At 54.8% G+C, this 68949-nt stretch overlaps 3 protein-coding genes across 7 annotated transcripts in view; 1 reads left to right on the top strand and 2 right to left on the bottom strand.

The window, feature by feature from the left end:
- IL12RB1 (interleukin 12 receptor subunit beta 1) overlaps positions 1–4069 on the top strand; it is an 18577-nt gene extending 14508 nt beyond the window's left edge. For both annotated transcript variants that reach the window (XM_022558559.2, XM_022558558.3), the window contains 4 exons: positions 754–888; positions 1796–1901; positions 2216–2297; positions 3031–4069. In XM_022558559.2, the coding sequence (XP_022414267.1) occupies positions 754–888; positions 1796–1901; positions 2216–2297; positions 3031–3396 (689 nt within the window). In that variant the 3' untranslated portion in view covers positions 3397–4069. The remainder of the gene's footprint in view (positions 1–753; positions 889–1795; positions 1902–2215; positions 2298–3030) is intronic.
- A 30302-nt stretch (positions 4070–34371) lies between these two features.
- On the bottom strand, positions 34372–41533 carry ARRDC2 (arrestin domain containing 2). Of its 4 annotated transcripts, XM_022558572.3 has the most exons (9): positions 41179–41533; positions 38082–38365; positions 37924–37990; positions 37545–37692; positions 36913–37015; positions 36568–36824; positions 36258–36420; positions 35832–35989; positions 34372–35550 (listed from the first exon to the last, which is right to left on the bottom strand). In XM_022558572.3, exons 1-9 carry the CDS (start codon positions 41442–41444, stop codon positions 35497–35499), a joined length of 1500 nt encoding a protein of 499 aa, XP_022414280.2. In that variant the 5' UTR covers positions 41445–41533; the 3' UTR covers positions 34372–35496. The 4 variants fall into 4 exon arrangements, with proteins under 4 accessions (XP_022414280.2, XP_022414282.2, XP_089761403.1 ...); XM_022558574.3 differs by lacking the exon at positions 38082–38365 and having other exon boundaries at positions 41186–41533; XM_089905277.1 differs by lacking the exon at positions 38082–38365 and having other exon boundaries at positions 36258–36824; positions 41186–41533.
- A 1353-nt stretch (positions 41534–42886) lies between these two features.
- KCNN1 (potassium calcium-activated channel subfamily N member 1) lies at positions 42887–67434 on the bottom strand. Its single transcript, XM_022558794.2, has 9 exons — positions 67262–67434; positions 62370–62852; positions 61585–61680; positions 58900–59318; positions 55815–55956; positions 51773–51883; positions 51076–51203; positions 46444–46513; positions 42887–43715 (listed from the first exon to the last, which is right to left on the bottom strand). The coding sequence occupies exons 1-9, from the start codon at positions 67427–67429 to the stop codon at positions 43461–43463; spliced, it is 1872 nt and encodes a 623-aa protein (XP_022414502.2). The 5' UTR covers positions 67430–67434; the 3' UTR covers positions 42887–43460.
- Positions 67435–68949: the final 1515 nt, after the last annotated feature.

The raw sequence follows: 68949 nt of genomic DNA, 5'->3' as shown, positions 1-68949 counted from the left end.
CATCTCCTGCAGCAACAGGCCAGGCCGCCAAGACCATGAGTTTATATCCTGCCTTCCTTCCTCGAGCCCAGCACAGGGGCGGGAGGGGGGTGGAGGAGGGAGGAGGGTGGAACGGGGGCTGCTCTGACATCAGACATAGACATTCTGCCATCAGCTTGGTCACCCTCCGTTGTTTAGAGGGGGTAAATGAGGCCAAATGGGAGTCGGTGACTTGTTCACAGTGGCACAGCTGGAAGCAGCCCATTTGCTGAAAAGCAGTTTGCCAAAAGTCAAATTGCTGAAGGTTTATGCACCAAATGCCCATTTGGCCAAATGTACCAACTTCCCCGAAATTTCTTTTGAAGAATATTCCTCTTGAATATTTACAACGAATATGGATTTAGGGTTCTAGGAATTTTTCCTCCATGTAGTTATCTGGCGAAAGGGTGAACCAGGCCAGGGAAACAGCCAGTGCAAAGGCCCTGAGGTTTGGGATTGAACCTGGTGCCTTTTAGGGAGCTCTGAGGAGAAGGCAGATGTGGCTGGAAAGGAGTGGACTAGGAGCGAGTGAAGGGCAAATTGGTCAGAATTTGAGAAGAAACAGCATCATTCACTGAATAGTTTGATGAAGAATATTTTCCAAATAAGTTTGATGTGAATGGGTGCATTTAGGGAAGATTATTCAGCAAAATGTCTGTGAGCCCCTACTCCCACCCCCAGGGTGGAGCCCAGAGTAAAGGGGGTTTAGGGACACACGCTGCCTCCCGCCCACAGAGCTGTCAGTGAATGCCACAGAGACCCAGATCACCCTCCAGGGCCTGCGGGCTGCCACAGCCTACAAGGTGCAGGTTCGAGCAGACACAGCCAAGTGGCGGGGTGCCTGGAGCCAGCCCCTGCGCTTCACCGTCGGTGAGTGAGGGGGCGGGCCCGGGTACTTACCCAGCGTGCACTGCCCCATCCCACATGTCAGCAAGCAGTCCCGCCCTGACCCTCCATCCTTCCATGGCTCCCCATGCATCCCTCTCAGGAGAAAGTCGCAGGCTGACCTGCTCCCAACTCCTTCACCTCTGCTGCAGCTTCCCCTCATGAACCTTCTCTTATGCTGGCTTTTCCTTGCAGGCTTCTCTGTCTGGAATGTTTGGTCTCCTTGTCAAACTCCTATTCATCCTTCAAAACTCAGCTCAAAAGCTCTCTCCTCCAGGAAGCCTTCCAGGCTTCCTTCTGGGCACCCCCCACTGCCCCTCCTACCTGGCCTGACGCCTTGGGAGTGTGTGTGGGTGTCTGTGTGGGCTCTACCTCCCCCAGCCTTGGAGCTCCTGGGGAAAGGAAGGGAGCAGGGGGGCTATTTATTGAGTGAATGAATGAATATGAATGAATGAGTATCTCATCACAAACATAAGGAGGTGGGCTCCATTGTCTTGGGGTGTGTGGCAATGACAGATTTGGAGACCAAATGATCCCTGTTCCTGCCACGGTCCCTGCCTGTTGTCCTTGTTGTGAAGTCTGGTCCCAAGAGAACCAGTGAGTCAGACTGGGTGTGCAGTGGGCTGGTCTGGGTCCGGGGGAGCAACCAAACAGGCCCTACTTGCAGGCTCTTGGAGCTACAGTGTCCTGAGCACTTATTGTGTGCCAGGGCTTTATCCTGCAGTCACAGGGCAGGCGGGGTCCCACTTCACAGAGGAGGAAACTGAGGCACAGAGGGATTCACAGTATGCCAGGGTCAGCAGTGAGTTGATGGAGGGCCCGCCCCTCCCACTCCCTCCTCAATGAGAAGCAGGAGGTGGCTCTCCCCCAGCCCAAGCTCTTCTGCTTCCAGAAGTCCAGGTTTCTGAGTTGTCCGATTTGTCCGTCTTCCTCGCATCTTTTGGGAGCTTCGTGAGCATCCTTCTCCTGGGAATCTTTGGGTACCTCGGCTTGAACAGGTAACTTGCACCCCTTCCCCAGAGATGATCTGTAATAGTGATAGTAAGAATAGTAATAACTGCTCCACCCCAAGTAGGTTTTTATGTCCACTTTCGAGATGAGGAAACTGAGGCCCAGATAGTCAGGCCCAGGCATCCAGCAGTGGCGACAGTGCTGGGATTTCAATCCGGGTCTATCAGTCTCCCGTACCCCTGACCCCTTGGCCACATCCTCACTCCCCTTATTATAACCTAATGGAGATGAAAAAAATAAGTCAGAACAATTAAAAAGTAAGAACGAACAGAAGCACTGACCAGTTCTCCTCCTTCCCCAGGGCTGTAAGGCACCTGTGCCCACCCCTGCCCACACCTTGTGCCAGCACTGCCGTCGAGTTCTCTGGCAGCCAGGGGAAGCAGGTAAGGGCCCCCTTTCTAATTCCAGGTCTTGTTTATTGGGTCCATATCTGGACCAGGGTTCTGAAGAGTAATGGCCATGCATTAACTCATTTTACTTTCCCCCAACCCACTGGTGCAAGAACTCCAAAAGCCTGTCCAATTTTATAGACAGGCAAATAGAAACCCAAAGGGGAACCTCGTGTGGGCCATTTACTAGTAGCAGAAACAGAACTGAAGTGAGTTCCACAAAGGAACCTGATGGAAAAAAAAATCCAGGGTGGTGGGCTTCAGGCATGGCTGGATCCAGGAACTAGGACTCCATCTCTTTGTGGTGCTATCCTCCCTTCAGGCTTCTATCTCAGGCAGGCTCAGCCTTCCCCCTGTGGAAGCAGGGTATCCATTTTTCCCATTAACTGGAGCAGAATTCTCAGACATCACTGATTGGCCCAGCTTGGGTCATATGCCCATCCCTTAGCCTATCACTAGAACCAGGGGGTAGGAGTGTTCTGATTGGCTGGGCCAGGATCACATGCCAATGGCAAGAGCTGGCGTGGGGCTACTGCCCTGTCCAACCACATCAACTAAGAGAGAACGGGCAATTTTTCAAAGAGAAATGGGGGGGTCCTTCCAACTGATCCTTGAATTAGTCTCGGGTTTTAGAGAATTAAGCCAGAAGGGACCTGGTCCACTCCATCCTTGTGTGGATGAGAAATAGGGCCCTGCCCACAGCCTTGACCCCACCGTCCGTCTCCAGGTTTGGCAGTGGAACAGCCCGGCAGACTTCCCGGAGGAGGTGTCCCAGCAAGAGGCCCTGGTGGTGAACATATCCTGGGACAAAGGAGAGCGAACTGACGTGGACACAGCTGGGCTTCTCAAGGAGAAGATGGAGCTGCCTCTGGGTGCCCCTGAGCCAGCCCTGGACACGGAGCTGCCCTTGAAAGACAGGAAATGGGTGCAGGGATGCCCTGAGGCTGGGACCCTGGGGCCTGGCTGGAAGGACAGTCTGGAGGATAACCCTGCCCAGGCAGCTGGACTCCCGCTCCTCCTGGGAGACCTAAGGCAGACCCCCAAATTCCGTTCCCAGGGAGAAACAGAAACATCTGCCTCCCCTTACAGATAGGAAGACCAATGATCGCAATCACGACAGTTGGTTATTAAGTGCTTATTGCATACCCAGCCTGTTCTTTCTAGGCACGTGATGCCCTGAATCCCCATAACCGCCTTGAGGTACATGGCTGTCTTATTAACCTATTTCAGTGAGCCTCAGTGAGGCTCAGAGAGGGCGAGTGGCTGGCCTGTGGCCACACAACACAGGCAGGAGTCTAACCCAGGCGGAGTGACTCAGACCCCATCCCCACTGCCCAGACTCTGGCGTCAGTGCCCCCCACCAACACCCACTCTGTCCAGCACTGGTTGCCACATGTCCTGTGGTGGGAACCCTACAAACCGCCATGAAACGGGAGCTGCTACCCAGGGCCAGGGCCTGGCATCCATGGAGCAAGGCGCTGTTGGCCTGTTGGGGGTGTGTGGGATAGACTGGAGTGGGGCCCAAACGGTCTCAGGCTGATCCCAGGGTCCTGGGCTGGGCATCCTGTCCCAGAAGCATTGGGTGGGGAACCTGGGCACAGAGTTACTGGCTGCATTGCAGGGTCTCCAGGCTTGGAGGATCTAGGTGTGAGGAAAAGAATGGGAGCTCTAAGCATTCTGAGGGGGGCATTGGCACCTCCCTGGCCTCAGACTCCTCCCCTATAAAATGGGAGTGAAAAAGTAAAATAAAATAAAATGGAAACGCGGCCGCTGCTTTCACTATGGTTCATTACAAAGCCGCCCATCAGTTATGGAGGTACTTGGAGAAGTCGGGGGTGCTGGACACGCTGACCAAGGTATTGGTAATCTTATATGAAGAACCAGAGAATCCTAATAGTGCTTTGGATTTTTTAAAACATTGCTTAGGAGCTGCTACCCCAGAAAAATCTAGAAATAGAGCTGCTTCACCTAGAATTGGCAGAAATGGAAGAGAAATATGAAGCAATTGTAGAAGAAAATAAAAAACTGAAAACAAAGGAGAAAGTTCAGTAAACTTATGGTGGAGAGGGAGAAAATACCCTACTATAAGCCACAACATCTTTGGGAAGATGTAGATTATTGCATATCAAGTATTTGTGCAGTGCAGTTATGAATGGGATTTAAATTTTAGTTTCCCAGTAATTTTAAAGATTTATATAAAAAGAGTTTTCATTAGGTTTGATTGTATTAAATATTAAAAATCACTGAGTGGTTTAAAAAGATAGGACGGGGACTTCCCTGGTGGCGCAGTGGATAAGAATCCTCCTGCCAATGCAGGAGACACAGGTTCGATCCCTAGTGCGGGAAGATCCCGCATGCCCCGGAGCAACTAAGCCCGTGTGCCACAACTACTGAGCGCACACGCCTAGAGCCCATGAGCCACAACTACTGAGCCCACGTGCCACAGCTACTGAAGCCCGCACGCATCAATGAAGACCCAATGCAGCCCAAAATAAATGAAATTAATTCTTAAAATAGAGGACTTTAGGGCTTCCCTGGTGGCGCAGTGGTTGAGAGTCCGCCTGCTGATGCAGGGGACACAGGTTCATGCCCCGGTCTGGGAAGATCCCACATGCCGCGGAGCGGCTGGGCCCGTGAGCCATGGCCGCTGAGCCTGCGCGTCCGGAGCCTGAGCTCTGCAACAGGAGAGGCCACAACAGTGAGAAGCCCGCGTACGGCAAAAAAAAAAAAAAAAAAAAAAAAAGGACTTTAATATAAACGTACTGATTCAGTAATTAAATTGAATGTAATAGTTAACTTGTTTTGTTGTTTAGTTTTTTACCCAATTTAGAATAAAATTCACCTAAACTCCAAAAATTAATTAATTAAATGGGGATGATAATAATGTTGACCTCACAGAGCTGCTGGGGAGGGGGGGGCGGGTGTCTGAGGCTTAATAGATGAGTATCTTTCCCCTGACTAAAGCCTGAATGTCCTGCTCAAAATCCCCCAATAGGAGCCTGAGAATTAATTTATTCATTCCACACATTTATTAATCTCTCCCTCTGGGTGCCCCCAGGAGAACCCAATCTGGGGGAGACAGAGCTAGATGATCACTTGGAGCTCTGCAAAGTTAGGACTGGGAGGCGGGGGTGGGGGTGGTGGACCAGCCCAAGGGTTAGTGGGGCTGAGACCGCTAGTAACAGGAGCCTTTGTTGTCCCCCAACCCCGCCCCTCTGCCCAGGGCTCAGGCCGGGACCCGTAAGCCCCAGACACACCTTGAATCTGCCCGCTTCCTGTACCCTTGCCACCCGACCTCCCCTCATTCTATTTTTAAAAAAATAAATGTATTTATTTATTTATTTTTGGCTGCGTTGGGTCTTCATTGCCGCGCACCGGCTTTCTCTAGTTGGGGCGAGCCGGGGCTACTCTTCGTTGTGATGCGCGGGCTTCTCATTACAGTAGCTTCTCTTTGTTGCGGAGCATGGGCTCTAGGCACGTGGGCTTCAGTCTTTGTGGCACGTGAGCTTCAGTCGTTGTGGCACGTGGGCTCAGTAGTTGTGGCTCGCGGGCTCTAGAGCGCAGGCTCAGTAGCTGTGGCACACGGGCTTAGTTTCTCAGCAGCATGTGGGATCCCGGACCCGGGCTCAAACCTTCGTGCCCTTCAGTGGCAGGCGGATTCTTAACCACTGCGCCACCAGGGAAGTCCTCCCCTCATTCTTAAACAAGTTGGCTCTGATTCCCCGCATGGCCACTAGGTGGCAGCAGCGGCGCGTGTCTCCCAGGCCCAGACCGCCCAGCCCCCCCTCCCACCTCCCAGGGAGTTTCCAAAACAGACTTTTCCGGTTTTAAACGAGGGCTGGGTGGAGATTAAAACCCAGTACCACTGAATTTTGTGGCAAAAGGAGATGGGACCTCTAGGTGAGGGAGGTCTGGCAGCCAGTAGGGCCGGGAATCGAGAGGTCCAGACCCCTCCTCTTTGGGGGTCTTCTGTTTCCCCATCTATGCATCTAGATGGGGAAACAGAAGACTTGGTCTGAGTGCTCCAGCTACAGCGCTGCTTACTGTTCTGCGAATGTTCCCTCCCTTGGATTTGCCACCTCGCAGCTTTTGCTCAAGTGCCCTCTGCTAGATATGCCCTCCCTTGAGGATCAGCCCTCCTCATTCCTTAGGACTGGACTCCAGCCTGAGGAAGAGGCCTGGACAGTGGCAGAACCAAGTGGACAGGAAGAAGGGGATGCTGGGTCAGCAGCTTCATGAGAAAGACCAGACTGACCTGACCCCCAGGGGCTCAGAGCTACCCACCTCAAGTCCAGCATCTCCCCCACCCCCCAACACACATACACAGCAGAACCTCCAGGGAGCTAAATGCCCCCATGCTGGCCATCCCATTCTTGGGCCCACAGGTAGCACACGACCCAGTTATGTGCTCTTGGTGTTGGCAAACTCACCCCCTGGGTCCAAGGGGTAGGAGTTTGGTGTTTATTGAGCACCACCAGAAATTCTTGCTGAAATGAATGGGAAAAATGAACACCCTGCTTCCACTGGGGGAAGGCTGAGCCTGCCTGGAAGAGAAGCTTGCAGGGAGGACAGGAACACAAAGAGGTGGAGTCCTAGTTCCCGGATCCAGCCATGCCTGAAGCCCACCACTCTGGTTCTCTTTTTGTTAAAGCCACGTTGAGTTCTTTTCCTGCTGCTAGAAAATTACCCACAGGAGGGTCATTTTCTTGGCCTCTACTTGTCCATCTCTATTTTTATAGAGGAAGGGGTTCAGGGCACTGGCTTGAGGGCCCTACCTCAGTGGGTTGGACAACCTTACTTAGCAGAACCCTAGTCCAGTGTTTATTGAGCGCTTGCTGTGTACTCATTATTCTGGTGCTCCTCTGAGTGTTGATCCCTCAGCTCCTCCCAGCAGTTCCAGGAATCAAGACTGGGGTAGACCCCCTTTCACAGCTACATTCCTTCATTGATTCAGGAAATCAGTGTTGAGCACCTACTGTATACCAATTCCTGTCACGAACAGGTCAGAATTGGTCCAGGCATGAGGGGTTCCTGATTGGGTAGGGAAGGCAGATGTTAATCTAATCATCACAGAGAGTTATAATAAACCTGGGAGAGTGACAAGTGAAAGTGTGAGGAACAGGAGTGAGGGAGGGCTTCCTGGAAGAGGTGGTGCTAGGGTCCAATGGTGAAGAGAGGCCAGAACAGCAAGAGCAAAGGCCCTGTGGCAGATGTGGTCGGTGGGGAGTAGGTGAGGGGGATGGATAGAGGTCACAGCCTCCAGGGGCTTGGGGACCTAAGAGTTTTATTCTTAAGTTGGTGGGGGGTGGGGGTGGACGTTCTGGAGCAGAAGAGTTAGAGACCTGATTTGTGAGTTGTTCAAAGATTCTTCCTGCTGCAGTTCAGCCCAGAACAGATGACTCAGCCTGTCTGGCCTCAGTGTTCCAGCCTGTAAAATGGGTAAGGTGGCTTCTCCAGAGCACTTGTCCCCACTCACAACTTCCTTTCCTCTGAGTCTTTCTCTCTTGCGAAAGAGACTCATCCCACCATGAGTCAGGATGCATGTTTCCATCAGGGGGACAGGCTGCCTCAGTTTACCTCCCCAGATACCTGCCTCTTCTGTCTCTCCAGCAGCCTGTGGGTGGTTTGGTCACAAAGACATGTTGTCTCCGCCTCTTCCCTTGAACCAGGATGGCACTGGGGTATCAGGGGCCTCTGGGGACAGTGGCTGCAGGAGATGACACAGAACAGGCCTGGCCTAGCTTCTTACGCGTCACAGCCTGCCCTTCCCCCAACTGTGCACCTTTGCCCATTCCTCCTTTTTTCTTTTTTTTTTTTAAGGCTATGTTTGCATACCACAATATTCACCCTTTTAAAGTGAACAATTCAGTGGCATTTAGTACATTTACAATGTTGTGCAACCATCATTACTATCTAGTTCCAGAACATTTCCATCATCCCAAAAGAGACCCCGGCACCATGAGCCGTCACTCCCATTCCCCCTCCCCCAGCCCCAGGCAACCACTGATCTGCTCTCTGTCTCTATGGATCTGCCTATTCTGGACATTTCATATAAATGGGATTATGTAACATATGGTTCTTTCGTAAAAGTTCAGCTTGATGTCCTTGATGTTTGAGGTTAATCCATGTTGTAGCGCATATCAAAACTTCATTCCTTTTTTTTTATTGCTGCACTGCACGGCTTGCGGGATCTTAGTTCCCAGACCAGGAATTGAACCCGGGCCCTAGCAGTGAAAACGCTGAGTCCTAACCACTGGACCGCCAGGGAATTCCCACTTCATTCCTTTTTATGGCTGAGTAATATTCCATTGTATGGATGGACTGCATTTTGTTTATCCATTCATCTATTGATGGACATTTGGGTTATTTCCGCCTTTTGGCGATTGTGACGAGTGCTGCTGTGAACATTGTGTACAGGCATGAGCGGGAACACCTGTTTTCAATTCTCTTGGTATATACTCAGAAGTAGAATTGTTTGATCACATTGTAATTCTAGGTTTAAATGATTGGTGAACTGCCACATTGTTTTCCAAAGTGCCTGTACATTTTCCACTCCCATCAGCAGTGTGTGAGGGTTCCAATTTTCCCACATTCTCATCAACACCTGTTATTTCCTACTTTTTGAGTCTGGCCATCCTAGTGGGCGTGAGGTGGTATCTTATGGCGTCTTGATTTGCATTTCCCTGAGGACCAACGATGCTGAGCATCTTTTCATGTGCATACTGGCCATTTGTACACTTTCTTTGGAGAAATGTCCATTCAAGGCGTTTGCCCATTTTTCATTGGGTTATTTATCTTTTTTTTTTTTTTTTTTTTGCGGTACGCGGGCCTCTCACTGTCGTGGCCTCTCCCGTTGCCAAGCACAGGCTCCGGACGCGCAGGCTCAACGGCCATAGGCTCACAGGCCAAGCCGCTCCGCGGCATGTGGGATCTTCCCGGACCGGGGCACGAACCCGTGTCCCCTGCATCGGCAGGCGGACTCTCAACCACTGCGCCACCAGGGAAGCCCCCGGGTTATTTATCTTTTATTGAGTTGTGAGAGTTCTTTACATATTCTGGATATTAATCTCTTGTCAGATATATGATTCGCAAATATTTTCTGCCATTCTGTGGGTTGTCTTTTCACTCTCTTAAATGTCCTTTGTCAAAAAAACTCTTAAATTTGGAGCTCAATTCATATATTTTCCTTTGGTTACTTGGGTGTTAGACCTCATAGCTAAGAATTCTCCTTGTGTTTGATGCCCCCTCTTGCAGGCCCCTCTCCCCATTCTCCCTGCCCCCCCCCCCAGCCTCTCCCTCTGGCGGGCCCTGACCTACACCCCCTCCCCCAACTCCCTGCCACCCTGCGCTAACTCGGGTTGGGGCATCTGTGTCCAACCCTGTCCCCGCACTGGGAGGCCTCTTGGGCAGGCACCAGGCAGCTTCCATCAAAGTTTAATAACGGAGCGCTCGGAACCTTGGCACGGACGTGGGAAACCCCGCCAGGAGGCATCTGCCCCTTGGCCACACGTGGGGGCCTGCGACCAGGCAGGGCCCCGCTTTCCAGGTGGAGAAACCAAGATACGGAGGGAGCAGGAGGGAACTGCCTGGTCCCCTTGTTGGGGCGATGGCCCAGGTCGTGCCCTGGGTTCGGCCCGGAGCTGCTCCTGGCTTCTGTCCCCTCCCTGGACTGACCCAGCCCAGCGGGAACCGCCTGCGGGCAAGGCGGTTCCTGCTGAAACCAAAACACCCAGGAGGAGAAGAAAAACACTCTGCGGGCTGGGATGGGGAGGGGGGGAGAGGGAGTAGAGGCGGGCCAGGGGGGAGGGGCAGGGCGGGTTTCTCCTCTGCCAGCTGGGGTGCGCCTTCGGGTTGGGGGCTGGAGGAACGGAATGTCACACAGTAGGTGGACAAACGTCTCTCACATCCTGACCGAGTCCTGCTCGGCCTCCAGCTAGCTGTGCAGCCTGGGGCTCTCCAGCCTAAGTGTCCCCATCGGTGGAATGGGGGTGGTTAACCCTCCTTGGGGGTTGTGAGAGGTGAAGAGGGTGCTGGGCCCTGGAGGCACGCACCTCAGGGAGCTGTCCCTAACATCATCCTCAATAGTATGCAAGTCACGGTTTGTTCAGGAGCACGCAGAGATCTGTTCCACATAGGGGCGCCTCTGGCTGTGTTTACGTCCCCAGCTTCCCGTGATTTGCCAGGTGTGGGGGCGACCGTGTCTCCCTCACTGCCCACCTCCCTCTCTGTCTGTCTCTTTTTGTCTCTGTCTCTCCAGCTCTCCTGTTTCTCTCCCTTTCTCTTCGGTCTCATCTCTCCCTTTTCTCTCCACCTCACCTGTCCCTGTCTCTCCCTCTCTCTCTCTATCTCTCACCACCTCTGTCTCTCCCTCAACCCTCCTCCAGATCTCCCAGACTAGGCCTGCAGTCAGCCGGGGCAGCCCAGGCCTGGCCAGTGTCTTAGGCCCACATTTCCCTGAGACAAGCCCAGATCCTAATCTCCCCGCAGCCACCCCCCACTGTGGCCTCAGGGTCGGGATCTAGGCATCTTGGGGCCCTCACTTGCAGCCTGGAAAACCCGCATGGCATAAGAATCCCTCTCTAAGCCTGAGAGCCTAGCAGCTCAAAACCCACAGTCTCAAGACACAAGAGTTGCCCCCCCCCCCCCCATTTACTTAGATGGGGAAACTGAGGCCTGCATCATGAAAAAATCCCATCCAGAGCCCCCAGCTCCAGTGCTGTCACTGGTCACCCTGGTCCCTAGCCTGTGGCCCCCCCTGGGCCTACCGCATAAAAGGTCGCGATTGTTCCACCCGGACAGGCTGGGTGGTGACATCCCCACCTCCCAGAGCTGGTTTCCCAGTGGCAGATTTGGAAGGTGGCCCAGGCCATGTCCCAGTGGCACTGGCAGCTGCCTGGTGCCAGCTGGAAATGGGGACCAGAGGGTGGGGTCTGAGGTGGGGCCTCAGGCCCAGGAGACTCCGGGGTCAGGAAGTCCCACAGTGTCCCCACCCCCCCTGACTTACATCTTTGTGTAGGGGGTGGGGCAGGGAGGGAGCCGCTTCTCAGTCCGAGGGTCCCTTCTTCAGGAAACATCCCTCACCACCTCCCAGACTCCTGGGGATCCCCAGCTCCGAGTACCTCCCTCTGGGCCAACCTTGACCCTGTGGAACTGGGGGTATCTATGTTGGGCCCTGACCCTCCCAAACTGGGGCCTTGGACATCTTCCCACACAAGGCAGGCGCATGAAGGTGGCCAGGAATGAATGAGCAAATGAGTGAACAAACACGTGATATACATGCGTCCTTGAACCACAGAAACGCAGGCCATGAACACTGAAACTGGAATTCTTAGCACACCTAGGGGGCTCCCACCCCAGCCTGCATCTGAAGCCAGGAACTGAATAATACATTCCAGGGTGGGAGGGACATTTGATGGTATGTGTCTGCACCCCCAGGCCACCCCAACTCAGGTAGAGTGTGGTCCCAGGACCAGGCTCTGGAGCCCTAAGTTCACATCTCGCCTCTGCCACTCATTGACCTGGACAACCACTTCACCTCTCGGAACCTCAGTTTGCCCATCTGTAAAATGGGGATGGTGCCCTTGTCTCAGGCTTGTTGGGGGAAGTGAATGAATCTGTGTGAAGCAGGGTCAGGCCTATCTTCAATTGTGAGTGATCAGCCTCCTCCCTCTGACAAGGATTGAAATTATAGCGATAAAATCAAAGATGGAAGGAGGGTAGTTGTGCAGAAGGAAGCTGACACCCTGGTGACTCCGTTGGGGGGTGGGGCATGAGGCTCCCTCCCAGGTCCTGGTTGCCTCTTGACTTCCTACTAACCCTTTCAGCCTCTCCTTTACTCAGATATCTCTGCGTCCAGAGCCTCAGTTCTCCCTCTGTGAAATAGGACCAAACAGGCATCACTGACGCTCTTCATTCCCCACCCCATCCACCAGTGAAATTGTTCCCAAATCCCACCTCTCCTCACCACCTTGTCCAGCCCTGTCATTGATCCCTGGACCAGAGCAGGCATTCCTGGCCTCCTCACTTCTGCCCTCATCCCCCATAGACTCTGTAGTGACCAGAGTCAGACTCATCCTTCCTTCCTCCAGAACCCTCTATGGCTCCCACCTCCCTCAAGGTAAAAGCCAAAGTCTTCCTCGAGGCCACAAGGCCCTGCTGGTCTTACTGCTCCCATTTATTTTCCCCTCTTACCTGGCTCAGGCCACATAGGCCTCCTCAAATTACCTCCAACAAGTCTGGCACTTTCTTGCCTCAGCGACTTTGCACAGGCTGTGCCTCCGCCTGGAACCGTCTTCCCTGAGACACCCAAATGTTTCCCCCACCTCCTTCAGGTCTTGGCTCAAATGCCATTCTCACCCACCTGCCCTTTCTTCCTCTCCTACCATCAGGAGTCTAGATTTTGTTCACAGCAGTGTCAAATCAATGTGCTCACAAATAATCACACTGATAATAAGAGTCATTGATCACATGCTACTGTGTGCCAGGCCCTGGGCTGGTGGCTGGGAACACAGCTGGGGACAATTGAGACATCCCTGCCCTTGAGGGATTCATGGTCTGGAGGCAGGGAGGGAGATGGACAGTACGGATAAAGTGGGACACACGACCAGATGTGGCAGAGGGAGGGTCTTTTCAGATTGGGAAGTCGTGGAGGGCCTCCTGGTAGAGGTGACGTTGGAGCCCAGGCCCGAATGAAGGGAGGGAGAGAGTGGGAGGTGTGATGAGAAGGTTCCAGGCAGAGGTAAAGGCTCTGACCTGGGAATGAGCTTGCTTGCAAGGAGGCCATGGAAGGAGATGATGCGGGGAGGGCAGCAGGGCTGGGCCTCATGGGGCCTTGGGGGCCACAGGGAGGGCGATAGTCTTTGCCTTAAAAACAATCGGTGGGGCTTCCCTGGTGGCGCAGCGGCTGAGAGTCTGCCTGCCGATGCAGGGGACACGGGTTCATGCCCCGGTCTGGGAAGATCCCACATGCCGCGGAGCGGCTGGGCCCGTGAGCCATGGCCGCTGGGCCTGCGCGTCCGGAGCCTGTGCTCCACAACGGGAGAGGCCACAACAGTAAGAGGCCCGCGTACCGCAAAAAACAAACAAACAAACAAACAAAAAACAACAACAATCGGCGGACTTCCCTGGCAGTACAGCGGTTAAAACTCCCCACTTCCACTGCAGGGGACACGGGTTCTATCCCTGGTCAGGGAACTAAAATCCCACTGCTGCACGGCCACAACAAAACAAAACCAAATAAAACAAAAACAACTGGGCACGCTGGGAGGGTCTGGCGGCGGGGGGTGACGGCGCATAGGACTTGATCTGTGTCCCCAAGGGAAAGACATGACTGCGTGTGGTTACTCTGGTGGTCGTGTATTTCTCACTAGTTCACAGATGAAGAAACGGAGGCTCAGAGACGCGAAGCGATTTACTCAGCATCCCCGGGTCCAATCTCCCCAGCCTGGAGCTTGCAATCCCCTCCCACCCCACGCACCCCCACCCCCGCCCCTGTGCGGCCCAGATGTAGATGGGGAAACCGAGGCACAGAGGTGCTATCACTCCCCAAGGCCCCCCTGGGAATGGAGTCAGCCCCCTCCACGCTCCCTGCCTTTCCCCTGCGTAGCCGCACTAGGGGACTTTCTCACAGGGAGGAAGCAGCAGTAACTGTTTTCACAAGCGGGTGGCCAAAGCTGCAGGCCTGGGTTTCAGTCTGCAAAGAGCACCCGGCTCCAACCGCCCACTGCAGCCTGGGAGGTTTGCTGGTCCGCTGCCTGCAGGACACTATCTGTGCTAAGAGGACGCACTACCTGCTGACTTGGGGAAGCAGGGCACCGCCGGGCCTGGGGGCGGCCAGGGGTCAGCAGTCTGGGGGGGGTGGTCACGGACGCCTCATTCTCATTTAACCTCGATCACTCATTCAATCAACAGCCAATGCTTACTTCATGCTTTGCTGTATTAGTACGTTTTATTCTCCCGGTGATCATAAATTAAGTGCATACCAGGCTGTGTACCAGGTATTGTTCATTTAAGCATCCTGACAGTCCTAAGAGGCGGTATAGGCCTTGTGGCCGCTGTAACAGATGACCGTAAACCTGGGCTTAATACAATAAAAATGTATTCTCTGACAGTTCAGGAGGCCGGAAGTCTGGAATCAAGGCGTGGGCAGGGTGGGTTCCTTCTGGAGGCTCTGAGGGAGAATCTTCCCCTTGCCGCTCTCCCAGCTGCTGGTGGCTACTTGCAGCCCTCGGCATTCCTTGGCTTGTGGCTTCATCACTCCAATCTCTGTCTCTGTCTTCTCCTCTGTCTCTCTTTGTCTTCTCCTTTTCTGTCTCTTATAAGGACACCTGTCATTGGATTTATGGTCACCCTACTCTAGGATGATCTTGTCTCAAGATCCTCAATTACATCTGCAAAGACCCCTGTTCCAAATAAGGTCACATTTGGAGGTTCTGGGTAGGCAGATTTTTGGGGGGCCACGATTCAACTCTCTCCGGGCAGGTATTATCAGCTCTACTTTACAGGTCAGAGAACCGAGGCACAGAGAGGTCAAGTTGCTGATCTAAAGGGCTAGGACTTAAACCTAGCTGGTTGGAGCCTAGATCTACTCATTTCACTGCTCTGGAATCACCTCCAGTCTGCTGTGTTCCAGGTCCTTGTTGGGAGCTGGGGACACAGAAGGGAGCAAGAATTGCAGTATCAGGCGCGTGGCTTTTGAACCTGAGGCTGATGACTCTTCCGTGTGTTAGAGGGTGATCTTAGGATCAAGGGCCTCTTCTGTGGTGGGCTGAATGGTTATCCTCCAAAAGACATGTCCACCTGGTACCAATGAATGAGAACTTATTTGGAAATAAAGTCTTTGCAGATTTAATTAAGGTAAGGATCTCAAGATTAGCTCAGCCTGGATTAGGACGGTTCTTAAATCCAATGCCAAGTGTCCCTATAAGATAAGAGAAAGGAGGGGAAGATGTGAGACAGAGGAGACAGCCATACGAAGACAGAGACAGAGACTGGAAAGTTGCTGCTATAAGCCAAGGAATGCTAAGCGTTTCCAGCAGCCATCAAAAGACAGGAGAGAGGTGTTGGACAGAGCCTCTAGAAGGAACCAACCCTGCCAGCACATTGATCTCAGGCTTCTGGCCTCCAGAACTGTGAAAGAATAAATTTTTGTTGTTTTAAGCTACCCAGTTCTCTTGGTCCTTTGTTTCGGTAGCCCCAGGAGACTTCCACACTACTCTCACCCCGAATAACGACCCCCCTGTCTTCCCGCAGGTACCCCAGCCCTGAGAGGGCAGCGCCTACCCCCAGGGCACTCTGGCCAGGGGTAGGGAGGCATGTCTTTCTCTTTTGGGGATTTCAGGGGTTTGTGGGTTGTGGACTCTGATATGCTCAAAAACTCCAGATGCTTTTCTAAAGTGTTGGAAAGTCTGAGTTTCTCATGAATATGTGACTTGGGAAACACTGGTTTTGTTGGATTTTGTAGCTTTTGTCAATCAAATGGCATCTCACTTGTGTTTTGATTTACATCTTCCTTATCTCCAGTCGATTCTGAACATCTTGCCACATGGGTTTCCTCCTTGGTTCTTGATATATGTTCAATACTATTCCTCTGTCAGTCGAGTATATTGCAAATATCTTCCTCTTGTTTGTAATTTGTCTCTTTAATTTCTTCAAGGTACTTTGATTAACAAAGAGTTTTAATCTTAATATATACAAATTGGTCAATATTTTCTCATGTAGTATACAATGACTGTTGGCTCTTTTGGGGGAAGTCTTTCCTTAGTGAAGATCAACTATATCTTCTTTCTTTCTTTCTTCTTTTTTTTAAACATGTATTTGGTTTCTCCGGGTGTTAGTTGCAGCTCGTGGACTCCTTAGTTGCGGCACATGAATTCTTAGGTACGGCATGTGGGATCTAGTCCCCTGACCAGAGATTGAACCCAAGCCCCCTGCATTGGGAGCACAGAGTCTTATCTACTGCGCCACTAGGGAAGTCCTGCTCACCTATATTTTCTACCAAGACATTTAAGCTTTATTCAAGCTGTTTTTTGTTTTGTTTTTTTTTGCACATAACCCCTTCACCCACATGGAATTGAGTTTTGTGTGATGTAGGGATTCAATTTAATGGTTTTTAGCATGGACTCTTACTTCCCAGATCCTTTTATGAGATAGTCTCCCCTCCTCACTGCTGGGACAGACCCTCTCTATTTTGGAGCAAAATTCCTGACCTGCATTGGGTGTCTGTAGGCATTTAAATCCAATCCATTGGTTAATGTGTCTCTCCCTGTGCCAACACCCCTCTGACTCAGTTACAGGTTTTGTAATGGATCCCAGTATCTGTTAGAACAGGTAACAGCACCCTGTTCTTCTGCAGAAGCATCCTGCTTATTCACAACCCTCGGCTTATCCAGATAAAAATTTGATTCATCTTAAAGTTCCCAGGGAAAAAACCCTGCTGTGACTTTGGTTGGGGTGTGTTAATACGTCGGATGAGGGGCTTCCCTGGTGGCGCAGTGGTTAAGAATCCACCTGCCAATGTAGGGGACACGGGTTCGAGCCCTGGTCCGGGAAGATCCCACATGCCGTGGAGCAACAAAGCCCGTGTGCCACAACTACTGAGCCTGCACTCTAGAGCCCACGAGCCACAACGACTGAAGCCCACGTGCCACAACTACTGAAGCCCGCGCACCTAGAGCCCGTGTTCCGCAACAAGAGAAGACACCACGATGAGAAGCCCGCGCACTGCAATGAAGAGTAGCCCCCGCTCGCCGCAACTAGAGGAAGCCCGCACGCAGCAACGAAGACCCAATGCAGCCATAAATAAATAAATAAAACTTTAGATGGAAAGAATCAGTGTCTTTTGAGCCTCAGCCTCCCTGTCCGTGAATATGGTACATCCACTATCCCCATTGCTTCCTTAGTATTTCTTTCTTCCTTTTTTTTTTTTTCTTTCTCTTTGCGGTACACGGGCCTCTCACTGTTGCGGCCCCTCCCGTTGCGGAGAACAGGCTCCAGACGCGCAGGCTCAGCGGCCACGGCTCACGGGCCCAGCCGCTCCGCGGCATGTGGGATCTTCCTGGACCGGGGAACGAACCCGTGTCCGCTGCATCGGCAGGCGGACTCTCAACCACTGCGCCACCAGGGAAGCCCATACCGCTGCATTCTTGATTACTATGAGGTGTTTTTCTTACCTGGTATTTCTGATTTCTGCCTGGTTCTTTTCTGCATTTTGTTTTGTTTTGTTTTGCTTTGTTCTGTTCAGATGGACCCACTTTCACGTGGCCGGCATATTCCCCTGCCTGCTTTGGGATGCACGGCAAGCTCATTTTAAGCTCCTGGCCTCTCTGTCCTCCTGTTCTCACTCCTGGTGGAAGCCACGGTTCAGAGGTTTTTCCTGGTGAAATAATGGGTTTCTCCAGATCTGGTCATTTTGATTCCAGCCCATTTCCTCAAGAACATCAAAGATAAGGCCAGCCCCAGTTCCCCAGTCTCAGGGAATGAGACGAGTCCCCAAGTCCCCTAAAACCTCAGGCCATTACTTCTCACTTCCCCTCCCTCCCCGAGTCCCGGCTTCCAGCAGCATCTCCCAGGGAGGCAGCTTGTGGCGGGAGTAGGTGGGTGTCACTCTATTCCAAGTGTCCCCCTAGGGGCGAGGAGGAGTAGTCCCTGCTTGGGTCGTTCTTCTGGCAGGTGCACCGCGTGCTCCTGCAGTGGCGGGGGCCAGGGGGAGGGGCGGAGGATGCCAGGAGCAGAATTCCCAGCCACCCCCTCGAGGCTCTCTGGCGCCTCCATCTCAGGCCCAGGTCATTCTCAAAATTTTCTCGGCATCCCCACTCTGGCGCCTCTGGGCCAGTCTCCAGAAGAGCTGAGGTTTTCCTCAGTCCTGCACATCAGGCCTGGGATTGGCCTCAGAAGCCCAGAGGTCATTTCAAAACGCTCTGTGTCATGGAAACTTTCAAACACTCCCTGCAGTCGAGAACACACAGTGACCTGTGGGCCATCCCCAGATTCACAGTGACCCAGGCCACACTCACCACATGTCCACGGCCCTCCACCCTCCTCGACCTTTATTAGGTCCGTGCTAATCCCAAGGTCATGGTCCTCACCCAAGAGGTGGAATTCTTCTTACTGGACAAACCTGGCTCTGAAAGCAAAATCACCCCTGAAACCTACCAGGAACTAGGGTCCCTTTCATTCCTTGCCCCCCAGCCTTTGGAGCCCTACCTGCACCTCTCCCTCCTGAGGGTCCTGGCCTATGTCACAGCCTTGGAGCTGCAGGTTGAGAGCTTGGGACCTTGGTTTCCCCATCTGTATGTCCAAGGGGTGCCAGTCTGGTTGGCGTTGGGCCAGACCTGGGGGGTGGAATTAATGGCCCAAGAGCTCTCTCTGTCTCTCCCCAACCCCGTCTCTCCTACTGTCTCCCTGTCTCTCTATTTCTCTCTCCCTCTCTGTGTCTGTTTTCTCTGTCTCTCCACTGTCTTCCCCCACTCCCGCCATCTTCTTCTCTCTCTCTGTGTTTCTGTCTCTCTGTCTCTCCCTCTCTCTCTCTCTCCCTCCCTCCTTGTCTCTGTTTCCTCATCTCTCTGTCTCTCCTTGTCTCTCTCTGTCTCTCTTTCCCAGTCTCTCATCCATATCTCTCTTCCTGTGTCTCTCTCTCATCCTGTCTCTCCCTATCTCTCTCTCTGTGTGTCTCTCCCTGTCTCTCACTAGCTCTGTCTCTCTATTTGTGTCTCTCTCTGTCTCTCTCTCTCCCTATCTCTCTGTATGTCTCTCCCTGTATCTCCAACCCTCTCCTGTCTCTGTGTCTCCCCCTCTCTCCCACCGTCTGTCTGTCTGTCTCACAGGTGTATTGGGTCCGCTGTCTGACTTCCCTGCAACCCTTGCATCTGCTCTTGTTGAACCTCCAGTGAATGGCTGATGGGCTGGACTTTCCAATGAGGCCAGAATTGCACACACTGGGCCCAACCCGGCTATGGCCACCTTGCCCTGACCTTGTACATCCCCCCACCCTGGGGGCCACATTGCTGGGTCCCCAAAGCAGCCTCCCCAGGTCCCCTTGCCAGCTCATGAGCTCCCCCACTGGTCACCCTGAGTCCAACTGCCTGGTTATCCCGGGACACCAGAGTCTCAGGATACCGGCCTGGGCTCCTCACCACCCCCAAGATTGTTCCAGAATAGAAGCTGCCCCAGGACTGGACCTTGTCAAGGGACAGCTGTGCACTGGGGCGTGGCTGGGACTGTGCTGCTGCCTCATCGGGGTGGCCCTGGCCACGCAGGGAAGGCTCCTGCCTTGTAGATTATCAACCCGAGCATTTGGACAATGGTGAGATGTGCCATCTAGCCTTTTGTTGACTTTCATTAGCATAAAACAAATAAATGCAGCAGAGAGAGCAGAAGATACTCAATCCAACCAAAGATTTATTTATCCTACCCTGACGGTACCTACAGCATCACCCCCAACCTACCCAGTCCCCAGTACAGACCCACACAGCGTTTGGGGGTATCATTACTCCCATAGTACAGATGAGGAAACTGAGACAGCATCTCTGTACAGCTGTGACAGCTGTAATATCTCCATTTCCAAACAACTGCTTTTTAACCTTTTTTCTGTGTTTATATAATGGTATGCTCACATATCTTTCACAAATACTTCATGTATAGCATGTTGATATTGACACAACTTAAAATACAGATGTGGTTTTTTTTTAATTTTTTTTTTTTTTTTCGGTACGCGGGCCTCTCACTGTTGTGGCCTCTCCCGTTGCAGAGCACAGGCTCCGGACGCACAGGCTCAGCGGCCATGGCTCATGGGCCCAGCCGCTCCGCGGTATGTGGGATCTTCCCGGACCGGGGCACGAACCCGTGTCCCCTGCATTGGCAGGTGGACTCTCAACCACTGCGCCACCAGGGAAGCCCCAGATGTGTTTTATTTTGAAGGGAGAAAAAGAATATTCACTGGCACGCCTGGACAGCTAGAGTATATAGTAAGATATTGAGTACAAATGCAGGTTATTGGAAATGCCTTTGAAATTAAGAGACCAGCAACTTAAAACAATCATGTAGGGCTTCCCTGGTGGCGCAGTGGTTGAGAGTCCGCCTGCCGATGCAGGGGATACAGGTTCGTGCCCCGGTCCGGGAGGATCCCACATGCCACGGAGTGGCTGGGCCCGTGAGCCATGGCCGCTGAGCCTGCGCGTCCGGAGCCTCTGCTCCTCAGCGGGAGAGAGGCCACAACGGTGAGAGGCCCACGTACTGAAAAAAAAAATCATGTATATATATAGACTGCTGTATCAAAATCACATGGTAACTGCAAATGAAAAAATCTAGAATAGATTTGCACACAAAAAAGGAAAAAGAAGCCAAACACAACACGAAAGATAGTCATCAAATCACAAGAGAAAACAATGATGAAAGAGGAAAGGAAGAAAAAAGACCTACAAAAACAAATCCAAAACATTTAACAAAATGGCAATAAGAACATACATATCGATAATTACCTTAAATGTAAATGGATTAAATGCTCCAACCAAAAGACACAGACTGGCAAAATAGATACAAAAACAAGACCTGTATATGTGCTGTCTACAAGAGGCCCACTTCAGATCTAGAGACACATACAGACTGAAAGTGAGAGGATGGAAAAAGGTATTCCATGCAAATGGAAATCAAAAGAAAGCTGGAGTAGCAATACTCATATCAGAGAAAATAGACTTTAACATAAAGACTGTTACAAAAGATATAATTAAGATTTCACTTTTCTTCCTTGCACAAGTTTCCAAAACAGAGGACTTTGTATAATGCATTTAGATTTTGTTCTTATTTGCCTTTTCCCTGCAATCTCGAAATAAAATATCATATACCTATTTTTAAGGTCAGCTTGGTTAGGTTATAATTCACATACAATAGATTACAGTTGGATGAGTTTTAACAAATGCATAGTCTTGGAACTGTCAAGCTGGGTATAATATTTCCATCACCCCAAAAATTCCATCAGGCCCCCTTTACAGCCATTCCCTCCCGACTGCAGGTATGCAGTTAATGATAAGTACTGAGTGAGCACATTTGTTTTTTCCCACTGGGTACAGTAAGTTAGAGAGAGTTACAGATTCAACTGGAGGGGATATGGGGGTTCCTCCTGCCACAATCCCAATCCCCTTGAGCTGAGCCCAGAGTGGGCCCAGGGCCTGGCGTGAAGGGTCTACCTGTGGACATCCACAGTTGGCCAAAGTCCCATTTTACAGCCAGTACTACTGAGGCTAGAGACAAATGGCCCGGTGGGTCCAGTGGCTTCAATTTTGGTCCTGGACGCTGGGCTTTCATCTCCTCACCTCAAAAGTGAGGATTAAAAGGGAAGCTGGGGGGCTTCCCTGGTGGCGCAGTGGTTGAGAGTCCACCTGCTGATGCAGGGGACACGGGTTCGTGCCCCGGTCCAGGAAGATCCCACGTGCCGCGGAGCGGCTGGGCCCGTGAGCCATGGCCGCTGGGCCTGTGCGTCCGGAGCCTGTGCTCCTCAGCGGGAGAGGCCACGACAGTGAGAGACCCGCGTACCACAAAAAAAAAAAAAAAAAAAAAAGGGAAGCTGGGTGTTGCTGTAGACTGAATGTTTGTGTTCCCCCAAAATTCATAAACTGAAATCCCGATCCCCAGTGTGATGGTTTTAGGAGATGTAGTGTTTGGGAGGTGATCAGCTCATGAGGCTGGAGCCCCCATTCATGGGATTAGTGCCCTTATAAAAAGGGACATGAGAGAGCCTCTTTCGTCTCTCTGTTCTCTGCCACATGAGGACATAGCAAGAAGGCAGCCAACCAGGAGGTGGGATCTCACCAGACTCCAAATCTGCTGGCACCTTGATCTTGGACTTCTCAGCCTCTCAAACTGTGAGAAACAAATTTCTGCTGTTAAAGCTCCCCAGCCTTTAGTACTTTTGTCATAGCAACCGAAACTAAGACCTGCTGCATCCTGGGGTCACTACAAGTCCTCAGCCAGCAGCTTCTTCCTCCGGACCTTGTTTTTCTGTGTGTAAAATGGGGATAGTTATGGAACCAGCCTGGAGGGACTTTTTTTTTTTTTGAAGTATAGTTGATTTACAATATTTTGTTAGTTTCAGGTGTACAGCAAAGTGATTCAGTTATATATATGTATTTTTTTCAGATTCTTTTCCATTATAGGTTATTGCAAGATATTGAGTATAGTTCCTTGTGCTGTACAGTAAATCCTTATTTCTTACCTATTTTACATAGATTAGTTTGTATCATAAAATCCCATACTCCTAATTTATCCCTCCCACCTTCCCTTTCCCCTTTGGTAACCATAAGTTTGTTTTCTATGTCTGTGAGTCTGATTTCATTTTTTTTATAAATTAATTAATTAATTTGGCTGTACCGGGTCCTAGTTGTGGCATGTGGGCTCTTAGTTGTGGTATGCGTGATCTACTTTCCTGACCAGGGATCAAACCCAGGCCCCCTGCATTGGGAGCACAGAGTCTTAGCTGCTGGACCACCAGAGAAGTCCGTGATTTGTATATAGATTCATTTGTGTTAGTTTTTAGATTCCACATGTAAGTGATGTTATATAATGTTTGTCTTTCTCTGTCTGACTTTCTTCACTAAGCATAATATTCTCTAGGTCCATCCATGTCGCTGCAAATGGCAATATTTCATTCTTTTTTATGGCTGAGTAATAGTCCCCTGTGTATATATATCTTGTCTGTTGATGGTCATTTAGGATGTTTCCATGTCTTGGTTATTGTAAACAGTGCTGCTATGAACATTAGGGCGCGTGTGTCTTTTCAAATTAGTTTTCATTTTTCTGGATATATACCCAGGAGTGGGATTGCTGGATCACATGGTAGCTCTATGTTTTGTTTTGTTTTGTTTTGTCTTAAGGAACCTCCATACTGTTTTCCACAGTGGCTGCACCAATTTACATTCCTGGTGGGGTTTTTGCGGCTTTTAAATGAGGTCTGTCTCAGCAAGGCCTGGCTGGGCACTCATAGGTGTTAGCTGCTACTATTACTATTATAGTGGTTGCTATTGTTGCCACCCCAGCCCTGGTTCTTGACCTTGAGACTTCCCAGCTGGGCATCCTGAAGCTCTTCTCTCTGCCTCCTGACCCCACCCAGCAGCCTGTGGCCCTGTCCCATTCCTCCCGAGCCTGTCTCCTGAGGTGGCCAGGGCATCATGGGAGAGGACTGTATACCTGGGGTACCTGGGAGGCAGGCGACTCTGGAAATTCCAGGGCAGAGACATTGCTGGGTGCTGTTTGTCTCACCCCTGCCAGGGCTGAGGATGTGCTGGGGCTTTCATCCTTCTCTGTGTGGGCGATTCAGGACACAATGTCCTATCCTGTCCTGTTCTGTCCTGCCCTGCATCATAAACATAGCTTTACCAACTATCCAGTTTACAGTTGGAGGCTGTAAATTGTCAAGAGGAGCTGGGCCTGGCATGAAAACAGCTCTTGAAATCATCGTGTTCCCTCCCACCCTGGGACCTTTGCACATGCTGTACCCTCTGCCTGGAACTTTCTGTCCTCTGTTTACACTTACAGATCTCCCCCTCCAGGTCTCCATCACATCTTCCAGTAAGCCCTCCTGGACTCCATGCTAGGGGTCCAAGCACTGGGGGGCGGGTCTTCCTTTGTCAGGTCCTGTCCAAGTTATAATTTTGCATTTATGGTGATGACTGGGTTAATATCCATCTCCTTCGCTGATGGGGAGTCCTGGGCAGGCAAGAATTGGGGTGCCTGGCATACAGTAAGTGTTCAATAAAGCGTCATGGGATCAATCGCTGAATTCAATAACTACTTATTGAATCTCACCTGCCATTCGCTCAGTAACTCTTTACCGAGCCCTGCAGGGCACCGGGCCAGACTCTGGGTTCTGGGGACACACTGTGAATGAAGAAACTCAGACCCCCTGCCCTCCTGTGGGACCCCTGTTGTCCCGGGCCTCTTGCTAATGGTTCTAGTGAAAACTCTTGAATAAGGGCACTATTCTTGTAACCCAGGCTCTGGTCCTCAGAGACAGATGACGTATTTATGAGCCAATTGTCAGAACTTACCCATCCCCATGAGCTCCTGGGAGAGACAAGGATGGGGAACCGTCAGTGGTACCACTTTCTCCGTGCCTGGCGTCCCCTCAGGATCTTCACAATCTCCTGTGGTTGAGGCTTCATCAAAGTGGGGTCAGGGAATTCCCTGGCGGTCCAGTGGTTAGGACTCAGCGCTTTCGCTGCCAGGGCCCTGTGTTCAATCACTGGTTGGGGAACAAAGATCCCACAAGCCATGTGGCACAGTCAAAAAAAAAAAAAAAAAAAAAGGGTGTGTGTGTCAGATTTAGCAAATAAACATCTAGGCACCCAGTTAACTTCAAATTTCAGATAAGCAACCAATACATTTTTTAGCATAAGTATATCCCCAAATGATGCATGGTCTAAATTTATACCAAAAAAAATTTTTTTTATTGTTTATCGGAAAGTCAAAGTTAACTGGATACACTGTATTTTGTCTGGCAACCCTGATCCATCATTGTGCCCATTTTACTGATAAGGAAGCGGAGGCCCAGAGAGGTTAATTGATGTCCCTGAAGTGGCACAGCCAGGGATGGGCAGATGGAGAATCCAACTGGTACCATGGGACCCACTGCCTTCAGTGCTCAATTCCTGCCTCCAAAGATCCCAGCCTGAATGAGCAAAAGCCCCACCTCGCCTGGGTCAGAGGCACTTTCCTCGCTCTCACTCCTGGTGCTGGAAGCAGCTGAAGGAAAGGAGTCCCCAGAACCAGGGCCCTCTGCAGGCAGGAGGAACCCATCCCACCGTCTGGATTCCGGCATCCGGAAGTAGGGTGGCTGGCCTCCTGTAAACAGCCAGTCTCATGTCACGTAAACAGCTGGTGTCTAGAGTTGTCACAGTGCCCGAGTCTCAGTGTGACTGCCCTGTGACTCGATACCCTGCCGCCAGCCCCGTCACTGGATACTTGGTAAACAGGGTTCTGAGAATGGGTAGCAGCGCCCCATCTGGTCAGTACGGTGCTGGGGCCAGTGGCTGAGTCCGACTTAAACCCAGATCCTGACACCCATTAGCCATCCCGGCTGCTTTGTACTGATACTTTGTAAATATCCAGTCCTGATACCCGTTAACTTGTCAATGGTCAGACACTGTTAGTCATCACCGTGCCCTAATATTTCTTAGCTGGAGATCTGGAAGCACTTTAAACAGAGTTCTGATACTTTGTAAACAATGAATCCTGATACTTTGTTAACCATCTAGCGCCTCATCAAGATGCTGGCAAACGGCAGCTCTGGCCAGACCTAGAAATGGCTTCCACACTTTTCCATGATGGAAAACATACACCAAAAGAAGACCATGTTGTGACCCATGAAAACTACATGAAATTCAAATTTTAGTGTCCACAAATAAAGTTTTATTGGGTTACAGTCATGCTCACTCATTTGAGTATTGTTTGTGGCTGCTTTCAAGTGAGCTGAATTGACGAGTTGCAACACACGCTGTATAGCCCGCAGAGCTGAGAATATTTATAATCCGGCCACTTATAGAAAAAGTTTGTTGACTCCTGATCGAAGCTCTCAGGCAGTGGCTGTTCCTTATGCTATGCTTAGTATCCTGTTAGTAGTCAGTGGTCCATGGTGTTCATGTACTGGGCCAACAACGAGTTCAACGGTCCGCGGTGTTTGTATGCCGTGCAAAGCATCCCTTTACTTTGTACGAGTCACATTAAGCGTGATGTGATGACACTCTGGGTGCGGTGACTATTTGGTCTCTGACAGCAGTTAATGTGTCCCGAGACTGTGTCAACAGTCAATACTGGGAAATGCAACCAAGATGAGACCAAAAGGGCGACTGAGAATTAGGCAAAGGAAAAAGGAAGGATCTTGGCACACTCGGGCAGGACCTTGAACCCTGCACCGAGGAGCTGGACTTCCTCTGGAAGGTGATGGTAAGGTATGGCCAGACTATGAGTAGAGGAGGGGCGCTCTCAGCCTGGACGTAGGGGCGGAACTTCTCCTGACCTTGGATTTCCCGCTTGTGCTATGGGGCTGAGGAGGTCAAAATGAGGGCCTTTCTAGGCTTGGAGTCTGGAAGGAAAGGGGGCTCCAGATCACGATGGGGAGGGTTTTATGAGAGGCCAGTGTGTGAATAACTGAGCAGGACCTTCTGCTCCACTCCCCCCCACCGCCGCAAACACCAAGCGGGCTCTGCGGGAGGGCAGCAACAAGGATCTGGAGGCCAGGGGTGAGGCTGGGGACTCTCCTTTAGGAGGACATGCTCTAGGTTCCTGCATTCTCCTTTGTTACTGCGTGTCCACTGGACACTCACTGCATACTGCAGCCCTGTCCTCTCAGAGCTCCCACTACAGAGGGGAGGCGGAAGACGACCAGGAACTCACCAATACGTCATAATTATGAATTGTCAGAAGCACAAGGCAAGGGCTGAGAGAGGGAATGAGGCAGCGCAGCTTTGGTCAGGGAGGCCAAGGGGCCTGCGAGAAAGGGATGTTTGAACTTAGACCTGGAGGAGAAGGTGAGCGTCTTGGGAGGAGTGAGGGAAGGGCTCTCTGGATAGAAGGAACAGCAAGTGCAAAGGCCTTGAGGTGGGACTGAATCTGTTGTGATGGAAGCTGTGGGGGCTGGGCCACATGGGACGTCACAGGCTTTGGGGAAGGTGTAGAAGGGACAGGATCTGAGCCTTGTTTCATAGCCCCCATGGCTGCCCTGGGGCTGGGGCACTGAGACACCAGCAAGAAACCCCCACTGCACTAATGTCTCGGGTCCATTTCACAGATAAATCAGCCTGGCGTGGAGCTGATGTGAGCCAAGGCCAGGGGGGTTGAAGGCCTGGGCAAGGGAGTTTCCAGAACACAGGGGCCTCTGGGTGGAATGGAAAAATCTTGCCTGCCCTTCTAAACCAGAGTTTGGCAGGTCCTGAGAGTGATAAGTCAGCAGGAGGCCCCTCCTGGGAATCAGGCATGGCAGGGGGGGCCTGAGCCAGCTCCAGGAAGTTGGCATGTGAGAAACATGGTCCTGCATACCTGTCTGGGTGATGCTAGGCTCCTGAGAGGCCTCAGCCCTGACCTGTCTGGAGGGGATAGGCATAGCCGGAAGTAAATGCCCTCAGCCTGTGAGGTCAGAACTGGGTTAGAGAAAAGGGGCATTGGAGATGGGGTTTTGAAGGATGAGTAGAAGTTTGAGAGCAAGAAAAAGGCATCCCAGGAACGTGACCTGCAGGAGGTCCCAGTTTGGCCCCATTTGGTCCCTGTGGCTGAGTAACCCTAGACTGTCCTGGACCCTCGGTTGTCTCCCACTTAATATGGGAAAGGACAAAGCCTCTTAGATCAGGCTAGCCCAGGTTTGAATCCAGGCTTTTCCACTTTCCCGGTGACTCTGGGTGAGTGAGGCCACACCAAGATTGGCCCCAGGTTACAGGAAAATAAACTGAGGCTTATAGAGTGAGGCCACTCATCCATCCTAAGATGCAGAGAGAAGTGGCCAAAGCTGGGGCCTGTGGTCAGGACTTAGGGGAGGAGAGGAAGACAGTTGCAACAGAATCAGGAGAGGGGTGTCTTGCCCCAGGCCAGTGTCCTGAGGCCTGAGAGATGGAGAGGAGGGGAAGGAAGAGCAGGTTGGCAGTTGGCATAGCAGGTGCAAAGGCCCTGAGGCAGGAACATACTTGACAGTCTCCAGGAACAGCAAGGAGGCAGGTGCGCCAGGAGCTGACGACGTGTGAGGGGCAGATGAAAGGAAAGGAGGGCGGAGCAGTCTCAGGGGCTCTGCAGGGCCTTGGGGACCAGGAGGAGCCATAGTGGGTTTGGAGCAGGGAAGAGATGGAACCCAGGGTGACCACTGGCAGCTGAATCAGGGCTTACCTGGGGATTCAGAGTCCTGGGGAGTGTCACATAGGCTCCTATCTGTCAGCCCGTATTGGCACAAGCCAGTATATTCCAGTACAAGTTAGCGCTTACCAGGGCACACCAGTACCCACTGCTGACAGACACCCAGCCTAACACCTGGACCCCGACTTGCAGAGGCACCAATCAGCCCGCATCTGCTTCCTGAATCGACTGAGATGTGTACCACATTCAAGTACATAACACTTGTGTGCATGCGCCTCTGGGCAACTCTGCAGACAAGGCAGACACACAAACACATGCACACACTGGTGGTTCCACCTATTTCCAGGCCGTCTGCAAACACACATGTGCGTGAGCACACCCCCCAGACTGAGTCACTAGGAGGTTCAGGAAGCACTGCTGGGGGCTCCCTTGAGAGCTGGCTTCCTGTTTTCAAAGAGGCTGGGAACTGCTGGTGGAATGTTCTGGACAGGCCCAGCCCTTCCCCTACTGCCTCAACACCCCTCCCCCCATCTAGCTCCACAGATCCTGCACGCCCTCTGTACCCCAGTACTGACCCTGTCCTACAGTGAGGTCAGACTCCAGATCAGGAAACTGAGGTTCAGAGAGGTACAGCCACTAGCCCAAGTTCACACAGGAAGGAAGAGGTGGTGCCTGGAGTCCAGACCCTGAGCTCTAGCCTGCCTCCCTCTGGAGCACCATTCCCGGGGTCCAGGATTCACAGATAGGGAATTGCCCCTTTCTGCCTGGACTGTGGCCCAGCTCCTCCTGGCTCCTGGGGCCATGCCCATGCAACCGCAGGCTCTCCTGCCCCCTGAATCCAATCCCCCCATTCACCACCCACTCTACCCATCCCATCCTCTGTGTCTCCAAAAGGAGGGCCACCTACGTCACAAACATTAATGAAGCTTCAGCAGCTAACGAAGCAGAACTGGTCTCACCCTCTAGGGGTTGGTGAAGGTGGGGGAGGACCCAGCCCAGGAGCAAATAAACAAACATCTGCAGCTGTCCCCTCTATGCTCCAGCCCCACAGAGCCACTGGGATGACTGAGGACATGCTTGGCTCTCTTTTGTCTGCTGGGTTGCACAGGCTGTTCCCTCTGCCTGGAATGCTCTTCTCTAGTTCCCCAGTGAACTCTTCTTCACCCATCAAAGCCCCAACTCCAGTGTCCTCTCCTCCTGGAAGCCCTCCCAGGACCCTCCAGCCCTCATCCTTCCCTCTGGCCCCACCCTGACTTCACAGGGTGGGGGGGGGGTATTTGTGGACTCCGCCATAATGCCTCCGGACTCTGTTCTGCTGTCCTTGTCATGGTGGCAAAGATGGTCACTAACATCACCTCCAGGGAGTCCCCAAACTCCCACAGTGATCGGCCCAGCCAGAGTCACATGCCCATCCCTGAACCAGTCCCTGGTTCTGTGGTAAGAAAAAGCTCTAATTGGCCAGACCTGGTCACATGTCCACATCTGGAAGCAGGAAGTGGACCTGGCTCCTTTTCTTTTCTTTTATGTATTTATTTATTTTTGGCTGTGTTGGGTCTTCGTTGCTGTGTGCAGGCTTTCTCTAGTTGCAGCGAGTGGGGGCTACTCTTCATTGTGGTGCGCGGGCTTCTCACTGCGGTGGCTTCTCTTGTTGTGGAGCGCAGGCTCTAGGCACGTGGGCTTCTGTAGTTGTGGCTCATGGGCTTAGTTGCTCCGCGGCATGTGGGATCCTCCCTGACCAGGGATCGAACCCGTGTCCCCTGCATTGGCAGGTGGGTTCCTAACCACTGGCCACTGGGGAAGTCCAACCCGGTCCCTTTTGCCCACCAAAAGGTGTTCGGGGAGAGTAGGTGCCCTCAAGACCCTTTTACCAAGGACTTAGGGGTCCCCTGCCCGCTCAATCCTGGCTGGGGGGCCTTGGGCCAAATCACCTGCTCTCTTTGCCTCAGTTTCCCCACCTGTGAATCGGGCTCAGCATGGCTGAGGTGTTGGAGCACAGAGGGGCCACCCAGGCACTCCCCAACCCCCCCACCATTCAGAGGTCCAGTTTACCATGCACCTCCTTCCCCCATCTTTTCATGTTGCTCTCTGTGATTCCCCCCACGAGACGGGGCAGCACGACGTGGCAGGCACTGATGGCCACCAGTTGAGTCACCACTTCCTCCTGGCCCCTTGCCCAGCCTGATGCTTTCTGGGGGCTTTCCTGGCCTTACCCGAACATCAAAAACAAGGCTGGGGATGACTCCCGGGTTGGGGAAGCGAGGGCAGAAGCGCGTGTGGACAAGACTGCATACACCTTGGCATGGGTTCAAATCCCATGTTCTGTCCCCACCTGTAAAGAGGCCATAACCTCCTCAGAGTTGGGGGACTCCACACGTGAACACCCCGCAGACCCTCAAGCCATGGGCGCCCAGAGCTGGGATGAGCATGGTCATTGCTGTCGTACCTGTTTGGACAGGTGTTAGAGGGCATGTGGGTCTGTTAGTGGTTTCTGGGTTGCGTGTGCCCGAGTTTGCGGGCCCGTGTGCGTGCATCATGGCTGGCCCTGTGTGTACAGCCCAGCGGGCTTAAAAGACAGACCCAGCCCCTTGCTGAGAAAAAGGTGCATCTGGTGGTGCAGGGAACTCCCTGGGCAAAGGTGGGAGGGCTGGGAGATTCCTGGTACGGGCGAGAGGACGTGGGAAACAGCAGGGGGGGGCGGCAGGGTCAGAAGGAGGCAGAGGCTGGGGTAGATCAGGCAGGCTGAGGGGTTGGGGAGCCGTGTGTGTGAGCCTGGAAGGCTCTGGCAGTCTTCAATTCTAAAATAGTCACCAAGCACCTACTGCGTGTGCCCAGTGCTGCGGATAGAGTGGGGCCCTGGGGTAATAGACACGTAAATCAAACATATAAGTATGGGACTTCCCTGCTGGTTCAGTGGTTAAGACTCCACAAGCTTCCACTGCAGGGGGCACGGGTTTGATCCCTGGTCGGGGAACTAAGATCCAACTGAGGAGACTCTCTGATCTAGGGACAGGGAGGTCTACAAGGGAGACGTCCTGGAGAGAGGAGCTCCAGGTGGAAGGCTCAGCAGGTGCAAAGTTCCTGAGGTGGGGATGAGCTGGCAGAGGGTCCCATTCAGGAAGATCTAAGCCCAGAGAAAGGAGGGGAGGCAGCAGGCGGCAGCGCTGGTGGGGAGCAGGGTCACCGGGACGGGCTGTCCTGTAACTGGAGCCGGGCAGGAACACATCTGCCCGCCCGCCCGCCCAGCCCCAGCGCTCCCTGCTCAGGACAGAATGTGCTGGGAGGAGAGGCTGGTGGTGGCTGAGCCTGGTGGCTGAAGCAGGGCGGCTGGAGGATTCCTGAACAGCAGCCCGGCTGGGCTTGCTGCCAGTGAGGGTAGAAAACAAGCAGCAGGCGCCCTGCCTGCCTGTCACCCCATGCCCCAGGCTTGGCCCGGCCAGGGCAGGAGACAGAGACGGTGAAAGAGTCAGAGACTGAGAGAGATGGAGAGATGGTGACCAAGAGGGATGGTGAGCGAGGGACACAGAGATGCAGAGATGGTAGTCAGAGACAGGAGGAGATAGAGGATACGAGAGAGACAGTGACAGAGAAACAGCCAAAGAGACAGTGAGAGAGCAACGTGAGGCGGAGATGGGGGAGGCAAAGATGGTGAGACAGAAAGACAGTAGTGAGAGACAGAGAACTGGCATTGACTCTGAACAGGTGACAGGTCTGATTCTAGGGGGTCCTGGGAAAAAGCGTGAGGCAGTGACACTCCCACCCCCATCAGAGTCTTTGTTCACACCAGAGTAGATGGGAAGTCCCCTCCAGTCACTCATACGTGCTGTGTGCTGGGTCCAGGGACACAGCCCTGACCCAGCCCCACCCTCAAGGTCTCAGACAAACAAGTGAATATCTAAATACGGATATCAGAGACAGATGAAGGCTATGAAAACAATAGGACAGGGGGATGGGGGAGGGAGTGATGAGGGGTGGTGACTTTAGGTTGGGGTATCCCTGACAAGATAAGGCTGGTGGATAAAGAGGAGCCAGCTACAGGGAAGAGCCTTTCAGCAGAGGGAACCGCATGTGCGAAGGCCCTGAGGTGGGAACCAGCTTGGGGTGTTTGAGTAGCAGCCAGGGATGGAGGGGGAGCTGGAGGGAGAGGTGGGTGGGTGGTCTTAGGGGACCAAGGAGGGGAGGGATTTTATCTTAGAAGAACATTTGGCCACCCTTCTCTACACTCTGTGGGCCCCTCTCTATGTTCAGGGAGTTCCCCAAATTCTGGGCTGCCTGGGCCAGCTCCATCCTGGTTGTCATTTATCTGAACCAGAAAATCTGCCTCCTTTAGGGATCAGGTTCCAGACAGTTGCAGACGCAGGAGTCCTGGGGTCATGAGGTGGCTTGTCCTCCCAAGCCCCCTGGGGGAACCTTTCATAGAACTGTACCCACACCCGCTAATGCAATAAACACCTAAGACTCTTCTTAGTTTGGGAACATGGATCTGGAAACTGGGATCTGTGTCTCCCACAGTCCAGCTGAGGGGAAACTCAGCCCCTCCTGAGGCTGCCGTCTTGGATCTGGGTGACTGTGTTAAGGGAACACCTCCTCTGTGCTGCCAGGCCCCAAGGAACCCCAAGTCTGACAAGCTCCAAGCTTGATGGCAGACCAGCGGCCCAGGGTGGATGCTGCTGGACTAGGAGGGCTGGGTGAACCCCACGACTAGGAATCACTGGGAATCAGCGCCCAAATTTAGACTGGTGGAGAGGAGGTGCTCCAGAGTCTCAGATGGAGAAACTGAGGCTCAGAAACAAGTGACCGGCCCATCATCACACAGAGAGCAAAGCCTGACCCCAGAGCTCCCAGTGTCCACCCCTTGTCGCTGCCCATCAGCCCTGCCCATGGCCACTCTGGGCTGCTAGTTAATTTTCACTACCTTGGGCAGGCTGGTGGGCACAGCCAGGGCTATCAGAGGGTGGTCTAATTGGGCCCCGCCCATATGGGGTGTGGCCTAGGGTCTGGGGTGGAGCCCAGGCTGTCAGGGAGTGTCATGTGGGTGTCACATGGCCTGTAGGGTATGGTTTCCAGAGTTCCAGGGGCAGTTTTTTGTTGTTGTTGTTTTCTTGCGGTACGCGGGCCCCTCACTGTTGTGGCCTCTCCCGTTGCGGAGCCCGGACGCTCAGGCTCAGCGGCCATGGCTCACGGGCCCAGCCGCCCCGCGGCACGCGGGATCCTCCCGGACCGGTACACGAACCCGCGTCCCCTGCATCAGCAGGCGGACTCTCAACCACTGCGCCACCAGGGAAGCCCCAGGGGCAGTTTTGAGTGGCAGCTCCATCAGTCCTTACTGTGAGACCCTGGGCGAGTTACCTCATTCCGTTGGACTCACTTTCCCCACCTGCAACTCCAGAAAAATGACAACCTCCACACCGCTAGGGCTGCCTTAAAGTGCTGTGAGTATTCAAACCAACCCTCGTACAAGCACGACCACAGCAGCGTGAGCCACAACCACTAGGAGGTGGGAACGACCCAAATGTCCATCAACAGGGTGTGAGAGGATAAACAAAATGTGGTTCATCTACACAATGGAATATTATGTGGCCATAAAAAGGATTGAAGCACTGCGTCATGCTGCAACAAAAGGGGTTGAACCTCTAAATATGCTAAGCGAAAGAAGCCAGACGCAAAAGGCCGTGTATCCTATGATACCATCTACACGAAATGTCCAGAACAGGCGAATCCAGAGATAGAAAGCCGATCAGCGGCTGCCTGGCGCTAAGGGAGGGGGAATAGGGGCGGCTCATGGGGACAGGATCTCCTTAGCCGCTGATGAAAATGTTCTAGAACCAGCTAGAGGTGATGGTGGCGCAACACTGGAAAGGGATGCTAAGGAATTGTACACTTTCCAATGGTATATGAATTGAACCACAGTAAAAGCAAAACCAGCCCAGACTGCATAGATAGGCAGGCTCCTCCTGCCTTTGGCACCCCTCTGCCCCCTCATCTCCATTCTGTGGGGACAGATGAGGCCTCTGCCTGCCCTCCACCGTCCACGGTCCCAGCCTCTGCTACTGCACGAGGTGAAAGCGTCCGGCGCCAGCCCGAGCTGTCTCCCTATGTGTCCCTGGGTCTCACCTTCACCTTCTGGACAATGGGCCCCTCAACCCTCCTCAGCCTGGAATTCCATCTGAGATCCAGACTCAAGATGGTGGACAAGGCCACCCCAGGTTCCTTGGCACCTGAGGGCAATAAACCACTAAGCACAGTCTCTTCCTCCGTGCTTTTATTTTTAAAAAATAATTGTACAAAAGAGAACAAGTTAAGGCTTAACGGAAATGCAGAGTCCCAGGCGAGGGTCCTGCCTCAGCCTGGGCTGGGACTCTGCACTTGGGGGCTTGTCCAGCTGCCCCATTATGTTTTGTCCCTCCAGGACACAGGGGGTGCCCAGAAGAAGCACACTGGCCCTGCTGTGTCACCCCAGGCTGACCTCTGTCCCCGCAGCTTGGTTTAATGCTCTGCTGTCCCCGTCTTGAAATTCTGAATTCTTGAACAAGGGGCCCCACATCTTCATTTTGCAAGTGATGGAGCTGGTCTTGTCTGTCCCACTCTGAACCTGGGTTTCTCGGGCCATACAATACCCAGACAGCTCTCACGTCCTGGAGTGTGTGGAGGGGCCCCCAGGAAGCCTAGCCTGGGCCAGGAATCTCTGGCTTTCAAAGGTTTCAAAGGCTGGAGTCGCTGCCCTTGTTGCCCTGTTGCCCCACACAGCTCTGATAACCTGCTTCCCTGAATGCCTCATTCCTGGGCCCTCTGGCCTGCCGGACCTTGCAGTGTGGCCTCCACAGAGGCACTTGCTCTCTGAGCCCCAGTTCTAAGATGAAGGGGGCAGTCTCCACACATCACTCGGCTCTGACCTTCTTCGACTTTTCCTTCCCCTTGCTTGCCTGCCCTCTGAGCTCTTATTCATGCACCAAAGCCTCAGCTAAAATGCCCTTTCCTCCAGGAAGCCTTCCTGCTCCCCCTTGGGACTCTCCCAGCTCTTGGTCCCTTCCTCTGGTCCTGTGGGCCTGGAAGTATTTATGTCTGGCTCTGTCTCTCCCAGACTGGAGGCTTCTGGGGGACCACAGGCTGGCAAAGACAGGTTGAACAGTCTCTCAGATCTTATGGTGGGCATTTGATACCTTATGAGAACCAGTCCAGATATGTCAGACTCCAGACTGGCTCTTCCTCTGCTCTGTGTGATGCTGGAATGGCCCTGCCCCATTCTGAGACTCGGTTTCCCCAACTTCAGTGCAGTCAGGCTGGTCTGTTCTTGACCCAGCCACTCCTCACTCATGTCCACGCTGATGGAAGCATGTGTACAACCTCATCCCTTGAAGTTTCCACTTGCCACTCAGCAGGTCATGCAGCGGGGCCTCATGGCCTCTGAGGGTGGGTTTGGATCCTCCTGCGGGTGGGGGGGGGGAGGAAATGATCCCATCAAGTCTCAGGAGGCCCTGGAGGCTCAGAAACACCCCTCCCCACCCTCCTCATCTCCACTCCCACACTTGGCCCGGGGGTGACACCCAGGAACAGACTAAGGTGCAAGGCGGGTTCTGGCCCTTGCACCTGTAATGGGGATGTATAGGAGTTCCATCATTACTTAAAACTCATCTGTGGCTCTCTACCCTCATCTTGGCTCCCAGGGCCTGGAGAGCCACAGGGGCTTCTTGAACCCCCCAAGCTCACCTCGGAGTACAGGGGTGGCGGGCGGTAGCGGAACTCCTGGATGTAGGCAAAGAAGGGGCCTTCAGCACCCATGTCAGGGTCCTGCAGTAGTCGGAAGGGGCTCTGCTCCACGGCCGCCACCTCCTCATCGGCCACCACATCCGAGTACTCGGGAGGTGCTGGAATCGAGAGACAGGGTGGGTGAGGCTGGTAGAGGAGGCGGGCAGCCCCAGAATTGGGGACAATGGCTGGGAGCTGGCTTGTGCCAGTTCTGGGGCTGCTGAGCTGTGTGCCCTTGGATTGGGATTCTGGGGGAATTCATACTCCCAACATGACTGTTACTGAGCACTTTTACAGATGGGGCCGTCGAGGCTGGGGGAGGGAGAGTCAGCCAGGCACCTGCCTCTCTACCCACCCATGCCCCTCACAGCAGGATGGAGAGCTCACCTTCAGGTCGCTCTGGCAGGACACCCAGTCCCCAGTCCAGCAGGAAGCTGGCATGGCTGCCCACGCTGGACGAGCGGCTGCCGAAAGGATGCAGAGGAATGGTGCCGATGACCAGCGGCAGCTCCAGGAGCAGCTTGGATGAGCCCGGGATGTCCACGCAGACCTGGAGGAAGGAGCCATGATAGAGGGTGCCCAGGCAGCCTCGGTCACACCCTCCTTCTATAGCAGGAGGCCTTGGTGGGGGGCGGGGGGAACCCCAGCCTGGAGGACAGAGCAGACGCAGCCACCCCAGCCCCCGAGGATACTCTACCTTGAGGGTGTAGTCCACATGTAGCACGCGGCAGTGCAGAATAGAAGGACCCACAGGAGGGATCCGCAGCGCCCGGCCCTGCCACAGTGCCCGCCGCCCAGGGCCCACAGGCTCCCCTGAGAGACTAGCCACCACTGCTCGTTTCTGTTTGCGGGCACCTCGCGCCATGAAGGTCTGTGTCTGGACCACGGCCGCCCGTGGCAGCACTGGGCGCGTGGAGCCGTTGTCGATCTCGGCAAAGACGGGGATCACCTCACCTGTAGGGTGGGACAGCAGGGCCTCAGTTTCCCCACCTGCAACCCTGACACGGACCTTCTTCCCAATCCAGCCCCTCCCACCTGCTACCTGGTGTATAGCCCTTGCGGTCGATCTTGGCTGAGAGGGAGACAAGGCCACGGTTACTGTACCAGGATCGGGCGATCTTCTCCCGAGCTCCCGCTTGAGGGGCCTGGTGGGGTGGAAGGAAAGGACATGAAATGCATCCCATTGTGCCAACCACAGACCCCCTGAAGCCTCTAAACCACCCTCAGCTGAAGGAGGATTTGGGGCAGGGCCTAGTATCCTGGTTTCCTTTTAACAATCTAGAAACTATTTGTAAAATGGATCCAGGAATATGACTCATCTCGTTAAACTGAAAACGAAGTGAACAAGCCAAGCACTTAGTGCGTAATGAGCGCTTAGTAAGCCATCATTATTGCAAGCTCTGACTGAGTCCCATTTCATGGACGAGGCACAGGAGGCTCAGAGAAGGTGAGACACTCATCCAGAAACACACAGCCAACTGGTGCTCCTGGGACTTGCACCTGGCTCCACTGGACTCCACAGGCATTCCCATGCCTACCTCCCCCACTGCCTCCCTCCCTGCCAGGGCTCAGCTGTGACCCCCACTTTGAGAAGGGAGTGAGGAGCCAGTCACCAAATAGCCAGGACCCTGCCTGTGATGCTCCCATCCTACCTCCCCAAGGGCAGCAACTCACCAGCAAAGCTGGTGTGTTGATGTCCACAGGCTCGATAACAGTAAACACCTTCCTTGCCCGGCGGGCAGGGACCCAGGGCCGGTGCAGGGTGGCTTTGATGCAGTATCGGACACTGCCATGCTTGCCTTCAAATGAAGTCACTAGCGTCCTGGCGGTGGAGGGAAGGGGCTTCAGTGGGTGAGATCCACAGACTCCCGGGTGGGAGATTCCCAAAGACTTACGGGGATGAGAGACACGAGGCACTCCTGGGCTCCCCCCTGCCCCGGGGAGACAATCTTGCGGCTCGGGGGTCCCCAGATACTGAGCAGTGGAGTCCCAAACCTGGAAGGGGCTGCAGACTTAGGGACTCCCCTGCAATCCTCCACCCCATTTGACTTACGGTGGCAGCTGGAAGCTGAATGGGAACTCATGGCGTCCAGGAGGCAGCGTTGTGATCCCTCCGGTGTCTGCAGGTAGGAGCAAGAAGGGGAGGCTCAGTGGCTGTGAGGGGCTCCCGGAGCGCGCAGCACGCGCCGTGCAGGGGTCCCCAGGTGGTACCTGGCGCGAGTAGTGTGGCACGGTGGCTCACAACCTCCACGCGCTCGCTGTAGCTCTGCGTGTACGCGGTGCTCGAGCCCGCGCTGCGCGACTCGGTCCAGTGTACGTGGGCGCGACCCCGCGCGCGCAGCTTCAGGGCACCCACGCGCGCCGGGCCCGCCAGCTCCAGCAGCACCCGGCCAGCCACCGCCTGGCCGCCGCTGAACACGGGCTCGGCGCCTGCGTTCGCACCATCCAGTTGCACCATGAAGGCCTTCACCTTGTCGAACAGCATCGCGGCTGGGATACGAACTCGCGGCGCGCGGTCCCTGGCTTCGAACCCGCGACGCGGAGGCGCGAGATGCGGACGCTGCAGCCTGAGAACGCAAACCCACCAGGCGCGCGCAGGCGCACTCGCTGATCGGGCCAGAAACTCCTCACTGCCTGCGCCGGCGCCGCATTTATACGGCAGGGAGGGGCGGGGCGAGACTCAGGTCCCGCCCCCGGAGAGGAATACACCAATGGCGCGGCGAAAGGCGTGGCCCCGCCCACGCGTGGAGCAAAATAACAAAAGCCCCGGCTCGCGACCCGCTGCCCTCTACCCTCTAGTGGACCCTGGGGTGAGGCTGAAGCACTGCGGGACAGAGCAAGTATCTCTCAGACTCCGGGGGTCAAGAGGAAGAACTGAGGCCTGGAGGACTGGGGCCTGAGGTCACCCAGCAAGATCTAACCGCCGTCGGTTTAATCATCAACCGGCCGCCACTTGCAGACGTGACTCGATGCACGTCCAGCCCGATCTGGAGGGGTGTGTTAACAGCCAGGCCCCAATGGAGGCCCTGAAAGCCTAGGACTAACTACCTCGGGTTTCAGTCTCCCCCGCTCTGTGCAATGCGGGAGGGAGGAAGAAGTGGATGGGGCCTCCCTCCACTCGGGCGCCTACTGCCCCCTCCTCTGATTTGAAACCCGCTCAGCTGGCTGACCCGGGCTAGTGACAACCACTTGGAACCTGAGTTTCCACGTTTGTAGAGCCAGAAGAAAATCATTCCCGAGCTCAGAGGGTTGTGCATGAATCACGGTGTAGTCCGTACTCGACCCCTCCCAGAGCCTCTCTCCCGAGTCATTAGCCCGCTCCTGACACACTGCCACTCGGCGGCGCCTCAGCGCTTTTGCCCCGACGTTCCTTTCCAAACTTTCAGCACCTGCCCTCCCTCCTCCGCCTCCGCAAACTCCTACTTGTCCTCTAGGCCTAGCTCTTCCCCTCACAGACAGAGCCGAGTACCGGGGAAGCTCACGGAATCCCCTGATTCAAGGCTGCGGTGTGCCTTTGGGGCGGTAACCCGTCTCTGGACCTCAGTCTCCTCGGAGAAGAACCACATACACGGTTTCCTAGTTGGGAGCTGACTGATCGCGATTTGCGGAGCGCCTGCGCCCTCTGGTGACAGAGGGATGCACTGCTGCTTGAACCCACCCCCTAGTTTGGCCATCCTCTTTGAGTCTGGTTCAGGCCACACCGGGACCCCCTGAGGCCAAGGCACACCCAGCGGGCCGGCGGCCATAAACGGACACAACCAATCAGTGATAGGGGTAAGGGCAGGGCGGAAGAGAGGGGTAGAGGCTGTCCACTCAGTGATCACCCTGCGGGGGGGGGTTACCCGGAGGAGGGGGCTCTGGGTCTGAAATAAGGGGCCGGGACCTTCTCCCAGGGCCAAATAGAGCCTAGAAACAGGACAAGAGGCTATAAGCCCAGGAGGAGGTGGGGAATGGAGTGACCCTGGGGGGATGGGAAGGCTCTTTCTTTTGGGTTTTTTGTTTTGTTTGGTTTTTTTCTTTTGGCCACACCGCACTCAGCTCGAGGGATCTTAGTTCCCCAACCAGGGGTGGAACCCGTGCCCCCTGCAGTGGAAGCCCAGAGTCTTAACCACTGGACGGCCAGGGTAGTCCCAGGAAGGCTCATTCTGAGCCAGTGCCCTCAGTCCGCTTCACAGATGGGTCCCCAGAGGCCCAGAGAGGGGCAGGGCCTCACTAGAGGTCACACAGCAACTCCACAAGCTTCACTCTTCCAGTATCTTAAGGAAGCTACCAGTGAGTGGGACCAGGAGGACTGTAGGGTGAGACCAGCCCCAATTTCCCTCGAGTCACAGGGAAAGGGAAGTGACTACAGGGCCCCTTCCTGCCTCACCCCTTGCCGGCTATGCCTCGGTTTCCACAGCTGCTCAGGCAAGAGTCCCCACACCTGGGGGCCGTTGGGACAAGTTTGCAAGCCTGTAGGCAAAGCATCTAGTGTGTGCACTGCTGGAAAAAAAGGGGGCTGCGGGTGGGGAGCCAGGTTCGAGCTGCTTCCTGCTTCCGCCCATCTTGCAGATGGGTATGGTGAGGTCTGCCTTCCCCAAGAGGAGGTGGCCAGGGCAGCCCAGAGAGGCCAACACCCTCCTCAGCCACACAGCACGGTGCTGGGGCACAGACTTACTCTTTCTGTTGGCCCTGTTCTGCTCCCGACTGGCTGTATGGCCTGAGGGTGGGGGACTGAGGTTCGGAGCAAGGTAGGGACATGCCCAACACCTAAGACTCCCAGCCTGATGTGACCCCACCCCAAGTCTTCTCCCTGCCTGGGATGCAGTCCCACCCGCTCACCTGCAAACACCACCAGAACCCCCAACCCAGCGAACAACCCTTCCTGTAAAAACTGGTAAGGGGCATTGGCAGGGCGTGAGACAGGGGCCTTCTCTGGGAATCAGAGACACCAGGCCTGGGGCTAACGTGGCATCCTAGGGTCCAGAGAGGAGGAACTCCCAGTTCCACCAAGGGATTCCCCCAGACTCCATATGGGGGGTCTCCCCACAGCATAGCCTCTAGGTCGACGGCGTCCCGGCTCTGGAGGCGGGGGTGGTGGTGCCCAGACCCTAGGAGGAGTTCCTGGAAAAGAGGGTTTTGGAGGGGGGTAGGTAGGTGGGTGTCCCACCCTGTAGGAGGGTCCACAACCTGAGGAGGAGGTCTCCACATCTTGAGAAGGGTCACCCGACCACACAGCCTCTAAATCGAAAGGCTGGCTTTGGAGAGGGGCGCCCAGACCTGGGTAGAGGGTCCCGGGGGATCCTGGCTCGGGGTGGGGGGGACGAGCGGCTCACCTAGAAGCAGCAGCTGCCGCCGCCGCAGGTATACCTCGGCGGCCGCGTAGTCGCTGGACACCGCATTTACACCCACGCTTCGGCCCTCGAGCCAGTGGGTGACTGCCCCGCCGCGCGCCGCCACCTCGAGAGCTGTCACCCGCAGCGGTGACGCTGCCTCCAGCAGCACCCGGCCGCACAGGCGCTCCCCGCCGCGGTACGCGACGCCCGGGTCCCGCGCCAGCTCCAGCGCGAAGCTGCGCACGCCCCCCGGGCGCATGGCTCGGGCCGGGGCGCACGGCGGGGCTACCGCACCCGGCGCGGGCCCGCCGGGCACCCGGCGACCAGGCGCACAGCTGGGGCGCGTCTGCAGACCTCCCTGGTCTCAGCGTTGGTCTTCGCCGCACCGGGCGTCCCCCGATCGTTCTCTTGCTTCTGCGAACTTTGTGCGGGCGCCGCCGTACCCGGCCGGCGCGTAGTTGGCGGACTTCCTGGTCCTCCGCCTCGGCCCCCGTGACGCGCTCGGGCCTCCGGGGACGTGCCGCCCGCGTGTCCGTGCGGCTGACTTTGCTACCCCCAGGGCGGGGCGGGCCCTGTTTTTTTGAGTCAGAGGCGGGCGGGGGCGGCTGTGGCTGGCGCGGAGCGGAGGCAGCCACCGGGCTCTGTGTTGTGGACTCATTCGTCCCCTACACGGCACCTTTGGACCGGGCGCCGCCCCAGCCTCCATCTGGTTGTTCCGCAAACACACCAAACTCGGGTCTTGCTTCTTAGCCTTTGCACTGGCTGTCGCTGCTAGGAACGCCCTTCCCCAGATCTGCTCTCCACCCACCCACGCCCAAATGTCACTAGAGTCATGTTCTGGACTTATTTCTTTACGGCTCTGGTGGCTGTGTTTGTGACCGCTGTGTGTTTACTATGCCTCCTCCGTCAGACTGGGTGCTCCCAAGGGTGAACACTGCCCTATTTTCGGCATCCAATCTTACAGAAGAGGAAACTGAGGTCCCCAGAGGGGCAGCCACTGCCTAGAGGCATCCACCGGTGTCAGAGTCAGGACTCGAACTCACATCTGACCACAGCCCACTGACACCTCCCCAGACCCCTCCTGCTCTTGTGCCCCACCTATCACTTCCAGCCAGGTGGCCCATGGCCTTATCGGAGGCTGCCAGAGCCTGGCTCTCAGCTGGACCCAGATTAGCCTCCCTCTCCACCCAGGGCCCAGCATCTGCCTGCCTCCCCCACCTGACTCCAGCACTCCGAGCCCAAGGCCTGGAGGGACCCTTTGATTCTGCTTATGTCTAGAACCTTTCCCTCCATCCTGCCCCAGAGGGGCCCCTCAAACCCCAGGATCACACCACTCCCCTCCCCATGGAGTGCCTTCCACCAAGTCCATTCTTCCCTTTGGCCTATGGACCCCTAAGTTTAAATCCTGGCTCACCCCTCTCTCCTCACTCTGTAGCCCCAGGCAGGTGGCTTGACTCCTCTGAGTCTCCCCATCCTACCCTGGTCAGGTTCTGGTGAAGAGTCAGTGTGATAATTTACATTACATTGCCTGCATACAGCAGGTGCTCAATCCATGTCCGCCGAAGACTGAATGGCCCTCCTCACTCATGTCACTTCCCCCACTGGACCATGACCCACAGCTCCGCTGGCCCCTAGTGGGTGCTCCAGCAAAACCAGCTGGAAGGAAGTCCTGACTTTCTGCTGCCTCCTGTAGGCCAGGGCTGGGCCATGCTCTCTGCAGGTCCCTCAATCGGTGTCAGGTGGGACCAGCGCAGATGTCCTCAGGGAGGTGTCTCTGATTGAGTTCAGGCCCGGGAGACAAGCTGCCTAGGACGGGGATGGGGATGGGCTCACCTTGACCCCACATCTGGTCTGGAACCCCAGGGCCGGGTATCTACTCCCCATGTTGTGATTATGAGTGTCCCCCAGCCACGCACAACAGGCAGCAAGTGGGTGGGTCCTGCTTTATTTGGAACTGGCAAGGACCCCTCTCCTGGCTGCTCCGCACCCACCGGGAGCCTGGGGAGAGCCGGGGGTTGGGGGTGGCAGAGGACCAGAGGAAGCTCCAGGCTCTCCCAGCTCCAATCAGGGAGGAAGCCAGTGGTGGCCTGCCCCTGCCCTGCCGTATGGCCCTGCCCTCTGCCCGGACAGTCTGGCAGGCCCCAGTCCAATCAGCCCAACTTGGTTTCAGCTCCTTGAACTCCAAGAGGCGCCACTGTACAGGGCTTCTTGGCTGGCGTGGAGGTGGCGGCCACACGATGGCCAAGATTGAGGAGTCTGGTGGCAGGCAGAGCCGTCACCCACAGTCTGAAGGGGCCGTGGGTGGCCGCCGGTGTGGGGGACTCCGAGCCACCTGGTCCAGTGGGCCGGAGCCAGGCCGGGGAGGCAGGGGTGGTGGAGGCGGGCGTATGGCTTGGGCGATGAGGCCCGGCAAGGCCTGCAGGGAGACACCCAATGCATCCAGGCGGCTTTCAAGGGCAGCCAGGCGGGCCTCAAGCTCCTCGTGCTGGGCGTGCAGCTCGGACATGAGGTTGTACATGACATTCTGGGTCTGTCAGAGACAGGGAGGGTGGGAGAGAGGAGAGGCCAGGTGAGAGAGAGGGAGGGGTGGTTGCAGAGAGATGGCAGACCAGCCCCGGTTGGGTGGCGGCCCAAGTGAGGAGCAACTGTGAGCGCACCCCCAGACCAGCCAAAGGCATCTTGCTGGGCCCCAGGGAGCGGTGGGAGAATAGGCGAGGGGAGCGGAGACACAGGTCTTGAGTGCCAGGCTCGGAGCCAGCAGACCAGGGGAAGGTCAAGGGAGGTCTTGGGGCCCAGCGGATGTGACCAGAGTTGCCATGAGGGGATGAACTAGCTGCATGGCCTGTAAAGCCAGAGGGTGGTCTTGGGTGATTCTGGACTGGTGTTGCTCCAGGCTGGGGACACGGTCGAGGGGGAGGAGGCTTGGTTGTGAACTATCCCCTGCTTTCCACATTCGACTGGGGAGGGGATAGAAGTCTGGGGGGGGGAGAGGTGACCACCCCAAGAATCTGACCCTATCACAGACCGGGCAACACGACAGGCACAACAATTACATTACAGCAGGTGGTGGGGCATCCCTGCCGCCTCGACTGCTCCCCACAACCCAGCAAGCAGGGGCTGGTTCTGCCACAGTCCAGATGGGCCCGGGAGTCGCAGTGGGAGTGGGTAGGCGGGACACGCAGAACAGCCCTAGTTGCAAATGCCGCTCTAACCACCAGGTGGCGCTAGATCACCGTTCCGAGTCTCGGCCCAGCTCCGCGCAGTCTAGACCCCCAGACGGACCGCAGCTCACCGCCCGTCCTGGGCCTCAGATGCGAGGGCTGAAGGGTCTGTGCCACACCCTACCCCACCCCAACCTCTCGATCGGTGGGAGGGAGGCAGGTCATCCACCCCACAGCTCCTTCTTTCCGCACTGTACTTGCAGCCTCTCCCTTCCGGTCCGAAAGCCTTTACCTGAGCCCTGCCTTCCACCCTTTCCTGTTACTGGTAGGCCAACCCCATCCAAGGATGAACAAATGCCTCTGCCCGCTTCCCCCCACCCCACCCCCGCAGGGCTGCAGACCCTCACCCCAGCCCGCCTCAAGGGGTCACACAGTCCCCCGGGGCCAGAGAGTAACATCTGGAGGCATCCAGCCCTTGGATGGTTCTTTTTGGCCCTCTCTGAGGTTTAAACTTTTATTAGAATATACATTTTGTTTTTGTTGGAGAGATACAAATTAAATCAGCAACCTTGGAAAGCATTAAAATTTAATATTGGAAAACATTTTAACCTCGTTAAATTAAAAAAAATTAGAAACCCTATAATCCAATCCAGTGAAAGGCTTATTTCGAAGCCTTCATTAAATGTATTTTGAGAGGAGTATACTGCTGTAATTATAAGGTTTAAATAACTTTTATAAATTCACATTTTAATCGTCTGTACTAATGAAGGAAGTGTGATATGGATAATCCAAACTACAATATCTAGTACCTGAATTTTTCAAAGGCATTCGATATGTATTTGGAGCTGTAATCTCATATGACATCAAATTAGTTGGCCAAGGATTTCTACATGCTCTTAGGATTATGTTCTTTCTACTACCGACTGAATTATTTCTTCAGGCTTCTAGAATATGTTTTTTCCTCTGTAATGTTCCCTTTCAAATTAAGTTTATGTGGGTTAGTATTAAATTATTATTTTTTTTTATTTTTTGGCCACTCTGTGCAGCATGAGGGATCTCAGTTCCCCAACCAGGGACTGAACCCCTGCCCCCTGCAGTGGAAGCGCAGAGTCCTAACCACTGTACCTCCAGGGAAGTCCCCCGTTAGTATTTAATTAAATTGCATTGGAGCCAATTTGCAAAGTTCACACATGAACTATTTATGAAAGGGCAAAAGGGAGTTCAGAAGAGCGTGACAAATATTCTAAGAGCTTGCCCAACTGAAGTTGAGTCAGCTGACGTATCTTCTAACGGATGAATAAAAAGCGGGAAACTGGATGGGACCTGACATTAGAACCAACAAATAGATCCATTTATAACACACACCGATCTTACAGAGCTCTTGCAATCAACTTTAATTTCCTGAAAGATGTTTAATTGCTATACAAATAAGCTTTCTCCTGATGCTATAATTTGAATTTATAACCCTAGCAAAAGAAATTTGTTTTTCTCTTAGATTTTAGAGCTTGTATGTAGATGACATTTCTAAATACGAAAGTACCACTTCACCAATTTAGCCCACTAATTACATATTCTTATTAAAACTTTTTATTAGCTATTAATTAAAAATGTAAAACAGCTGCCAAAAAAAAAAGGCTGACAAAAATTGGGACTTCCCTGGTGGTCCAGTGGTTAAGACTCCACACTTCCACTGCAGGGGACGTGTGTTCGAACCCTGATCAGGGAACTAAGATCCCACATGCCGCATGGCGTGGCCAAGAAATTTAAAAAAAAAAAAAGGCTGATAAAACAGCTGCCAATGTTAAAAAGTAAAGATTTTACACACAGATGTAGATTTCTGGCATCACTCTAACAACTGGAGCCTCTGGTCACAGTGGACCCCTGCAGACAGGGCTCTTATTCCCTGGTGGCTGGTCCCTGCCTGCCCTGCATCACTTGCCTGGGTCACCTGTCTATACCATGGGCACCAGCCCTGTCCCTCCCTCCCTGGCAGGAGCTGGGCCTTGTCCTTTACTGAACATCCCTCATCCTCCTCTGAGGGCCTGACCAACTCCTTCTGGACCAGGGGGCTGCCCCACCTCACCCTGCCCTGCTCACCTTGGCCAGGTCTGCGAGCGTGTTGGTCTGGTCATTCAGCTTCCCTTGCTCAATCTTCACACTCCGGAGCCTGTGGGACAGGTGGGAAGGTGGGGTTGTGCAGAGGCTGCAGTGCGGTCAGGGTTCCTCCATGCACCCACCCCACCCAGAGTCACCTTGTGGGATATGCAGTGGGGGGTGAGGGGCAAGTTGGAGGTTAGCCCCCTTGCAGCCCGTTCCCTCCTGGCATGCAGGGGGCAGCAGGGCCTGGAGGGCGGTTCAGCCACCACCCACAGTGCCCACATGCACTAGCCCCCAGGAAGAGACTTACTTCTGAGCTCTGGCAGGACCCGGCGGAGCAGGGAGAAACCACAAGGCAATTTTAATCTCAGCACACCTGGGCAGCCCATGGCCAACCCTCCCACGTGCGCCACCCCAGGGCCAGGCTGGGGGCCCTGGACGGCGGAGGGGCTGCTGCCCTTGCTCTAGGGAGAGGTCCAGCCTCTGAGGGGGTGGTACCAGCCCTCAGGGATGCATCCTCCCTCTGCCCCCTCCCTCCAGCAGTGCCTCACAGCAAATGCAGCTGCCTCCAGCCCTACAGCCCCACTGTGTGCCTGCCTGTGCCAAGCTCCTGGCCCTGGAGGTGACATTTAGTCCAGAAAACTATGCCCATACCATTTCCCAAAGGGGAAGTCAAGGCTCAGAGGGGCAAAGCCAGTGCCCATTGGCATCCTAGCAGGATTTGCACCTGAGTCTGCCACTCAGCCTCTGAGACCCTGGCCCCCTGGACAAGCTGCCTATGGGGCTGGTGGAGGGGGCGGAGGTTGTCCTCACCCCTTCTCTCCACCCCTTCTGTAGCTAAACCAGCCCAGGGAGGCCTTTCCAGGTAGGACTCTCCTTTCCTCCTCACTAGTCCAAACTCAACCCTTGCACACCCACATGTGATAGATGCTCGGAGAGGCCCCTTGTGGCCCACCCATGCTGGGTGTTGCCAGGACCCCTGAGAGGACCCAGCCCTCGGTCTGGCGAAGTGGAGGTGGATACAGACACCCCTAGCCCTGGAAGTTGGCGGAGACTTGCTAAGGAGCCACTGACATGCCTGCCCTGGGCAAGTCATTCTTGGCATCTCTGGAACCTTCCTGTTACAGGTTGAATGGTGTCCCCCCAGAAGATATATTGAAGTCCTAACCCCCAGAACCTCAGAACGTGACCTTCTTTGGAAATAGGGTCTTTCCAAATTTAACTAGGTTAAGATAACTGGTGTCCTTATAAAAAGGGGGAAATTTGGACAGACACATACAGAGGGAGGACAATGTGAAGATACAGGGAGAACATCATATGAAGATGGGGGACTGGAGCAATGCTTCTATAAGCCAAGGAGCATCTGAGGCTACCAAAAGCTAGGAGAGAGGCCTGGAACAGATCTTCCCCTAATGCCTTCAGAGGGAGAACGGCCCTGCCGACACCTTGATTTTGGACTTCTGGCCTCCAGAGCAGTGAGATCATAAATTCTGTTTTAAACCACCCAGTTTGTGGTACTTTTGTTAAAGTAGCCCTAGGAAATGTGTATGCTTCCCAAACCTATGCTGTGTTCCTCAGTTTGTCCTCTCCAAGACCACTGTTTCCTTTTCACTGGCTGCTCATACTGCATTCCCATCATGGGGACTCTCCAGCTCAAGAAGATGCCGTGGCTCCCTCATACCTGCAGGTGGTACCTCTGGTCTCCCTGGCACTATGCTCATTCCCACCTCCCCGCCTTTGCCCAAACTGTGCACACTCCCTGGTATGCCTGCCCACCTCTCGGTTTCCTACCCAAATCCCATCCACCCTTCAGGCCCTAATTCAAACTTGCTTGATTTCATCAGCTGTTCTCATAAGGCCACTGTTTTTTTGGAGGTGTTCAGGGGGACCTAAGGGTGAGCGAGATAGTCCTTCCCCAGAACAAAGGGGGGACTGTGTACTGTCCCATACATCCTGTCACAGGTCACTCACAGAGCAGGTGCCTTCTCCACAGACCTAACTCTCCTCAATTCCTACCCTCCGACTTCTCCCAAAGAACCTTCTGGGACATCCCTTGGGGCAAGGTCCAGAGCAGAGCCATGTCTGTGTCCCCCATGCCTGGCACACCAGCTGGTGCAGGAAATGTTTGTGGAATGACCAGATGAACATATCGAGGGTGGTAATAACAACAACAACAACAGTTCCCATTTTCAGAAAATACTGTGTGACAGGCAGGTGCAGACAAATCATCTGGTCACCCCAATTGTTTGATCCACACTCCATTCCTGGAGAAGAGGCATGTCACCATTGTCTCCACGTTACAGATAAGAAAACGAAGCTTGGACTACTGTAGTCACTTGCTTAGGCCCCACAGTTAGGTGGCAGAGACTAGATTGGGACCCAGTGGTCAGTAAACAACTGTTGAAGGGTCAACAAGGAGGGCCTTGGGGTCTTATGAGGAAATAGGACTAACACCTGGGCACAGTGAAGTCAAGCAGGTGGGGCACCAACTCCTCTCCCTGCTTCATAGGTGATAGGTGAAGCAGAGGTTGGGGGTACCATGTGTTACTGACTGCTTGCTCTATGCCAGGAACTATGCCAGGCATTTCTGCACATCACTCCATTTAGACCTCCCCACAGTCCCATGAAATAGGGACTGTTATCATGAGAAATTAATCCAATCATAACAGTAAACACAATAAATGTAAATGGACTAAGCTCTCTAGCTAAAAGACAAGGATGCTAGGGGCTCAAGGAGACTTTTAGAGTGATGAATCTGTTCATTATCTTGACTGTGGGGCTAGTTTCATGGATGTACACATATGTTAACACTGATCAAACTGTACACTCTAAATAGCTACAGTTGACTGTATGTCGATTATACCTTAATAAAGCTCTTCTTTTAAAAGAGGCAAAATTATTAAATAGGATTAAAAAATTAAAGTCAAGCTGACTGAGCTTCCTCTCCCACGGCCTGATCTCGCTATGGTCACACTCCATTACCCTCTTGTGCCCCAGGAGCTGACCGCCCCAGCCACACCCTGGGGTCTCCCTACAATAAGCTTCCCGGCTCTACTGCTCACACCAGGGTTCTCTGCGCTGCCTCTCATCTCTGTTCCCTATGGGTGACTTGGTTGCCTTCCTGTTGTGCTAGTTCAGACCCTAACATTGTTTGCCTCGCTTTCTGGTTCATCAGCCCCTGAGTCTGGCCTGAGAGTTCTTGGGGCAGGGATCCATCTGATTTTCCTAGGGAAGCCCAATTGTGAATGAGGTTTTCCAGGATGTAAGAGCTGGGAATGCATGGGCCCATTCTGAAAAGTGCTTAAAAACACATTTTTTTTCTCTTTTAAATCAGCTACTATGTGACTCAACTGTAATTTATATGTGAGTGCCCAATCCCACAAGATTTGGAACTGTTTAAATTCTAGACTGTGTACTGTCCCATACATCCTATATGTAGCTACTGAGCATTGAAATGTGGCTGGTCTGAATAAAAACAGGCTGTAAGTGTAAAATACATACCGGACTGCAAAGATTTAGTATAAAAAACTTTCTAAAATATCTAATTAATGATTTTTATATTAATCACATATTAAAATGATAACATTTTGGATATATTAGATTGAATAAATATATTAAAATTAATTTCAACTTTTAAATTATGTATGTGGTTCACATATTTCTTGTGGACAGTGATTGGCATACTATGGTCTATAGGCCAAATCTGGACAGCTGTTTGCTTTGGAAAATAAAGCTTTATCAGAGCATAATTACACCCATTCATCCTTGCTGTCTTCCTGCTACAGCAGCAGAGTTGAGTAGCTGTGACAGAGACATTTTGGCCCACAAAGACTGAAATAATTAACATCTGGCCCTTTACAGAAAAAGTCTGCCAACTCTGGCTGCACATCGGACTCACCTGAGGAACTTAAACTTGAGCTCAGGCTGTATCCCAGACTCTACTGTAACTGGTGTTGGGTATGGCCTGTGGGATTTTATTTTATTTTTTAAAAATTTTCAGCCACGCTGTGCGGCTTCTGAGATCTTAGTTCCCCAACCAGGAATCAAACCAGCACCCTCAGCAGTGAAAGCGTGGAGTCCTAACCACTGGACCACCAGGGAATTCCCAGCCTGTGGGATTTTAAAAAGCACCCCCACGTGACTCCAATGAGCAGCCAAGATCAGAACCACTTGATTAAATAATTCTCAGGAAAAAGGGACAACAGAGAAAATTAAGTAATCTCTAATTATCCCACATGATCACATGAATCAGGCCACAGATTTAATTCTGAGCTTCCTGGAAGCCAAAGCAAAAAGGGGAAATTGCTTCAGTGTCCAAGGGGAGAGTCGTTTTGGCTATTCCAGAGAATAAAATATGCTACCTGCCACTATGTTGGGTGGTTTGCATGATTTATCAGAGGTGACTGTTCTGGACAAGTGCTGGGTCCATCACCTGCCTCCCTCCGACCAACCCACTATCCCACCCAGCACAGAAGCTGCAGGCCCCAACCAACTGACCACCTGGCATGGGAACGGCCATGATGTGGCCATGACGAGCTGTCTGGCCTAGTCTGCAGCCTCCTCCCCGGGGGCCAGGGCTGCCTCCGTGCCAGGTGGACACAGAAATGCAAGTGGGAAAGGTGTTGGACTTACTGATGGATGGCTTGGAGGAACTTACGCTGGTGTTTCCGAACCCGGGCGTGGTCTGGCTTTTTCACCAGCCTGGTGTGTTTGTAGATGAGCCACGTCTCCCTGAGAACGTTAGCAGCGGCGTTTTTTACCTGAGGCCAGAGAAAGAACAGTTCCTTAGAGTAGCACGAAACTATGGAAGGCTCTGGAAACCTCCAGAAACTCCTGGAAATGCCCCTCTGGGGTCCTGGGACTGTAGGTCAGGACCATGTTTACACATCCACATCTGTGCTGTGTGTGTGCACGCGTGTGTCTGCCTAACACACATCACTCACCATGGGCCAGACCCTTTCTATACAACTTGCAAATGTTAACTCAGTGGATCTACACACGCCGGTATCTCTCTCATTTTATATGTGAGGAAACAGAGGCACAGAGAAGCTGACCTGCTGAGTTCATCCGGCTTATAAATTGCATCTGGTTGCCTCACCACGAATCCCTGACTCTTGCTGAGGGGCCCGTGACTGGGCTGTGACTGGGCACAGAAGTGGACACCTGTGCACAGCTTAAGGGTGTTCACATGGTGGTACAGCCCAGGGCAGTCTGGGCACACACAGGCAGCGCGGCATGACCCGTGGGCATGTGTGCAGAAGTAAGGTGAGGAGGGTCTGCCCTTGAGGACCAGAAGGCAAAGTGGCTGTGATGGGGCTGGCGTCCTTACCCGCTTGGTGAGCTGAGTGTCCATCATGAAGTTGTGCACGTGTTTCTCTGCCTTGGTGAGCTCCAGCTTCCGGGCCACCACAGCCACCACGAGCGCCGTGCAGCCAGCCCCCTGCATGAAGAGGGCGAGGGGGCATGTCAGGGTCCACCTCGTATGGGTTCCAAGTAGGATACCCTCCTTCCTCCAGGAAGCCCTCCTGGTTCCTCCCCCTCACATTTGCCCTCCAAACCTGCAGGGTTGGCAAATCCCATCTTCTGAGTTCACTGACTCCCAACCCCACTAGCTTAATATCCATCAAACGTCCAGGGAGCCTATGCCATAAATTAGTTCATTTGATCCCCAACAACCGCGGGAGGTAGGACCGCTCTTATCCCCATTGGGCAGAGGGGGAAAGTGAGGCTCGGAGATAAGAAAAAGCACAAGAAACAGGCAGGATCTGCATGTACATTTGGGGCTGAGGCCCACGGAGGTGGGAGGATTTGGAAGCATTTCCATCCAGACTTTGGGGTCTGGATGATGGGGACAGAGACCCGGCTGACATGTTGCTGACCAGTAATGGGGGCGGATTCTGCTGGTAGGGTCAGAAGGGTGGCGAGAAAGAAGGGTCAGGCCAGCTGCCTGCAGTGGGGCATTTGCAGGAGGAAAGAGGCAAAGTATTGGTCCCAGGATGCGGGGAAGTAAAGGGAGGGGACATCTCCCCCGTCATGGGTTCCCTGCTCTAGCAACCACCCTCCCCATTATGTTCTGAATGGCAGCCAGTCCCCCAGCTAGGGAAAGAGGCCAGAGAGGACTTGCTTGTCCACTTGGGGGCCACTTGAGAGACAGAAGGGCAGGAGTGAGGACCCGAGGGGGAGGGCAAGGCTGAGAGGTAGGGGTGGGGGGCAGTGAAAAGTGATGCAGAAGGAGGGCGGGAAGGGGGACCTTCTGCCACTGAGAATCAGGAGACGGGGAGCCCAGGACATCCAGGCGTCATCAGCCCCAGGAGTGGTGTGGAGCAGGTGGCAGGGGCCAATGAGGGGGGCCAGAAGGTGGCTCCCCACCTGCGCTGGAGGCTGTCTTTGGCACCGCATCCACCTGCTGCTTCCTCCTGCAGCTACTGCATACAGGATGGAAGGAAGGAAGAGACCTGGGCTTAGCCTCTGAGGGCCAGGGGAGTGGCTAGTTTTTCTTCCGGATGGAAGGAAACATTTATGGGGAAGGGTGGGCACAAAGTCGCCCCCTGAGGAGACCCCATCATGCGTTCCTGGCCAGGACGAAGGTCTTGGGAAGACTCAGGAGTCTGTGTTCAAGAAAAGCCCTGTCAACTGGGGCAAAGAAACATACTGGAAACCTCCATGTGGAATACTATTCCCCCAGGAAAAGGATCAGCCAATGACTCCACACAATAGCATGGATGCCACGTCCGGCAAAAGACACTGAGTTCAGAGGAGGCCATGCTGGGATGCCTTGAAGTTCAAGAATGAGCAAATGTGTGCTTTATAAGCTATTGGAAGGGGGTGAGTCCGTGGGGCAGAGACTGGGAGGGGACACACTTGGGCAAAGGTAGAAGAGGAGAGGTCTAACAGAAGAATTTGAAGGTGGCTTAAAAGACCAATGTGTGGGGAATTCCCTGGTGGTCCAGTGGTTACCTCTGCGCTGTCACTGCCGAGGGCCCGGGTTCGACCCTTGGTCAGGGAACTAAGATGCCACAAGCCATGCGGTGTGGCCAAAAAGAGAGAGAGAGAGAGAGAGAGAGAGAAAGACCAATGTGTGGCTTCGTGTGATACCTGGCTGTGTGGTGACAGAGAAAAGCAAAAAACATCCCTGGGTGTAAACATTCCTGCACGTGCCGGGGGCGAGGGCCTGGAATGAGCCACAGGGTAAACACGGAACTAATTTTCTGGAAGGAGCCTCATCCCAGAGAAGAGAACATGGCTTTTCTGTTTCGCTGCAGGTTTTCTGGGTTTAAAGCCATCATCTTATCTGAGAGCTCTTCTTTTTTCGTTTGTAAAGTTCATTTGCCGGGGATGGGGGTAGGGGAGTGGATTGTGGCCGATCTTTAGTTTTTTTCCCTTCCAATCTCACAAAATAACGTAAGCAAACAGGCATAATGCCTTTTAACTGAGAGAGGGTCTAGGTCAGCTTGTCCAGGAGAAGCGAGGCCCCGGTGGGGGCCAGAGGAGGACGTGGACCCCCAGCTTGTGTCCAAAGAGGAGGGGACAAGAGGTGAAGAGGGGAGAGAGCCACGGGCCTCGGGAGATGGTGACAACAGGGTCAGTCTACATTCAGTGAAGGGGGCTGGGAGGAGCCAATGGAAAGACAGCGCTTCCCTCTGCAGGAGGAAAGGAAACCATGGTGGGGATGGCCTAGTACTTTTCTTTTTTTTTTTTTGCGGTACGTAGGCCTCTCACTGTTGCAGCCTCTCCCGTTGCGGAGCACAGGCTCCGGACGCGCAGGCTCAGCGGCCATGGCTCACGGGCCCAGCCGCTCGGCGGCATGTGGGATCTTTCCGGACCGGGGCACGAACCTGTGTCCCCTGCATGGGCAGGCGGACTCTCAACCACTGCGCCACCAGGGAAGCCCAGCAATAGTACTTTTGCAAGAACAAAAGCATCTCTCTATGAAGAAAAGGAAGTGGCCTGGGACGGATGCTGGGGGGAATCGGGTTGGTTGACTTCCTTTGGCTTGTGGGTGTTCATTGATTTTTTTCACAGATTGAAACCGAGCAGGGCCCTGTGGGGCTCCTGGGCAACAGAAGCCTTTGGAACAGTTGCTAATCAGGGAAGGGAGGGGAAGGGATGCAGAGACAAGGGAGGAGCAGCCAAGAAACCATAGTGCAGCCTTGGGGCAGGTCCTGGCTCCACCTTAAAGGATGCACATAAGAGTATCTTTGAGCTCTTCTGCAGAACTAAGGCCCCCAGCAAATGGAAGATGAACTATTTGATGAACCAGTCTTCATTCCAGAGAGAAGGTCATAAGTTTGATAACCTCAAGAACCATAGAAGCTCATCAGGAAATCACCTGAGGCCAGATTAAAGGAATGCAGGCCCTGCACACACTCTGAGCCTTAGCAGCAGCTCCGTCCATGAACCATCGTATGAAACTCCTCACCAAATCCTCCCAGGTTGGGACACACAGTTTTGCGGGGCACGAGCCTGCTGTGTCCCCCTTTGCCTGGCAAAGCAATACAGCTCCTTTTTCCTACTTCACCCCAAACTCTGACTCCAAGATTTGATTCAGCACCAGTGCACAGAGGCCGAGTTTTCGGCATCAAAATGAACATGCTAGTTGGGGGCTGGGGAGAGGGGTTCCCTACTGCACGTCGAACGGTTCATAATTCAAAACATGGAAAAGCACTTGTGGAGATGCAAGAAACTTGGAGAGAAAGAAGGTTCCAGAAGGAGGGGATGGGCAGGGAACCTAATGATCAGATCAGGGTAAAGGGAAGGCACCAGACGCCAAAGTTTGCCCATACAAGCAGGCGGAATTGAGAAGTCTTTAGGGAAGAAGCGGTGCTGCCTGGGCCCACAGGAGTCACAAGAGATAAACCTTACACCCAGGGGCTCAGTGGGGTGCTCAGGACACCCCGGTAGTCAGGGAATGATGGAGAATTGGGCTGTGATGGCAGGGCTCAGAGGGTATTGACTGGGTATCCGAGGCATTCATGACTCTAGGCATTTCCTATAAATGAACGGACTCAGTCCTTGCAACAAGCAGAGGGAGTGGCGGAAACCGAGGCACAGAAGCATCAAGCCTGTTGCCCTGGATCCAAGGGCTGTGAATTAAGCACGCTGCAGAGCATAAAGGGGCAAAAATGACTCTTGGTTCAGAGTGGACCACAGCATCTGGACTGGAGAATACAGTGGAAGCTACATATCTAGGGCTGGAAGAACACAAGAGGAGATGTCCCCGGGAAGCCTGAGGGTGTCTTCTGTGTCACATCAGAGGGAAGGAGCAGGGTGGTGGAGGGGTGGGCTGACACAGGGAGGATCTCTGAACAGGTCCACCTTGAGACGGCGTGGGCTCCCCATCAGTGGGGATGTGCAAGGGCCCTCGCCCTTACCATGATGCCAGTGAGCAGGCACACGCCCTTCCCGCAGTAAGTGTGGGGCACCATGTCGCCGTAGCCGATGGAGAGGAAGGTGATGGAGATGAGCCACATGGCCCCCAGGAAGTTGCTGGTCACTTCCTGCTTGTCGTGATACCTGGGGGTTGGGGGGAGCCAGGGAGGGCCCAGTCAATCCACACTGGTCCCTCTGCTTTCATCACACCCCCAGGAAGGCAGGGCCCTGGGTCTACCTGGCTGCGTGGGGGCCTTGACTGCAGGGAGCTGATCACTCTGGAGGCTCAAAGTGTCCAGGGCACCACTATAGGGCAGGGTGGGGGGATGGTTAGTGCCAGGGGCAGCCCTGTGGTCCTCCTGAGGGTACCACAGGGCAGAGGGCAACCACTCCTTCCCAGCATCCCTTCCAACCTTCTTTCACCCGACCCCCAAGCTGCTGGTTATTGGGCAGAGAGGGGTCCACATGTGGATGACGTACATGAGCGTGCGCACATGAGGGGGCATGCACATGTGTTCACGCATGTGCACACAATCCCCCCTCCCAAAGACAGACACACAGACAGAGGCGAACACGGGTGGCCACGGGCACCAGAAGCGGCAGGAAGTAGAGGCGAGGATTCAGGTCAGACACTAGGAAGAACTTCCCCAGCCAGCAAGGTCCCAAGGAGGGAGGAGGACCCTACGGGGAGACAGGACCACACCCTGGGGTTTGGGAGTATTAGGAAAGTCAATCTGTGGAGGGCAGTTGCCCCAACCTTGGGCCTGGGGTTCTCCTGGCAGTCAGGAGGGAAGGGGCAGCTTGCATGGCACTGGGGAGAGGCTGGGACTCAACTTTTGTTATTCAGGGGGACAGACCCCAAGGCTTTGCAAGGACATGGTTTTGTCCCAATCCCAGGCTGTGTGGCCTGGGACCCTGGCCACACAGGCTATGAACTGTTTCTACCTATGGTTAGCCCAGGCTGGGGACTAAGGGATTGGTTCTCTGGGTCTGGGGATGGCTCAAGGTTCTGCTCCAGCTCAGCCCCCTACCTGCAAAGCCCCTCCAGCTCTGGGAGGTCAGGAAGCCCTTTCCAGCTGACCCCCTCCTTCCTAGGCCGCAGGGGCAGGGCAGGGGGAGCTGGCGGGTAGGGCTATTCAAGGCAGATGGGGCTGGGGTCAGGGGCTCAAGATAAGGAGGAGATGGAAACCCAAAAGGTGGGAAGGAGGGTTGGAGGCCTTCCCAGCAGGTCTGGGCTGTGAGAGTCCCTGCCCCACTGGAGGGTCGGGTGCCATTCCAGGTCCCTTCAGCCTGGACTTCCAGGCTGCTTGCTGGACAAGGGGGACCAGGGACTGAACCCCATCTTTCACTGAGGTATGTGAGCCCCAAGCTGCACCAGCTTCCACCTCTCAGGAGACCAGGGCCCCACACCCAGGAGGCAGGAGGAGTGGGGAACCCATCAGCCATCGGGGGAGGCTCCAGGCCCAGCTGGAGCTATGGTGGATGCTACAGGACCACCCAGGACCAGGGAGTGGGAGTCATGCAGGAGGTGGGGTGTGACAGAGCCACAGGGGTGGAGCGAGGCAGGCGAGAGGGCGTCAAGCGGTGTCAGAGGGCTCAGAATTTAGGATTGGCTGCCCCCCCCCGGGCCCTGCCCTATTCCCCACCCTTACCAGGCACCCCTGCAGTGACCCAGCCTGGACCCCAGGGATGCCTGATACAAGGCACCCTCTCCCACTCCCCAGATCTCAGTCCTGAGGTCTGTGGGAACTGGCACGGGGGCACATTAGGGGTCCAAGGAGCCCCTGTGTGATCCTCAGACAGTAAACCTTGATGACAGAAAGAGCTAGGCCCTCACCCCCATCAGCCCGACATCAGGCTGAGGCAGGGGTCATGGAGGGGGCGCTTGAAGGGGTGAGGACTGGGGATCTGGGGGCCGGTCCAGCCCAGAAACCTCCCAGGAAGCCCAGTCCCAGCCCCAGCTAGGCACAAGGCAGGAGAGACCCCTTCCCAGACAAGGCACCCCCATGCCCTGAGAGGTCCAGTGGGGCCCCTCCTTCTCCTGGAACCGCTGGGGGTTTCTGGAAACAATCAGGAACTAGGCCCTCAGGGATGTCCCTTTGCTCCTCAGAGCCTCAGTGTCCTCATATATAAGTCGGGTGGATGGCCCTGCACCTTCCAAGGCTGTTCAGAACAGACCCTTTATGGGGGTCTTAAAAGCTTGGATGGGTTTCTCGTTCACCCCAGACCCACTTAACTCTCCAAAGGAGCTGTCTGAACCCCTGGGGCCAGCTGCCCTGACAAGGCACCAGAGCTAAGTAAGCTCTTCTCCCCCCTTCTCCCCACCACTGCCCCGCCTTGGTGACAAGGACCCGAGGGATGCCATGTGCACATAGCCCAAGAGTGGCCTGCCTCCCGCTATCCTGGGCTTGACCCCAGACCCACCTGCCTGGCAGCACTGGGACAGTCTCTCCGCAGGGCCCTGTGGGCTCGGGGCAGGTCCCAGCCACTCGCCTCACCTCCCCACTCCCTCCCCTGGTGGCAGCTGATCTTAAATTCCTGGCGGGCAGGGCAGCTGGCAGCTCTGCACACATAGCTCGGCTGAGGGTAGGACTCACATGTTTTCCCTACAGTCCGGTGGGGCGGGCAGAGGGGAGAAGGAGAGCAGGTTAAATTGTGGGGGGGATAAGTGGATGAGGGGAGGTCCCTGTTCCTGCTGCCTCTGCCACCCTGGGCCAGAGGTTGGGCCAGTGGAGGGGCCCCTGGGGGAGGGGGAGGAGGAAGAGGGATGGGGTCCTAGAGGGGTGCGGGGTAGGGGCTGGAGGGGAGTGGGGACACAGGGCTGGAGTCCCAGGGATGAGGGAGCTGCACTTGAGGGACTGTCACTGAGGCCAGGAACTGGGTATGGGGGGGGGCGGTCACCAGGGTCAGAATCATGGGGATGGAGTGACGGCTGCGGGGAGGCCTTGGATGTCTGAAGTCGTGGGTAGGCATGGGGTTCACCAGGGTCAGAAGTCATGGGGACAGAGTGATGGCTGGGAGAGCCCTGGGGTCACTAAAGTCGTGGGTGGGCATGAGGGTCAGTGGGATCAGGGGTCAGGGGCGCACCTCTCACAGACCCGCACGGTCCAGGCGGCGATGATCCAGGAGGAGATGCTGAAGACAAGGAGCACGGTGCCCGGGCAGATGGTCATGAGTGTCTTCATGACGAAGCGCGTGTTGAAGGTGATCTTGTTGAGGGCGCCGATGCTGCGGCTGGAGGCGTCCGTGAAGATCCTGCTGTGCAGCAACATGACACGGCCCAGCAGGTAGAGACGCAGGAACATGGGCACAGACAGCAGCACGTCCACGTCGGCCTCGGCCGCTGCCGGTGCGTACGTGAAGGCTAGCCGCGCTGTCCACGTGAAGCGGTAGTGGCCGGGCACCGGGTGGATGGCGCACACGGCCAGCTCCAGGGAGATGAGGAAGACGCGCTCGCACGTCATGGCGATGCGCCAATCGTCTGCCCCGTTGTCCACCATGAACAGCTGCGGAGGTCAGGCGGGCGGGATGAGGTGGGCCTCGGACACGAGGCCAGGCCCCGGAGCAAGATCCCAGCCGAAAACCCCGTCGGCTTTTACAAGAAACACGGCCTCAGAGGCAAAACTCCCTAGTTCTCAGGGTCGGCCACAATTCAAGCTAAATGTGGCACAGATGTTTCCCCAAAAGTCAAACACAGAGTTACCAATGACCCAGCCATCTCATATAGGCGAGAGAGATGAAAATGGTCGTTCAAACACGTCCTTGCGTGCACGCAGTCACAGCAGCACTATTCACAGGCACCCAAAGTGGAAACAACCCAAGTGTCCATCAATGGATGAATGGATAAACAAAATGTGGTCCTTCCACACAATGCAACATTACTCAGCCATAAAGAGGAATGAAGCATTGACACATGCTACAATGTGGATGAACCTTGAAAACATTAAGCTGAGTGAAAGAAGGCAGTCACAAAAGGCCACCACTCGGGAACAACGAGGCAATGTTGCCACCACAGTGGGCCTGGAAGGTGGGGCGTTGAGCCAAGGAAGACCATACTCCAGCCTTCATATCTAACGGAATTTGCCTGGCTAGGTCTGAGAGAAGTGTAGGACCTGCCAGCCCTTTCTTCTTTCATATTTCTCCCTTCTGGAACGGGAATGTCTATCCTATGCTTATTCCACCATTGTATTTTGGAAGCACACAACTTGTCTAGTCACAGTTGGAGGAGAATTTTGTCTCAGGAGGAACAGTACCTCGAATCTCACCCATGTCTGATTTAGATGATATTTAAATGAGCCTTTGGACTTAGAGTTGATGCTGGAATGAGTTAAGACTTTGGGGGCTGTTGGGATGGGATGAGTGCATTTTGCATGGGAGAAGGACAAAGATTTGCAAGGTGGGCCAGAGGGTGGAGTGTTATGGACTGAACTTTGTCCCCTCAAAATTCATCCGTTGAAGCCCTAGCCCCCAGTATGACTGTATTTGGAAATAGGGCCTTTAAAGACATAATTAAGATTAAATGAGGTCATAGGAGTGGGGTCCCAATCCTACAGGACTGGTGTCATTTTTTAAGAAGAGGAAGAGATACCAGGGATGTGTGAGCACAGAGCAAAGGCCGTGTGAGGACACAATGAGAAGGTGGCCGTCTGCAAGCCAAGGAGAGAGCCTCAGGAGAAACCAGCCCTGCCAGCACCTGATCTTGGACTTCCCGCCTCCAGAACTGTGAGAGAATACATTTCTGTTGTTTAAGCCACTCAGTTGCGGTGCTACAAACACACAGTGCTTCATTCTTTTTTCATTTGGCTGAATAGTATTCCATTGTATGGATGGACCACACTCTGTTTATCCATACATCGGTCAGTGGACATTTGGGTTGTTTCCACTTTTTGGCGATTGTGAATAACGCTGCTATGAACATACGTGTACAAGTTTTTGTGTGGATGTAGGTTGTTGTGTCTCTTGGGTGTGTAACTAGGAGGTGAATTGCTGGGTCATATGGTAACTCCATGTTTATCTGTTTAAGGAACTGCCAGACTGTTGTCCACAGCTGTATCTTCAGAACTGCTTCCTTTAGTTCAGGGGTCACTGTCCCCCTCCCCCCAACCCCCAGCCAGATCAGGGACCCCTCCTGTGTGCCAGACCCTGGGTGCCCCCTGACAGGTCTACATACAGTGCAATGCAGGTAGGATTTTCCTACACCCATCTCCTGCCATACTGTGGCTCCTTGAGGTCAGGGGTCAAAGGCCAGACTCAAGAGCCACATCTGACACCTTTTGGTGTCCCCAGGCCTTGGTGCCAGCCTGCTGTGGTAACGCCTGCCTGACAAGCCCTGAACTGGGCTCTCCAGGAGCCTGACCAGGTTTTGATCAACCCCCTGAAACAGGAGAATGAACTCTCTGGCACAAGATAAATCTTTCAAAAACAGGGTCCGATGGACTAGGAAAAGGAGCCTCGTGCTACAAACACTGGACCCCCATGGCTGCAAAACCTCAGAAGACCCAGGGCTGTGAAAACAACCCACGTGCACCAGAACCCCAGCCCACCTCCTGCTCCCCCACTGTTGGTGTTCTTTACCAAAGAATCAACGAAAATTAAAATGAAGATATGCATTCCAAGGAAATTTAGAGGGATCTAAACAGTGTATCTCCACAGAAGTCCTTTTTTTTTTTTTTTTAAACTATAAAGAGGCTACTGATACTTTTATGTCTTAGAGGGCTGGGGTCCCAGGGGGCTGCGGGGAGGGGAGCTGCCCCAACCCCACTGGGCACTGACCTGGATCTCCCGGGCGTGGTAGAGGACGACCAGGCCCAGCAGGATGACGGTGGAGAGGCTGATGAGACATTTGAGTGCAAACGAGTACAGGGACTCCTGGACAAAGAGAGAGGGCGGAACAGACACTGTCAGGGCAGGCAGCCCTCCGGACCCCCCTACCTGGTCGCTTCACTCAGAAAGTGAAGCTCCGGTCCTTACTCCTCAGGCCTGGGCTGAGAGCAAGGTGGGCCCAGCACTTCGGCTTACAAGGCCTGGCTTCACATGGGTACAGCACTCTACAGTTTACAAAAACTGACCTCCTGCAGACGTAGCGCTTCCCAGTTTACAGGCTCACATGGCTCTCATCTCCCTCTGTCCTCACATCCACTTGGGGACCCACGTAACCTGGTCCTGACTGCTCTTGAAAAAGGGAAAGCTCTTTCCCTGCTGCTCGTGCAGCCCTTCTCTGGGGATCCCCCATCCCCCCGCCCCCCCCCCTCCCCAGCTTGACCTTGGGAGGCAGCCCCATCCCCACCTTCAGCCAAGGTGCAGCCCCTTGTTGCAGGGCAGAGGGAAGGGGCTGGAGGCTTCTGGGCCCACCTGCAGCCTTCCTGCTGCCCCCACGGGGTGGACACAACAGGAGGCCCAGGGGCCCCCACCTTCCCACCTCCAGGGACCCCTCAGCATCCCCCACCCCCCTCTCCTAGGGCTGATGTGGCCCCCCACCCCGTGCCCAAGGGGTCTCAGGGAGCCCAGTGGGACCAGCAGGGCCTCCTTGGGGTGCCAGGGGGAAGGGCCACACCTACCTTGCTGTAGACCCCCCAGGACAGCTCCGTCTCCGTCACCATGACAACAATGCCGAACATGCCGAAGATGAGAGCGTAGTCACTGAGACGCTTCCGCTTCTCAAAGAGCGCCCGCCGGTGGCCCAGACGGTGGCCAACGCTGGGGGGCTTTCCGGAGCCCCTCTGCCTACCCGCCTCATCCTCCTCCTCATCTTCCTCTTCTTCCTGGTCCTGGGGCTGCCCCCGGGGGCTGCTGGGCGAGGGCTGGGCCGGCTCACTCTTGGCTACCACCACCTGGATGCCTGGGCCATTTGGAGGCTGAGGCGGGTGGCCGGCCTCGGGGTCCGGAGGGTCTCGGCCCAGGGCACCCAGCCCGCCACCCAGTGGCCGTCCCCCGAAGCCATTGTGTCTGTGGCTGTTCATGACTATGTGGGTGCTGGGGTTGGGCTTGCTGCCGGCCGCCCGGGGCCCGGCATGGCTCAGCAACTGGGCTCCCGCGCTGACCTGCAGGGCATGGGGGACACGGTCGTGTCAGGGCCTCAGCAACGGACCAGAGGGCTACAGACCCCACCCCAGCACATTCTGAGGCTGGAGAGGCCAGGAACCGACTGCGGCTGACACGTGGATTGGCCACTCCAGAAACCTGCCTATGTCCCTCGTCTGCTCCAAACCTCCCCATGGCTCTCCAGTGCCATTGTATAAAAACTCAACTTCTCACTGTGTCCAGGAGGCCTCTGTGGTCTGGCTCCCACCCACTTTATCCTTCTCACTTTCCCCAGAGTCACTCCCTTCCAGCCACAGTGGCCTACCCATTACCAGATCCCGGCAAGCTTCGTCCTGCCTCAGGGCCTTTGCACCTGCTGTGCCCTCTGCCTGGAACACCCTCCTACCAGACCTTTGCCCACTGACTTTTCTGTGTCTCCAGGTACCTAGAACAATGCCTAGCACACAGATGGCATTCAATAAACACTTCTGAATGCCTCAAGATGGAATCTGCTGGCTGGTTTGCCTGGGAGGACTAGAGGCCGTGTAAATGAGCAGCTGGGAGGTGGTTCCAATCCAGGCTTGTCTCCTTCTGACCTTCAGGCTCTTGGACAAGTTAATCTCACTCTACTCCAGTTCCTCCCGTAGAGCCGTCCAAAGGCCTGAACAGACTTACATAGTCACGGGATACGGTCAGGGGGAAACTGGGGACCACGGCCATGGCTATGAGACCCTCAGCTCCCTCCTGTTTAGATGGAGGGAGGTCTGTGACCTCCAAACACATTCCAGGACCAAAACAGCAATCCAGGATTTAACTCTAAGATCCCAGAATTGATGCTACAGGGTCTTGGGAGACGTGCTTGGCCCGGTCCTGTGACCTCAGGGGCCAGACTCAGTTTCCCCACCAAGGAAACTGGCTACCAAGGAGGAGACTGTCTGATCTGCCCCCTGCTCCTGCACAGGGCAGTGTCCCCTGGCGTCACATGTAAGAGCAAGGACCTTGAAGACGATGACACGCACAGGATGGGGCTGCCTGGAGTCCAATCTCCTGGGTCCCAACTTGCCAGATCCTCCCCTGCCACCCCCACCCCCAGCCCACTCTCTCACTCCCCACCCCTGCAGGCACCCCCTGCTGCCACCACAGCCTGCGTTTACTGAACACCTACTACACGCCAGGCTCTGTCCTTTGCACAGATTTTTCTCCTTAATCCTCACAACACCCCCAAGAAGAGGGTCCTGGGATTTGGCCAGTTGTACAGATGGGGAAACTGAGGTACCATGTGGTGAAGGGACCATCTCCTTACAAGGCAGATTCTGAACCAGGCTGCCTTGTGGGATTCTCCCAAGAAGCCACGCAGTGGTGGGCTGTGGGCCAAGTGTTGTCCCCTTGGAAAAGGCCAAGCTGGCATGTGCTGGGGGCCCAGGAAAGGGGGCTACGTGCACAGAGAGGACACCTCCCTGGCCCTGAAGCCATGTTCCTGGGGGTGACAGGCTCAGAAAGTGTCACATCAGGACCTGCCAAGATGAGCCATGTTGCCAGGCGGGACAGGGGTGACCTTGGCCAGGGCACTACCGCATGCACTGCAGAACCACCTGTGCCTGTGTCCGTGCCCCGCCCCAGGCAGTATCTGTCCCAGTCACTACATGTCCCCAGACGAGGGTGCCAGCACACAGTAGGAACACAAGAAACACGAGTCTTAGAATGTGTCCCACTTCCATCCATGTCACCTGTGACTTGACGCGTCACAGTTTATAAGAGCTGGCCCCATGTGGTCCCAGGACATCACAGATTATATGGGCTGATCTCCTGCAGGGCCAGCACTTCACAGTTTATAAGGCTGACCTTGGCCCTGATCTCTCTCTTCGTTCTCACAAGCACTCAGGTGCCGCTCTCCTCTGGGCTAGAGCCCCTGCTTGCCACCTGAAGGGCTGTCAGCTGCTAGGCAGGGCTAAGAGCTTGCCACCAGGACACACACAGCGGCCCCAGACCCTGCCCTCGCCCAAGACACAAGGAAACCTCAGGCACCCCTCCCATCTTCCCTCCTGAAGGTGCAGAAGGCTCCTGCCCAGGGCTTGGGGAGCAAAGGCAGGAGAGGTGGTGGCCTGGCAGTCAGGACCGGAAGCGGGTGGGAGCGGTGCAAACGACCTTCCAAAATGCACCGATGAAGATGCAATTTGGGGATGTGACTCAGCCGCCCAACACACAGGCCAAATTCGGCCGTGTTTCCGCCATGCTCCTCCTTGCCTGGCAGCCGTGTCCTAACGTGTCCTGGGCAGGGAGGGGGTGGGGTAGGGCATGTGAACAGGCGGCAGGTGGCTTCTGGGAGGGCCTTCTTAGTGCCCATGTTGTTAATGCGGACCTATTGCTTATTGCGGGCCAAGACCTTGACGAGAATTACCACATTTAATCCCTATTGCCACTCAGCAAGGCAGGTGGCATTCTTACTCCCATTCTACAGAGGGGAGACAAGGCTCAGAGAGGTTCAGTACTTTGCCCAAGGTCACACAGCCAGGAAAGGCAGGGACTAAGTTAGTGCAGTCTGGGGGCAGTGGATGGCAGGATCTGCCTGGGTCCCTCTTGATGAGTGGCTGTTTGGAAAGGGAGCCAGCCTGGCCCTGTCCTTGAGGGGCCACAGAGCTCAGAACACAGGCATGGTGACTGTTCCACCCCTCCCACGACCTCACAGGAAATGGAAGGACAGAGTGGCCTGCCTGCGATCCCACAGGAGAAGGGGGCAGCCCGTTTCTAAAGACTGGGTGGGACCCTAGGGCCCTGGGGACAAGAGACCCCACCCCTCCCCAGATTCACCTTCCCCTCCCTCAATGCAATCTGGGCCTAAAGCTGGGGTCCCCGGGACCCTCAGAGATTTCCCAAAGAACCAGAAGTCCCTGTGAAACCCCAGCCAAGGTTTGGATGTCCATGAAAGGGTGTGTTTTTCTGGGTGAAGGCCCTGGGTTCTCCAAGGAGTTCCTCTAAAAAGCAACAAACATCCTATGGGCTGCATTTGGTTTTGAGGGTTCCTGGAATTCCCCAAATTGTCTAACATGTCTGGGGCACAAGACCTCTGTTCCTTGAATGCTGGGGTGAGGGGATGAGCAAAACCCCGCCTTCGTGTCCCATCCCACGAGATGCTGTGGGAAACCTGTAGGCCGAGCAGGGCCGGGGGGACCCAGGAGGGCTCTTGAGGAGTGGGCGAAGGTGTGCAGAGAGCAGGGAGCAAGGAGGCCGACTCCTCTGAACTGTCCCACCCAACAGGAAGAGAAAGAAAATGGCCAGACCCGAAAGGCCCTCGAGTGAACTCTTTCACAAATGATGGGTTGATTGCAGAGGGACCTTTGGGTGTCCCAGCCAGGACGAAGTCACTGCCACTTCCTCATTTACCTCTTTAGTAAAGGGGCGTCTCGGTGCCATCCCAGCAGGGTCAGTGGCCACAATGGAGTGAGATCTCATGTGGAAAATGCTTAGCATTCAGCCATGGGTACGTCTGTTGTGGTGACACTACCGAACACTGTGATCTGTCCTTCAGAGCTGGACCAGGAGAACGTGACCCCTGCCCATCAGTCTCCAAGGCAGAGCCTCCTTGGGGCAAATGCCCACCCCATTGCTCCCAGGAATCATGGCCAGAGCAGAACATGGTAGAACCTTCCAGGATATGTGGGTGAATTGTGGGTTGTGTGTCCCTGCGGAGGGTGGGGTAGGACCCCAGGACACACCTCCACCAGCACTCTTGGGGCCATAGCTCTGCAGGGTGGACAGGATCTGTTCGTCCTTCCAACCCCATGGGCTGCCCGACAGTGGGTGCAGCAAGTCGTTGGCTGACTGCCCCATCCCTTAGGCATTCCCCCCATCACCACCCGTCAGGAACCTGCCAGCAGCCAACAGGGTGCAATTAGCCTGCCCTAGCCTGCTGTCCCCAGTGCCCTCCACTCTGATGCATCTCCATTAGCATCTCTGGCTCACCCCCAGCCTTCAGCACTCACATTTGTGGCCCCACCCTCCAGGACAGCCCAAGCAGTGCACTGTGCTGGGTACCCAACCTCTGTCCAGGGAGAGCTGGGGGACCCGGCTTTCCGACCCCTGCCGTGCTGCCCCTAATGGCTGGATACAGGGGCCAGTGGTGAGGGTCTCCTTCCTCCCATTACCATGTCAGTCCTGGGTCACTGCCTCCACCCCGAGAGCTCCCCCACCGTATCTATGGAGTTTAGAGACTCACTGCTCTGCCCCCGCCAAAGTGAACCCAGTACCCTCCCCCTCCAGGATGGGGGTCCGTGAATCTTTACTCACTCGGGCAGTGCACATACACACATCCCCCCCGTCGCCGTATCCCCTGGGTTGCGGACCCCACGGAAACCCTCCTAGCCCCTGCCCAAAACCGCATCTCACTCCGGGACATGCCGCCCTGGGTGCCCCTGCCCATCCCACTCAGTACCTGCGGGACTCGTCTTGGACAGGCGGACGAGGCTGGAGGGGAGAGGGTCCCGCGCGGCCGCGGACCCCCAGGCAGGGGCCGGGGCCGGGGTCGCGGGCGGGGCGGGCAGCAGCGGGCGGGCGCGAGGCCCCGGGGCGGTGGGGCCGGGGGCGGTGGCAGCGTGCGCATCCCCCGCCGCCCTGCCCACGGGCCCGGCCGGGGGTCGAGCGCCCGCCCGGGCAGGGAGAGGAGGGGGCGGTGCGACGCCGGCGGCGCAGCCGATTGGCCGAGCCCGGGTTGGCACCGCCCCCGGCGACCCCGCAAGCCCCGCCTCTATTTAAAGATCCCTCATTTCCCCGCTTCCCCCTTCGCTCCCCAGCGAGCTGCTGCTCCTCAAACTCACCCTTGCCCCGCGCCGTGGAGAGGACCTTAGCGAAGCGAAAACTCCCGACCTCGACAGCCTTTGAGAACTAACCACTCCTTTTCCAAAATCAGGTCCCCAAACTCCAGCCACCTCTCAACATTTGCGCGCCTGGGGGCTGATCACACCACGCACTTGCTGAGGGGACAACTTTGCAAAGTGACTGGACATCTCCCTCCTGAAATGACCTCATCAAAGTCCTCTCCGTGTGGGGGAGTCTTGGGGTGGGAAGCAGGATGTTGGCAAGTAGAAGATGCCTCGGAGTTGGGTATGGGGGCTTCCAGGGGTGGAGGGGGGTGCCTGCTGGGGCAAAGGTAATCTTCTTTGGAAGGAGAGAGCCCACTCAGACTTAGCCCCCTCCCCCAGTCCTAACTCCCCAAACCAATGCCAGGATGGCAGAACAGCAGGAGACTATTTTGGGGGTCCCGCAAATGGTGTCCCTTTCCCCTGGCACTGAGGATGGCCTTGGGCAACATTCATTCAATGTCAATGGCAGCTCAGAGGAGCCGTGGGGACTGGAAGGTGGGGAGCCCTTACCTCCTCCTTTTCCAGGCAGCCTCACTACCTCAGCCTCACCCTGTCCCCACCCTGTCACCTGGGTGACTGAGTCTGGCTCTGTCCTCCCCGGCCCAGGGGCTCCTGGGGGCAGCAGCTTCCCCCCATCTCTCTCCCAGCCCCCCATCTGTTTTATTCCTGGCCCTGAGCTTTGGACCAGGTCAGGAACATCTGATTGCTCATCACTGCCTGAGGGCAGCTGATCTGTTTTGTTTCTTCTGCCGTACCCAGAAAATAGCTGAGCTGAATGAATAAATGAGCGGACAGCTGCTTGGGCAGGGGGTAGTGTCCTGGGGCAGTGATGGTGGTGAGGCTGAGCACAGCCAGGTGATGGCCAGGCGTCAGCAGATGGGACTCCTGTTCCCTCCTCTCGAAAGCCTGTTCTTTAGCCCAGGCTGTCGGGGACACCCTGAAGAAGGCCTAGCCATGGTGACAGTGCACAGGTCTGTAATAGGTGGGAAGTAGAGGCCTGGGGACCACCCATACCCTGCTGTATCCACAGGGGCTCCAGGAGTGGGGTTGTGGGAACCCTAAAGGGATGCATTCTCAACCATGCTCCATCCTGCATCCCACTCATCCACTCACCAGCCCCCCATCCCAGGCCTCCTCAGACTCCCCTCAGCTCATTCCAGGCCTTTGCACTTGCTGTTCCCTTGCCTGAGCCACTGGGGGCTCTTTCTAAAGCACAACAGTGATGGAGCCACCCACATCTCTCTCAGGGTCTGGCACACAT

The sequence above is a fragment of the Delphinapterus leucas genome, unplaced genomic scaffold (assembly GCF_059928025.1).
Source record: "Delphinapterus leucas isolate spDelLeu-1000000601 "Yukka" unplaced genomic scaffold, BTC_Dleu_Yukka2 spDelLeu_asBTCV2_sq25, whole genome shotgun sequence".
In the NCBI taxonomy this organism is placed as follows: Eukaryota; Metazoa; Chordata; class Mammalia; order Artiodactyla; family Monodontidae; genus Delphinapterus; species Delphinapterus leucas.
The sequence above is the reverse complement of the archived record's forward strand: the minus strand, read 5'-3'. Positions and strand labels throughout refer to the sequence as shown.

Excerpts from the sequence above, each read along its gene's own strand:
- KCNN1 (XM_022558794.2), bottom strand. The coding sequence starts at position 67,429 with ATGCGCACGCTGCCACCGCCCCCGGCCCCACCGCCCCGGGGCCTCGCG. Across the intron at positions 62,853-67,261 it reads GTCCAAGACGAGTCCCGCAG|GTCAGCGCGGGAGCCCAGTT; the intron begins GTACTGAGTGGG and ends CATGCCCTGCAG. Across the intron at positions 61,681-62,369 it reads CCTGGGGGGTCTACAGCAAG|GAGTCCCTGTACTCGTTTGC; the intron begins GTAGGTGTGGCC and ends CTCTTTGTCCAG.
- ARRDC2 (XM_022558572.3), bottom strand. The coding sequence starts at position 41,444 with ATGCGCCCGGGGGGCGTGCGCAGCTTCGCGCTGGAGCTGGCGCGGGAC. Across the intron at positions 36,421-36,567 it reads ATGTGGACTACACCCTCAAG|GTCTGCGTGGACATCCCGGG; the intron begins GTAGAGTATCCT and ends TCCTTCCTCCAG. Across the intron at positions 35,990-36,257 it reads CCTGCCAGAGCGACCTGAAG|CACCTCCCGAGTACTCGGAT; the intron begins GTGAGCTCTCCA and ends TCTCGATTCCAG.